Source organism: Triturus cristatus, chromosome 1_2 (assembly GCF_964204655.1).
Source record: "Triturus cristatus chromosome 1_2, aTriCri1.1, whole genome shotgun sequence".
NCBI lineage: Eukaryota > Metazoa > Chordata > Amphibia > Caudata > Salamandridae > Triturus > Triturus cristatus.
Genome location: NC_140580.1, coordinates 230,118,818 through 230,190,906, shown reverse-complemented (window position 1 = coordinate 230,190,906; position 72,089 = coordinate 230,118,818).

Here is a 72,089-nt window from a genome sequence, read left to right as displayed (position 1 = left end):
AATCATCAACTTTGCTACCCTTCACCCAACCATCCAATGCACTGCAAAAAAAAGTGACATATTCCACCCAGGTACTGCTCTCTATCTTCTTGAAACCTCTGAACCTCTGTCTATACAATTCAGGGGACAAACCATACCTGGTCATTAATGCATCTTTCATGTGGCTATAAGAATTATGGACATCAGTAGGCAAGTCTAACAGTTTATCCTGCCCCTCACTAAGGAACCGCCCCCACAACCCCACTGCCCATTCCTTGTCAGGCCTTGAACCACTGCCCAATGTCATCATTCTTATAAAACTCTCTAACCCCATCCTTAGGAATATACACCCTGGATTCAACAGGCAATGACGGTGTGCTGCCACCAGAGGGAGTGATCTCTAAGCTCTTGGCCTTCAATTCCAACTCCCTCGAAACCCTTTCATGTTCAAACTGCATTTTCTTCTCTTCTAGGGCTAATTTCCTAATTTGCAATTCAAAATCCAACTGCCCGTTCAACTTGATCTTGGTCAGCTCCATTTCATGCATCCTACACTCTTTCCTGTCCTCCAACTCCTCTGGAGACAGGCCTTTGGCAGAAACACTGCTACCTATTGGGGAAGTTACTCTCCTCCCCCCTGGACCCCTGGCCCACCCAGCTGCTCCTCTACATTCACAACCTCTTCCTCATCATCAGAGATATTTCTAGCTGCGACCCAGGTCCTCAGCGCCTTCTGGCACTCATCCCACTTGGAGAGACCGGTCATTGAAACTTTGAATTTCCTGCAAAAGTGCTTCAGCTGTTTGACAATGTAGCATTCCAGTTTCTCCTCTTCCCACTCAAGATCAACAGATGCTATGGATGCTGCTTTCTCCATGGTGGTTAAATTTGGCAGTTCTTCGCAACAATAGAAACTCCCAGAAAAAAACAATCTAGCAAAAGTATGCGGTCGCGTTCTGGTCTGCACTCACTAGTAGTGTTCACCAATCACTGTACATGAGTCACAAATGCAAGTTCAAATCCTCACTGCTGACCACCAATGTTAGATTTGGGGGTCTCTACTTGGCAGAGGTAGGTACCTTTGTCCAAATAGGGACCCTTGCATCTAGTCAGGGTAAGGGGGTACACTCCTAAAATAACCCCTGCTCACCCCCTTGGTAGCGTGGCACGAACAGACAGGCTTATCTCAGAGGCAGTGTGTAAAGCATTTGTGAACACATACAATAATCAAGTGACAACACTACAGATGGACACCACACAGGTTGTATTATAAAAATAAGTATCTTTTATATAGATTTAACACAAGACCACAAAAGTCCACAATACTGTACTTAAAATGGTAGAATTAGCTTAGTTCTCTTAAGATGGTAAATGCGACACTCAGATTTCAATGTACCTTAAGATGCGTAACGCAAGACAACAAAAGTGTTGCAAGGACGGTGATGCGTTGAAGATCTGGTGCAAAGAAACAAAGTTGGCGTCTTCTTGGTGCGACACGAAGAGAGCTGCGACAGGCCCTGGGATACGCTTCCTGGTGATGCGGCGGCGTCTGATGCGACGTCGATCCTCTTCTCCGGTGATGCGAGTTTCTTCGACAACGATGCGAGCTGCGACAGGCCCTGCGACACACTTCCCAGTGATGCGGTGGCGTCTGCTGCGACGTCGATCCTCTTCTCCAGCGATGCGAGGCGCTTCGGGGACCCTGCGATGACACAACAGTTCTTCTGGGCCATGACAGGCCCTGCGACACGCTTCCCGGTGATGCGGCTGCATCTCATGCGACATTGATCCTCTTCTCCGGCGATGCGAGGCACGTTCTCGTTGTGAAGTGGCAGTGCGGCGACACGCTTCTTGCTCGGGAGTCGAATTCCAGCTCCTTGCCACACGCAGTCCCTCAGAAAGCCTCGCAAAGCAGCAGGCACTTTCAAAGAACTCTTGGAGAGCTGGTGGGTGAAGTCTGTTGTCCCTGAGACTTCAGCAGGAGGCAAGCTCTTTTCCAAGCCCTTGGAGATCCTTCACAAGTTGAATAAAGTGCACACAAAGTCCTTTTTCCTTTCTTTGGCAGTCAGGCAACCACTGCAGGCCAATCCCCCAAGCAGCACTTCAGCTTAGGGGTAGTCTCTCCTCAGTTTCTTCTGGTTCCACTCCTCAGCAAAGGTTTCTTCTTGTTTCCCAAAGTGATCTAAAGTTCTTGGGTTTGGGTCCCAAAATGTATACCCAGTTTCTCTTTGTTCCCTGAAGGCAGAGAGGTCTTTGCCTAGTCCAAACTAGTTCTGGTCAGTCCTGGAGCACTTTGTTGACAAGACTCCTTCTTTCCATTCAGAGTGCAGGACAGAGACATCAGACGCACCACAGGAGGTGGAGCCAGCATTGTGGAGGAAAGGCACAACCCTATTCAGGTCCCAGGTGCAACTCTTCCCACCCATCTAGATGCAGATCTCTCTATTCAGCCCTCTGCTGACTCACCCTGTCTCCTGGAATCCCCCAGCCCCTGTCACTCAAACTCCAGACAAGGAATACACAGCCTAGCAGAGGCAGGTTTGGATGGTTAGACAAGAAAATACCTTCTTTTTAAAAGTGGTATTTTGAAACACAGAATGTTAAAACCAACTTCACTAAAAGATGTATTTTATCATTCTGAGTTCAGGCATACTAAACTCAAATTTCTACCATGTTACCTGAGTCAGTTAGGATTATAAGATGTAATAATCAAGCCTGCCCATTCTGGTCTAAGGGGAACAGGTAGCCTTGCAACAGTGAAAAACGAAAATGGCTGTAATTCACTTTTAGGACATGCCACACACATCAGGGCTACCTTATACTTACAATGCACCCTGCCCTTGGGCCTACCATAGGGGTGTCTGATATGAAGAAAATGGAAGGTTTAGGGACTGGCAAGTGGGTGCACTTGCCCAGTCAGCATGGCAGTACCAGACTGCACACAGGCTCTGCAATGGCAAGCCTTAGACACGCTTTTACAGGCTGCTTCTGTGGGTGGCACAACCAGTGCTGCAAGCCCACCAGCAGCATTTGGATTACCAGCCCTGGGCACTTCTGGTGCACTGTACTAGGGTCTGATAGTTAAACCAAATCAGCCAATCATGGAATCACTAATCCATACATCAATTTACAATAGGGAGCACTTGCACTGTGGCACTGGACAGCAGTGGCACAGTGCCCAAAGCATCTAATACCAGCAAAAACACACGAGGCAACAGCAAAAAATGGAAGGGAGACCCACGCCAAGGTGCCAGGTCTAACACACCTATGGGATGGTTTGGAAAGAGCGGTGGCTACACCCATTTCCTTTGTCCAGTTTCACACCAGAGCAGGGGCTGGAAGCCCCTGAACCGGTTTGAGCTGGACTATGCACAGGGACACGAAATGTGCCCCCAGTGCAGGACTTCAAAGCACTCTGAGAGTGCTCCCACCCAGCCCCAATACACATAAGCCTGTCTGGGAGGTGATTACACCTCCCTGTGACAGGAAACCTATTGTCCAGGCCTCCCCTGCCGGAGTTTCGGTCAGCAGCAGGAGGTCAGACCCGTGTCTGCTGCTGCAGCATCCATTTTGTGATGCCAGGGCTCTGTTAAGTTTCTACCGGGTATACCAGTACTGCCATGCCTCTCTCTCTAGAAGGGTGGGATCATATTCTTACATCAGGAATTGATGTGGGGGTATGATTCCAAGGTGTTTGACACCAAACACAACATGCTTCCGTGCAGCCAGTCCAAAGTTAGCATTAACCGTTTTAGATATAATGCACTTAAGAGTATATGGTCAGGCTGCACAACTGACAACCCCGGAGAAGAGATTCCGAAGGCTGCAGAGGGGCTCAGCTCATGCCTGGGCACCCTCTCACACATAACCAAGCACCCTGACTTCAGGATTGATAAGGCCTGCCATAGGGGTGACTGATAGGTTACTATGTGCAGTGATAGGTGAGGTACAGTGAACCTATACCTCAGTAAGGGGTGCATGCACCACCTTACCCAGGCTGCAGAAGCAGACCTGTGGTGTCATTTTGAAGGGCTTTCCAGGGGTGGCACAATACATGCTTCAGCCCCTGGTAGGTCTCTGGGGTACCTATGCCCAGGGTACAGAGTATACCATATACTAGTGACTTATAAGGACACCTCAGAATCCAATCTGTGATGTACCTAAGGTACATGGAATCAATTTAGAAGAGAAAGCAGATCGGCTGGGGACCTGAATAGCTGGTTCCCAGATAAACTAAGTCAAAAACCATCAAAACACCAGGAAAAAAGTGGGGGCAACCATGTAGTCAGATTCCCCCTTCCTACATAATTCGCCCCCGCAAACGAAAGGAGATAAGGCTAACCTTGGCCAGTTGAGCCTTCATTGACTAAGTGGCCATATAAGGAAGTACCCGCACAAGCATGGTTACCCCGTCTTATGGTCCACTAAGCTATCCCTCACCCTAAGGGTATGAGAGGGTCTCCACTATGGGGAATTACCACCTGTGGTGTGTTTTGGTAAAGACCAAGGCTGGTGAGGTGCCTGAGTAGGGAAGTGAGGCCCTAATAAAGTTGGTCTCAGCTTCCTCAGATCACTGGTCACCATGTATGCCTCTCGTTCCATGACTGAGTTGCACCTTGCTCTAAGGGTCAACCTTTGGCTGCCTACAGCTGGGGGTTGGGTCCCTTTGGGTGGAACACTGGAGGGACAGGGCAGGCTTGGAACCTTTTGGTCCCATGTTTGCCCTTGCCCAACAGAGTCCTTCTGTGGGAGGTCCCTACACAAAGGTATGGAAGATCCCTCAGTGTGTTGAGGAATTTTCACCTGGCTAGGGCTACTAGACTGGGTGCCCCTAATCTGCTGATGAGGGGGTTCCTCTGGACAGGGGGCCCCGTGGGGTCCACTGACCTCCCTGACCTCTGCTGCCCTGGGCTGACTGAGGCAGGGTAGAGAGGGGCAGGTTACTTGCTCCAGACTGGGTACCACCTTGGAAAGGTCCCCTGCTATCAGATGTGTTGCCAGGACAGGCCTGACTACCTCTGGGGCAGTTCCTTCACTAGGGATAGGATCAGTTGGCTGAGGAGGCTGACCCTTACCTAAAGTCTGGGGGGATACAGACTTTTCATCACCCCTTGTGCTCTCTTGTGGAGGAGAGTGGGCCATTCTTTCAGGCTCTATCACTCCAAAATTTCCCTGGGGTAGGGCTGTGGCCACCACAGCCCCATCAACGTTCTCAGGGAGGCCTAACATTCTTAAATGGGCCTGTATCTCAACTTCAGCCCAGGCTGAAATTTCCAGATCATTGCCCAACAAGCAATCGACAGGCAAGGTTGGGGACACTGCCACTCTCTTTGGACCAGTGACCCCTCCCCAGCTGAGATTGACTATGGCCATGGGATGATCTGTCCTGATGCCATCTGTTGGTCACCTGGTATTCAAACTCAGGTAAAAGCTGTTGAGGGGGGGACTAGTTTCCATGTCACCATCGTGACACTAGTCGCTGTGTCCCTGAATGCCAAAGCTTTTTGACCATTGATCAAGGGCACCTGTCTGTATTTGTCCAAAGGGTTGGGGCCCATGGTAAAAGTGGAAAATCCCACACCACCATCACAGACTAAGGAGGCTTGTGAGGGGGACCTGTCTAAACTAGGGGCCACCTCTGTTCACCATGAGAAGGCACCTAACTTTTTTTTTTTTTGTTTTTAAATTTTTTTTATTTAGCCAAAAGTGAAAGGGAAAAAAGACAGCAAGAAAGGAAATAGATTAGAGAACGTATCATGACATCAAGGCAAAAAGAAACATACATTTACAGTCTATAACACTTAACACTTAATCCCATTGCAGACAGAGCCACATACGGTCTATTCTGTTTTGAGCAGAGGGACCCCTAGCTTTGGCTAAAGCAATCTCCATCTCATATACCCCTCTTAGTAGCAGCCAAAACTCTGCAAGCGTTGGAGGTTTTGAGTCTATCCATGCTCTAGCAATGCATAACCGACAGCAAGCCATTATAATGGAAAATAAAGAAATAGAAATAAAACCTGAATCCTCCATAATCCCCAAAAGAATCTCTTTCTCAGAGATAATAATGTTACCACCCGACATATTACATAACTCCTTAGCAATCAATGACCAAAAGGTAGAGAGTGCTGGGCATGTAAGAAACATATGCCTAATATCTGCAGCGTACAATAAACATTTAGGGCAATAAGTTTTAGATGAAGCATTAGAGACCGCCCATTTAGAAATAATATCGGGCGTGTAATACAAAAGAAATATCATACGATGCTGCTGGAGTTTTAAATTAATAGAGGTAACAGAAGTGTTAATAGTTAATAACGACCTGTACAGATCTGTTGTAGTAATGCTAATACCAAAATGCCGATTTAGTTTTTCTACAGCCTGAACAGCATCATCGGTTACCCCTATAAGTAAATATTTATAGATTTTCCCTATGAAGCCCCTACCCTTAAATTGTAGAATTGCCATTGCAGACTCGCCCAGTGTATTGACGGACAGTAGGCCTTCCCCGTTAATAAAAAAATCCCTAATTTGCAGATATTTAAAAAAGGAATAGTGTGGGATCCCAAATTCATCTCTAAGGGAAGAAAAAGATCTGAATCCATCCTGATCATACAATTGCCCTAGCTGAAGTACACCGCAACGGTGCCAGATCTTCCAGGCAGAATCCCCAAAAAGAACCCCCAAACGGGGATTCTCCCTTAAATAGGTGTTTGAATGCAGATCAGGGATATTGTAAGACTTTGCAATGTCACGCCATATCCAGAAAGCGTGTCTCAGTACCTTAAAACGAACACGTTTAAAGTAGTTCGGGTCGAACATCCTAAATAATACAAATTTATACTCTGACCCACAAACTAATTCGTATGCAGGCCACATTTGAAATATTCCAAAACCTGCCGTCAGGCTCTGTAGCCGCGTAGCAAAAGCAGACCAGAAGTATAATTTAAAGTCAGGTAGACCGAAGCCCCCCTTTTCGTATGGTAATTTGAGAAATTTGATAGCCCGTCTGGCCCTTTTGTACCCCCAGATAAAACTGCCTATGATGCCATCCAATTTTTTTAAAAATGCATGTGGAACCCGTAAAGGAATACTCCTAAACAAATACAGGAATTTTGGAAGGACATTCATCTTAATAATATTACAGCGCCCCCAAATGGTTAAAGGAAGTTGATGCCACTTGCGTAGATCTGAGGCAACTTTCTTCATCAACGGTTCATAGTTAAGTTTTACTATTTCTGCCGTGTGACTGTTAAGGCAAACACCAAAATATATAGCTTTTTGGGTAACGCCCAGCCTAGATAAATGTGGAGTATATTCGATATTAGTTATGGTTTGGGTTTTATTAGTATTGAGTTTATACCCAGAGATTAATCCAAATTGCTGTGCTTCCAAAACTATCTCCCTCATCGCTTGAACCGGTTCTGTTGTAAAGACGGCTATATCGTCCGCATAGGCGGTTACCTTTATATGTACTTCATTGTAAGTAACCAGGATAATGTACTGGTTCCGTAACAGATGACGAATTAACGGTTCAATATATATTGCGAAAAGCAAAGGTGAAAGAGGACACCCCTGCCGGGTGCCCCTCTGAATAGAAATGAAATCCGATGTCAGTCCATTAAGCCTAATAACGGCCTGTGAATTTATATAGATTTTCTGGATAGCCGAGACAAACTTACGACCGATACCCACTTCCAGCATTATAGTCCAAAGTGCTCTCCAAGAAACTCGGTCGAAAGCCTTCTCGGCATCCAGCATTAACATTGCTACATTACCGCCCAAACATTGGGCAGCGTCAAACACTGCTATAGCTGTGTTGATATGCATTGTAGTGTCCCGCCCGGGGACGAAGCCGTGCTGTTGATCGGACACTATTAACTGTATAAGAGGGGCAAGTCGAGAAGACAGAATTTTGGAAAAAAAATTTGCGTCATGGTTAATGAGTGAGATTGGGCGATAAGAGCCTCTCTCGGCTGGGGGTTTCCCTTTTTTGAGGAAAACAACTATATTAGTCTGTTTCCAAGATAAGGGGGCGTCTTTGCCATTCAGTATGTCATTGACAACCTTCATAAAGATCGGGCCCAGGATTCCTAGGAAGGTTCTATAAAACTCCAAGGGCAGAGCGTCGCCCCCAACAGCCTTTCCTGAGGGTAAAGCCTTATTAGCTTCAAAAATTTCAGATCCATCCACGTCCCTGTCCATTGATAAGGTAGCTAAAGAGTTTACTACATTCAAGCCACTCTCCTGTAGATAAGCTGCCAACGTTTGTGAATCACATATCGTATCGTCTCTATAGAGATCTGCATAAAATTGCCTAAATTGCTCCAAGATCTCTACAGGTTGGTGATAAGTCCGGCCATCCCCCCCAGTAATACACTTAATTTGCGTATAAGCCCTGGAATCCGCCAGCTGATAGGCGAGTACCCGTCCGATCCTTTCCCCATATTCATACTGGCGTAGCCTGAATTTGTGATACTGGCTAGCAGCTTTCTCCTTTAACTCTCGAGTGATCTTAGCTCTTGCTATTATAAGCTGTTTATACGTATCAACTTCCCGAGGGTCTTTATTCATTATGTCTTGGATATGGCGCTGTTCAAGTTCCAAACATGCCCTACGCCCAGCATGTGCGAGCCGCAATCTAATCTGGTTTTGACGGACAGGATACTGTTGGGTAATGCCCCTGATATAAGCCTTAAGGCTATCCCACACCATAGACCATGCAGCGGAATCGGCATTAAACTCTAAAAAGTCCGTTAATTGTCCTTGCATAAACTGGATATAGTTATCATTTATAAGCAAACTCTTAGGAAAGGTGAAGCCCCTCGGCGTCCACTGTGTTATTGATCCTAAGTGTATTGAGAATAATAGAGGATTATGATCCGATGTGATTTTTTGACAGACCTCGATATTAGAATTTACCAAACGGGCTTGTTTGACAAATACCATATCTATCCTCGAATATTGGCGGTGGGGTTGTGAAAAGTATGTAAAGCCATTAACTAAAGAATAAGACTCCCTCCATAAATCGACCAACTGGTGTATACGCATCAGGTCTTTAATAGCCGCCCTGGTGGATACCATTCTCACCCGACCTGTAGTATTTGAGGAGTCTATCTTCTGATCTAAAACGCAGTTAAAGTCTCCCATGAATATAAGTTCGCCATCCCAACCCAGCAGCTCTGAATTTAAAAAAGAAATATCTGCTGGGCAGTCGTTGTTCGGACCATAAACCACACAGATTGTAATTTTATGATTATATGCCATTAATTGAGCGATCACCCAGCGTCCCTTACTATCGCCAAGTGTACGTAATGGTGTGAAATTTGTATTTCAAGCTTGTAAAAGAGCAACGCCACGAATTGAGACAGTCTGGGAGGTGCAAATTATCAGCTCGAATCCCATTTGCTTAAAAAGGTTACGATCCTTAAAAGCCAGGTGAGTCTCGGTAAGACCAATGATCTGTGGTTTGTATGCTTTTAATTCCTCCGAGACTAATCGACGCTTAGCGAGAGAATTCAAACCAGCTACATTCCAGCACATTATACGGACTCTAGACATAAATTCCCTATTATTAATCTTAACCACCGTCCCTCCAAACCCCTATCTTGTCCTACAAAAGGGTTCCTATGTAGACCTTTGACACTCTTTTGGCTATTTTCATTTTTTTTAACCCCCACCCACCCATCCCCCCCCCACCCCAAACCTACCTACTCGAATGACTCCCACCTTGACCAGTGCGATCAAACAGATCAAATCAAACAGTTCCCCACACCAAAATACCTGTGGCCACCCTGTCACACCCCTGTGCCTACGGAGCGGAATCACCCCCTTCCCTGCTGTCATCAGGACAGCACTACGTCGAGGTGCACCCCCAAGAACCCCCCCCCCTGCATCCGACTGAACATTGACATTGAAACACAAAAGTAAGTGTATATTACAAAAGCCCCCACCAAAATAAAGTACCGCATATATCAAGACTCATGAAGGCGAAGTCCAGTAGAAAAAACCCATGTGTATAGGCCATAGCAGTTCCCACCTTCATTTCTTCGGAAATTGTTGCCACTTAAGTAAGCTTATTTTAGCCTCCTGTTCGTTAAAGAAAATGTGCGAGTGACCATCTTTGATCACTTTAAGGCGGGCAGGATCCTGCAGAAACACTGATGCTCCAACAGCCTTAAATGGGTCCATGAGCTGCCTTAACTGCCACCTTCTGTCCATAGTTTGTCTACACAGATCGGAACGGACAAAAATCGACATGGATTCATATTGTATTGGAGTAGTTGGTCGAGCCTTAAAGAAGATAGCTTGCCTCAATAAAAAGTTCCCTATATAAACTAAAATTGGTCGAGGAAATTTTGAGGTCCGGGAAGCACTAACTGAGAGGGGGAGCCGGTGCGCTCTTTGTACTTGCGAATCCATGTCCCAATCAGCAAGATCTGTAAATACTTTAGAAAAGAGATTGACAATGAATACCCGGGCGTCGGTACCCTCTTTCCCTTCAGGTACCCCAAAAACCCTCAAGTTCTGGCGTCTCTGCCGGTTTTCCAAATCCTCGACTTTAGATTGCATGGACGACATCAGCTGCTCTTGAGCCTTAATTGAGGCGTATGTAGCAACATTGACCTCCTCCACTTCAGCGACCCGTTGTTAAAGATCTGTAACTTCGATGCCAAGATTAGAGACTTTCGTGGCAACCTCTTCCAGGGCATGTTTGATCTCCTGCCTGTCTGTACTAGCCTGTTGAAAGTAACGCTGTGTCTCCTCATGTTGAGCTGCCAGTACTAAGAGTACAGTAGAGAGAGTGGGCTCCGGTTGCGGAGCTGTCAAACAGTCCGAGGGTACACCACTAGAGTCCTTAGTAGGCCGGGAAGCCACCGCCGGACACACGGGTAACAGGCCCGAAGTAGTTAAAGTTGAAGTGGTTGAGGATGATTGCAGTGCTGCAGCTTCATTCAGCTGATCTTCTTTTTGTTGTGCAGGAGCTGCAAGAGCCCCATCGCCTTCCAAATCTACACCATAAATAGGGGACGTTAAGCCGTCAGTGTCGCCATTACTAAGTTGGTCGCCCGTCGGAGAACATAGTGCTACAGAGGTGTCCGGGGTAGCAGGGGCTGAACTCGGTTTCTCAGGCCGTGTTACTGATCCTGTAGATAAATAACCCTGCCCAGCGGGTAAGCCGATATTAGAGAGTCTGGCAACCAGAGATTTCACCTCGCCTTTGGTAGAAACCCATTTGCGTAGTGGACTTATTCCTGGATCTTTGTTCGGGGTGTTAGCAGATAATTTTCTAGAGCTCTTACCCCCGATAGCGAGTCCTGCTGCCTGGACCTTCCCCTGCCCGCGACCCCTTCCGCCCGTGCCTCCAACACCATGAGTTTTTACGCTTTTACTTTTATGTATTTTTGACGACTCCAAAGACTCCGTTGGCGGTGAGGCTGGATCTTTCGCTCCCCCAGCCGCTCCTGGTGATTCTAAATACTCGGCACCGGCACCAGCACTATCCAAATTTACGTCGCAGGGTGGGGACAAGCCAGCGTTTTCAACATCTACACTCCCGGGCAGTGGACACGCGGCAATATGACTATTATCAATGCTTTCAGGGTGGTAAGCAGTACAAGATTCGCCCCTGTCTATAGCCATCCCGCATTCAATAGCAGCGTTTAAAGTCTCGGCAATTGGAAAACCCGGAGTAGAGACTTCCAAGCCGACAGCTTGAAATAAAACTGAGGCTTGCCCGGATTTCAAAAAGTTCACTATAGGCTTGCCGAGGTTGCTAGTAGTGCTTATGTTTGAAGGAGGGCAACCGGCAGCACCACTATGACCCCCCTGTCTTCTCTGAGGGACCATACAGGGCTGCGTAGTGCAGCGGTGCTTACCGCCATTAGCTCTTCCTCCTCGTTAATCTCGTTAATCTCCGTGGCGGGCTCATGGGAAGGTTCATGACCGACCCGGGCTCGTCGAGTGCTTCGAGGGGGGGCCATCCCAGAATAGTAAGATGCACGCTGCGCTCCCCTTGGTTGAATCTTCGTGGGTCTGCAGCCGGGCCGCCACCTCGCGCTTCGAGCGCCGAAAACTGTAGCGCTGGCTTGTGTCTGGCGGCACATCAGAGGCAGCTGGAAAACAGCCTCGGTATCCTCGCGTTTCAGCTTTTTCCCCGAGTCGTGAATCACGGTCACATTCCTGCCGCTTCCTGCTGCTTAGTTCATCGGGTGGAGCAGATTTGCGTGACCATCAGTCAGGCGCAGCGAGAGGGAGCCCTAGGCGGCGCGTCTCAGCAGCGGAACCACGTCCGCCATCTTCCGCTCCGGCACCTAACTTTTTGGGTGCAATACTACCGCCTGGGGGATTACTACTAGTAGTACCAGGAGGAGTGGTAGTATTGGTTGGAGGAACATTTTCTTTATTGCCAATCCTGGGGCAACTGGGATCAGTTTTCCAGTGGCCAGGCTTCTTACAAACATGGCAATATGGTTTCTTTTCAGGGAGGACGGAGTTTGGGACCCACCCCCAGGGGAGGACTTTTGGGGCCCTGTAGAGGACTTGTCTTTAGATGTATCCCCACCTTTCTCTAGAGACTTGGTAGAATCTTTCTTCTGGTCACCACTCTGATTTTTAGGCCTTACCCTGGTTCTGACCCATTTGTCTGCCTTCTTTCCCAATTCATGGGGAGAGGTCAGATCAGAGTCCACCAGGTACTGGTGAAAAGGCTGGTTTTGACAATTATTAAGGATCTGCTCCCTCATACTCAAATTGTACAGTCCTATAAAGTCATGTACCTTGCTGCCATGTATCCAACCTTCCAGAGCCTTAGTAGCACAATCTACAAAGTCAACCCAGTCTTGAGTCTGAGCCTTTTGGGTGTCTCGGAACTTCAACCTATACTGTTCAATGGTTAAACCGAACCCATCAATCAGAGCACTCTTCAAAACCACGTAATTGTCAGCATCCGCTTCTCTGACAGTGAGGAGCTTATCACTGCCTTTGTCTGCACAAGAGAGCCATAAAGATTGCTGCCCACTGCCCCTGTGGGACCCTTTGAACTTTACAGGCCTTTTCCAGTGCAGCAATCCATGTGTGGATGTCATCCCCACTCTGGTAGGGAGGGACAATCTTATTTAGGTTTCTATGGTCATGAAACCTCTCCCTATCACTAAGGATGTTGCTGCCACCATGGGACCCTAGTCCCATCTTTTTTCTAGCTCTGTAGAGCTCTAGGGCTTCCTTTTCTAAGGCTACCTGCTGCTTTCTGATGTGAAGCTGAGCTTCCTCATACTTCAGCAGTTTCTTTGTCCTTTCCTAGGAGGTTTCCCTCCTATGAGCAGAGACTGAGGACCCTATAGATGAATCAGAATGGTTAGACTCCACTGAGGGAGATCTAGACCTTCTAGGCTCACCACCAACTCTTCCAGTAGGGACAAAGAGGGTCCATTGTGGCCCTCCCCCTCATCTTCCTGTGGAGCTGGATTTCCCAGGTCAAGATCATTGTCATCTTCCTGGTCAGTATCAGAGGTCAGGTCATGGGGAATTTCACCTCTAGGCCCTTCCTCATGTGCTGCACCACCCACTCTGCCTACCCCTTCAGACCCTATAGGTCTTCTGAGATCATCCAGCCTGAGTACCTCTATTAGATGCTGGGTGGTTGGGCTTTTGCCTGTTTTCAGTTTCCTAGCAGTACATAATGCTCTCAGTTCCATGAATGGGAGGTTATCATACTTGGAGACAAGAAGTCCATTGGCTTCTGGCAGGGACCCACTGGTTCCTGGCTTTGAAGACATTACTAGTGAGGTGTGGTGTATTGCACTACCTACTCTAGTGTGGCCTACTAAACTCTACTGAGTTGTAAAATGGGTGTGCTAAGCCTTTAACACAGAACTCTAAGTTCAGTAGAACTTACTGTATTATATGTACCTAGGGTACCTTTAGTGGTTTTCAGTTAGTAACTCAATTGAGATTATCCCGGTAAAACAATAGCAAGCTGGAATCCCACCTGCTGCACACCAATGTGAGAAGTTGGCCTGGTATATGCTGTCCACTAGTTCTAGTGGGCACCTTGCACCAGTCCAAACAACCCTTATTGATGAATAGGTTTAAGGCAACCTTTATTGAAAGCTATCCTAGTGGAAGCTATGGAGAGCAGCCTTCAGGCTAAGTCTTGAAGGAAAGTAAAGCAGCTTGTTTTACCAGTCTATAATCTCTTGAATGGCTGAATGAAAGACAATCACACCAGGTATATATATAACATATATGTATTTATTTCTAAACACACCCTCCTAGTCTCTTTATGAGGCTAGAGGTCAAAACACAAAAGTTACACTTCAAATATGACAGTAATAAGCACAAATCCACGTCAGGCCCTAGGGGCGAGCCAAACCATATACTAAAATAGTGGTATCAGAACCACGATTTACCTAGACACAAGGCCTAGAGCCTGTAGAATCGCTGGGACCCCAAGCAACCACCCAAGGTAGACAGAGGGGACCCACGGGGGCTGTGTGCAGTGTGAGAACACAACCGCAAGCTCCCGTTAGCTTCTATGGGGAAAGTCGCAGTTAGATTTTTAAAGATTAGGGACACTTAGAAACGAGTTAGGACCAAACCCTTTAGGACTTAGGAAGTTCTAGGTTCAACACCCACGGGAGCACCGGAATACTCGAGTTACCCTACCCAGGGACGCCGGGTGCATAGGTGTCAAATGGTGTCGGGTCGCATTGTCGTTTTCAATGGGAGCTGGCAAAGAAGTGCTGCTGCCGGGAAGATGCGAAGTGTCCGAAGAGATCCAAGCCTGGATCGAAGTCGAGAAGAACCTGAAAGCAGAAGGGACAGATTCTGGGTCACTTGCCAGTGACCAGGAGGACGATAGACGGATGCCCACCGATTTTCGGTGATTTCAGGTGAAGCTTGACTCTTCAGCCACGAGGACCAGGAGGTGTCGAGAACAACCAGGAGCTGGATTCGAGCTGTCCCATGAAGGATGTCGAGTGCTGCAGTGTCAGTGCCCGGATTGGACACAACAAGCCTTGGCAACAGCAACCCATTCAGAAAGGAGAAAGATGCTTTGGTGCAGACCAGCAAGGTCTGAGGGACTACCCACTTGGTAGGGAGTCAGGGCACGTCTGGGGCAACCAGGCAAGCCCAAGTAAAATCAAAGTTGCCTTCACAGGGACCCACCAGTCGACGGACCCGGGATCGCGAAGGAGCCTCGAGAGGAAACACAAAATGGCGGCCTACGTATCACTCGGGGTGACTAGTCCAACAATCTTCGGTGGATTCTCTGCTCGAGGTGGGGGCTACAAGTAACCCCAAGCACGACTTCAAGAGACGTTGAGAAGTCAATGTACTTGAAAAGTGCACGGTGACCAGGAGTTCCGGTTCCATGCTACTCACGAGGGCTGTGGGTATCAGCTTTGCTGGGGACTCGGGTCAGCCTCTGAGATGTCTGGAAATCCTCTTCCTGGGCTGCAAATACTATGGAGTCCGGCGGGAGCTTCAGAGATGCAGACCGGCAAAATGCTTCGTTGGTGCCTGCCAAGCAGGGGAGTCACTCCTTGACCCCAAGGGAGATTTCTTCAGTCCTCTAGTCTTTAGTAGAGCGTCGAAGTTCCAGGATTCAGCTTCAGAGTTTCGTCCAGGGATATCTAAAGTTCTGGTTACAGAGATTCCTTACTTATACCGAAGGAAGGGGTTGGACTAACTCTGGGGACCTACCTATGGGAGGGTTTGGAAAGAGGGGTGGCTACACCCATTTCCTTTGTCGAGTTTTTTGTGCCAGAGCAGGGGCTGGAAGCCCCTGAACCGGTTTGAGATGGACTATGCACAGGGACACCAAATGTGCCCCAAGTGCAGGACTTCAAAGCACTCAGAGTGCTCCCACCCAGCCCCAATACACATAAGCCTGTCTGGGAGGTGGTTACATCTCCCTGTGACAGGAAACCTATTGTCCAGGCCTCCCCTGCCAGAGTTTCGGTCAGCAGCAGGAGGTCAGACCTGTGTCTGTGGCTGCAGCATCCATTTTGTGATGCCAGGGCTCTGTTAAGTTTCTACCGGGTATACCAGTACTGCCATGTCTCTCCCTCTAGATGGGTGGGATCATATTCTCACATCAGGAATTGATGATGTGGGGGTATGATTCCAAGGTGTTTGACACCAAACACGACATGTTTCCGTGCAGCCAGTCCAAAATTAGCATTAACCGTTTTAGATATAATGCACTTAAGAGTATATGGTCAGGCTGCACCACTGACAACCCCGGAGAAGAGATTCCGAAGGCTGCAGAGGGGCTCAGCTCATTCCTGGGCACCCTCTCACATATATCCAAGCACCCTGCCTTCAGGATTGATAAAGACTGCCATAGGGGTGATGGATAGGTTACTATGTGCAGTGATAGGTGAGGTATCGTGAACCTATACCTCAGTAAGGGGTGCATGCACCACCTTACCCAGGCTGCAGTAGCAGACCTGTGGTGTCATTTTGAAGGGCTTTCCAGGGGTGGCACAATACATGTTTCAGCCCCTGGTAGGTCGCTGGGGTACCTATGCCCTGGGTACATAGTATACCATATACTAGGGACTTATAAGGGCACCCCAGAATCCAATCTGTGATGTACCTAAGGTACATGGAATCAATTTAGAAGAGAAAGCAGATAGGTTGGGGACCTGAATAGCAGGTTCCCAGCCAAACTAAGTCAAAAACCATCAAAACACCAGGAAAAACGTGGGGGCAACCATGTAGTCAGATTCCACCTTCCTTCAGCGATCTCACAGACCGTACAAGACACAGAGTCCGAGGTGGCATTCTCAGAGACTGTGCATGACACAGAGTTGAAGGTGGCATTCTCACGGACAGTACATGACACATAGTCAAATGCTGCACTCTCACAGACTGTACATGACACAGAATCGGAGGTGGCATTCTCACAGACTGTACATAACACAGAGTCAAATGCTGCACTCTCACAGACTGTACATGACACAGTGTCAGAGGTGGCGTTCAAACAGACTGTACATGACACAGAGTCAGAGGTGGCGCTCTCACAAACTGTACATGACACAGAGTCGGAGGTGCCGTTCTCACAGACTGTACATGACACAGAGTCAGAGGTGGCATTCTCACAGACTGCGCATGATACAGAGTTGAAAGTGGTGTTCTCACAGACTGTACATGACACAGAGTCAGAGTTGGGGTTCTCACAGACTACCTGACTGAGAGTCGGTGGCGGCGTTCTCACACACTACATGACACAGAGTCGGAGGTGGCGTTCTCACAGACTGTACATGACAGAGTCGGAGGAGGCGTTCTCACAGACTGTTATTGACACAGAGTTGGTGGTGGCATTCTCACAGATTGTACATGACACAGAGTCAGAGGTGGCGCTCTCACAGACTGTACATGACCCAGAGTCGGAGGTGCTGTTCTCACAAACTACATGACACAGAGTCGGAGGTGGCAATCTCACAGTCTGTACATAACATAGAGTCAAATGTTGCACTCTCACAGACTGTACATGACACAGAGTCGAAGGTGGTGTTCTCACAGACTGCGCATGACACAGGGTCAGAGGTGGTGCTCTCACAGACTGTACATGACACACAGTCAGAGGTGGCGTTCTCACAGACTGTACATGACACAGAGTCAAAGCTCTCACAGACTGTATATGACACAGAGTCGAAGCCGGCGCTCTCAGTCTGTACAAGACACAGAGTCAAATGCTGCACTCTCACAGACTATACATGACACAGAGTCAGAGGTAGCGTTCTCACAGACTGTACATGACATGCTGTCAGAGGCGATGCTCTCATACACAGTATATGACAAACACTCATAGGAGGCGCTGTAACAGACTGTGCAGGACACAAATTTAAAGCTGGTGCTCTCACACACTGCCTGTGACAGGCAGAGGTGGAGCTCTCAAAGAAAGTACATGATACACAGCCAGAGATGGCCCTCTTACTGACTGTACATAACAAACAGTTGGAGACAGAATTTTCTCAGACTCTACATGACAAATAAACGGAGACGGCACTCTCCCAGACTGTACATGACACGGCCAGAGGAGGCTTTCACGTAAATTGTACATGACGAACAGGGATGGCACTCTCGTTGACCGTATATGACAAATAGTCAGAAACTGTGTTCTCACAGACTGTACATGACACAGTGTCAGAGGCTGCACTCTCACAGACTGTGCATGACAAACAGGCAAAGGCAGCATTTGTACAGGTTGTACAGGACACAGATGTAGAAGTGGCACTCTCACAGACTGTACATGACACAGATACAGAAGCGGCTCTCTCCCAGACAGTACATGGCACAGTCAGAGGATGCTCTCTCACAGACTGTACATGACAATGAGTTAGAGATGGCACTCTCGTAGACTGTATATGAAAAAGAATCGGAGCCAGCGTTCTCACAGACGGTACATGGCACATTTTCAAATGCCGCACTCTCACAGACTGTACATAATACAGAGTCGGAGGCAGCATTCCCACGGACTGTACATGACATATAGTCGGAGGCGGCGCTGTCACAGACTGTACATGACACAAATTCAGAAGCAGCTGTCTCACAGACTGTACATGACACAGATTCAGAAGCAGCTCTCTCACAGACTGTACATAACAGAGTCCGAGGCGGTGTTCTCACAGACTGTACAAGACAGAGGCAGAGGCGGCACTCTCACAGACTGCGCATGACAGAGTTGGCGGTGATCTTCCCACAGACTGTACTTGACACAGAGTCAGAAGTGGCGCTCTCACAGACTTACATGACACAGATTCGGAGGTGCTGTTCTCCCAGACTACATGCCACAAAGTCGGAGGTGGCGATCTCACAGGCTGCACATGACATGAGTCGGAGGTGGCGATCTCACAGACTGCGCATGACACAGAGTTGAAGGTGATGTTCTCACAGACTACCTGACACAGAGTCGGTAGGGGCGTTCTCACAGACTACATCAGAGAGAGTCGGAGGTGGCGTTCTCACAGACTACATGACAGAGTTGGAGGTGGCACTCTCACAGACGTTACATGAAAGAGTCAGAGGTGGCGTTCTCACGGACTGTACATGACAGAGTCTGAGGTAGCGCTCTCACAGACTGCGCATGACACAGAGTTGGCGGTGGTCTTCCCACAGACTGTACTTGACACAGAGTCAGAAGTGGCGCTCTCACAGACTTACATGACACAGAGTCGGAGGTGCTGTTCTCCCAGACTACATGACACAGGGTCGGAGGTGGCGATCTCACAGGCTGCACATGACACAGAGTCGGAGGTGGCGATCTCACAGACTGCACATGACACAGAGTTGAAGGTGGCGTTCTCACAGACTACATGACAGAGAGTCAGAGGTGGCGCTCTCACAGACTTACATGACACAGAGTCGGAGGTGCTGTTCTCCCAGACTACATGACACAGAGTCGGAGGTGGCGATCTCACAGGCTGCACATGACACAGAGTCGGAGGTGGCGATCTCACAGACTGCACATGACACAGAGTTGAAGGTGGCGTTCTCACAGACTACATGACAGAGAGTCAGAGGTGGCGCTCTCACACATTGTACATGACAGAGTTGGAGGTGACGTTCTCACAGTCTGTACATGACATAGAGTCAAATGCTGCACTCTCACAGACTGTACATGATACAGAGTCGGAGGTGGCATTCTCACAGACTGTACATACCAGAGTCAAAGGTGGCATTCTCACAGAATGTACATGAAACAGAGTTGGAGGTGGTGTTCTCACAGTCTGTACATGACACAGAGTCAAATGCTGCACTCTCACAGACTGTACATGACACAGAGTCGGTGATGGCACTCTCACAGACTACCTGACACAGAGTCGGTGGCGGATTCCTCTCAAACTGTACATGACCCAGAGTTGAAGGTGGCGTTCTCACAGAATGTACATGACACAGTCAGAGGTGGTGTTCTCACAGTCTGTGCATGACACAGTCAAATGCTGCACTCTCACAGACTGTACATGACACAGAGTCAGAAGTGGCGTTCTCACAGACTACCTGACACAGAGTCTGTGGCGGCTTTCTCACAGACTGTACATGACCCAGAGTTTGAAGGTGGCGTTATAACAGACTATACATGATACAGAGTCAGAGATGGCACTTTCACAGACTGTACATGACACAGAGTCAAATGCTGCACCCTCACAGACTGTACATGACACAGAGTCGGAGGTGGTATTCTCATAGATTGTACATAACACAGAGTCGGAGGTGGTGTTTGTAGGAGAATAGGATCTGCTTCTTATAGATACCCCACTTTTTGCTGACGTTTCACTGTTTTTCGACTTTAGTCTGGCTGGGACCCTGCTATCCAGGGCCCCAGCCTAGCTGCTTCCTCTCTGAATTGATTGCATGCACTTTAGGTACACTCCAGATTGGATTCTGGGGTACCCTTATGAGTCCCTAGTATATGGTATACTATGTACCCAGGGCATAGGTACCCCAGGGCCTACCAGGGGCTGCAGCATGTATTGTTCCAACCCTGTGAAGCCATTTAAAATGACACAACAGGTCTGCTACACCAGCCTGTGTAAGGTGGTGTGTGCCCCCTTACTGAGATATAGGTTCCCTATATCTCTCCATATCACTGCACATATAAACCTATCAGTCACCCCTATGGCAGGCCCTATCAATCCAAGGTGCTGGGTTTTATGTGAGAGGGTGCCCATGCATGAGCAGAGCCCCTCTGCAGCCTTCGGAACATTTATTCCGGGGTTGTCTGTGATGCAGCCAAACCATATACTCTTAAGTGCATTATAACCTCGCAGTAAATGCTAACTTTGGAATGGCTGCATGGAAACATGTTGTGTTTGGTGTCAAACACCTTGGAATCATACCTCCACACCAGTAACTGGTGTAGGAGGTATGATTCCACCCTACTAGAGGGAGAAACATGGTACCACCGGTATACTCGGTACCAGCTTCACAAAGCCCTGGCATCACAAAATGGATGCTGTCAGCCACAGACACGGGTCTGCCCTCCTGCTGCTGGACGAAACTCCGGCAGGGGAGGCTAGACATTGGGTTTCCTGTCACAGGGAGGTGTGACCACCTCCCACACAGGCTTTAATGTATTGGGGCTGGGTGGGTGCACTCCAAGAGTGCTTTGAAGTCTGCACTGGGGGTACATTTGGTGTCCCTGTGCATAGTCCAGCTCAAATGGTTGCAGGGGCTGCCAGCCCCTGCTCTGGCGCGAAACTGGACAAAGGATATGGGTGTAGCCACCCCTCTGTCCTGACCTTCCCATAGGTGTGTCCCCAGAGTTTGTCCCACCCCTTCCTTGGGTATAAAGTAGGAACCCCTGACTACAGAACTTTAGATTTACCTGGACGAAACTCTGCTACAGAATCCCAGAACTTCAACTATCTACACGATGTTTGATAACCAAAGAATTTACCTTGGAGTAAAGGAGTTACTCCCCTGCTTGGCAGGCACCAAAGACGCATCTGTCCAGTTTGCATCTCCGAAGCTCCTGAGGACTCTGAAGAATATTGCAAGAAAGGAGGTGGGTTTCTGTGGTCTCGGAGGTCGATCTGTGCGCTCAGCAACTCTGAGGTCTGTATCCCTCGTGGAGACCGTGCAACCCAAACCCCTGGACACGGCAACCATTTGCAGAAGCATCAGCTTTGAGGCGACCTCTGAGGCTGAGCTTTGGGTTACTTATAGCTCTGACCCCGAGCAGCAATTCCACTGAAGATTGCCAGCCTACATTCCACGAGTGTTCCGTGAGCTGGCCCTTTGTGTTTTCTCTTGAGGTCTCTTTGCAAGCTCTTGTCCGTCGACTTGTGGGTCCCTGAGAAGGTTCTTTTAACTTTCAATGGGATTACCTGGTTGCTCCAGACGTGCCCTGACTCTCCATTGCTTGGGGAGTCTCCAGGACCTTGCTGGTCCACACCAAAGCATCTTTTCACTGACCGCATGGGTTGCAGTTGCCAAGGCTTGTTGGTGTTCCCTCCGAACACTGACCCCCCAGCACTCACCATCCTTTGTGGGACAGCTCGCATCCGGATCCTGGTCATCATCGACATCTCCTGGTCCCCGTGGCTGCAGAGTCAATCTTCACCTCTTCGCACCTGAAACACCCGACATCGGTGGGTATTCGTCTATCGTGCCCCTGGTCACTGGCAAGTGACCCAGACTCTGTCCCCTCTGCTTTCAGGTTCTTCACATCTTCTATTTAGGCTTGGATCACCCCGGACACTTCTCCTTTCCACGGCAGCAGCACTTTGCAGCACATCGCCATTGAAAACAACGACGAATCCTAACACCATTTGACACCTATGCACCCGGCTTCCGTGGGTGAGGTAACAGGAGTACTCTGGTGCTCCCGTGGGTGCTGGCCCTAGACCCCTCTAAGTCTAAAAGGGTTTGCTCAAAGTCCTCTCCTAAGTGTCCTTAAACTTTAAAATTCCAACCGAGACTTTCCCATAGAATTGTACGGAGCTTGCGGATGTGTTATCACACTGCAGACGTCCCCCGTGGGTCCCCTGTGTCACTACCTTGGGTGGTTCCTTGAGGTCCCAGCGATTCTACGTGCCCTAGGCACTGTGTCTAGTCAAGTCGTGGTTATTATACCACTTTCTTAATATATGGTTTGGTCTCTCCCTGGGGCCCATTGTATATTGTGCTATTTACTATCGTTTTAGAATTGTAATATTGTGTGCCTTGCTCTCTAATCTCATAAAGAGGTTAGTAGAGAGTGTTGAGTAATAAACACATATATTTTATATATATACACCTTGTGTGGTTCTCCTTTCATTTGGTCATTCAGGAGGTTATAATCTGGTAAACCAAGCTGTTTTACATTCCTTCGAGACTTAGCCTGAAGGTTGCTCTCCATCGCTACCACTAGGATAGCTTTCAATAAAGGTTGTCTTAAACCTATTCATCAATAAGGGTTGTTTGGACTGGTGCAAGGTGCCCACTAGAACTAGTGGACAGCATATACCAGGCCAACTTCTCACATTGGTGTGCAGCAGGTGGGATTCCAGCTTGCTATTGCTTTACCAGATAATCTCATTGAGTGACTAACTGAAAACAACTATAGGTACATAGGTACATATAAATCAACTCTAGAATAAAGTAAGTTCTACTGAACTTAGAGTTGTGTGTCAAGGACTTAGCACACCCTTTCTACAACTCAAGAGAGTTCAGTAGCTCCCACTCGAGTAGGTAAATGCACACACCACACCACACTAGTATGTCTTCAAGGGCAGAAGCCAGTGGGCCTCTCCCTAACAGATATGACCATCTCTCATTCCAAGAATTGAGAAACATGTGTAGATCTAGGAAGGTGAAGACAGGGAGACACCCAGACACCCAACGCCTCATAGAGGTCTTGCTTTTAGATGACCTCAGAAAGACCCCTGGGTCTGTTGAGGCAGGCAGAGTGGGTGGGACAACAGAAGAGGAAAGGCCAGGTAGTGAACACTACTATAACCCAGACTCTGATGCTGGCCAGGAGGATCAAAATGATTCTAACCTGGACAATGCAGCTTTTCCTGAAGGTGAGGAAGAAGGCATCCGTGGCCCTCTCTTTACCCCACCTGAAAGAGTTGGCAGTGTGCCAAGAAGCTCAAGATCTCCTTCACAGGAATCTAATCATTCTGCTACATCTGTAGGGACCTCTAGCTCCCATAAGAGCTATACTTCTCAGAAGAGGGAGTCCTCTTATGAGAGAGAATGCAGACTGCTTGAGTTTGAGAAAGCTAAGCTTAGGATCAAGAGAGAGCAGTTGGCATTAGATAGGGAATCCCTGGAGCTCCAGAGAGCTTCAAAAAGATTGGGGCTAGAGCCCCATGGTGGCAGCAACAGTGTCCCTAGAGGTAGAGAACATACTCATGACCATAGGAACCTGAACAAGATTGTCCCTCCCTACCAGAGTGGGGATGACATCCACAAATGGATAACTGCATTTGAGAGGGCCTGTAAGGTACAGAGGGTCCCTCAGGAGCAGTGAGCAGCAATCTTGTAGCTCTCCTTTGCAGACAAAGGTAGAGACAAGCTCCTCACTGTTATAGAAGAGGATGCTGATAATTACAAAGTTGTGAAGAGTGCACTGATTGATGGGTTTGGCTTAATCACTGAACAATACAGGATAAAGTTCAGAGATACCCAAAAGGCACAGACTCAAGACTGGGTTGACTTTTAGATTGTGCTACTAAGGCTCTGGAGGGCTGGGTACTTGGCAGTAAGGTGTGTGATTTTAAGGGATTGTACAACTTAATTATGAGGGAGCAGATCCTTAATAATTGTCAAAATCAGCTGTTGCATCAGTACCTGGTGGACTCTGATCTGACCTCTCCCCTAGAATTGGGTCAGAAGGCAGACAAATGGGTCAGAACCAGAGTGAGGCAGAAGAAGGTTCAGAACCAAGGTTGTGAATCCAAGAAGCAGGATTCTAAAAACTCTGATAAGGGTGGGGACAGGGGTAAAGACCAGAAGTCTTCTCAAGGGCCCCAAAAATCTGCATCTGGTGCGGAGTCCCAATCCAGCAAGGGAAAAGGCCAAAAGAAACTATGGTGTAACATCTGTAAACAGAAAACCCATTGGACCAGTGATTGTACCAAGTCCAAGGATTTAACTCCAGCCACCATTACCCCTAAGGCAACTGTTCCCCCATGTTCAGCTCCAAGTGGTGGTACTCAGAATAAGGGTGTAGTAGGGTTAACCCTGGGTTCTGAGGTGAACTCTGGCCTAGTCAGAGTTCCAACTCAGGCTGCACTGATCTGTGATGGAGGCATGGACATGTCCTCCTTTGTCAGTCCCAGTAATCTGGGCAAATACAGACAGCAGCCTTTGATAAATGGAAAAGGGGCCTTGGCATTCAGGGACACAGGAGCAAGTGTCACCATGGTGACAAACGATCTTGTGGCTCCTGAGCAAATCATACTTGGTGAGATCTACCAAGTGACCAATGCTAGCAATGTCAGGACAGACCATTCCTTGGTAGTTGTTAATTTCACCTGCGGAGGGGAAACTGGCCCTAAGAAGGTTGTGGTAAGTGCAGACCTCCCTGTTGAATGCTTGCTTGGCAATGATTTAGAACTTCATCTTGGGCTGAAGTGGAGCTCAGGACTCATGCAGAAATGTTGGGAATCCCTGCAGATGTGTTTGCTATGACCAGGTCACAGGCAACAATGTCAAACACTGAACAGGCCCTGGATCCTGGAATAATGGACCAGGCGCCTCCCAAGAAAAGGAGCAGTAGGGGTAAGGCAGTGTCTTCCCCCCTGACTCAGAATTCAGACCAGTCTCCTGAGGGAGCTGATCTTAGTCCTGAAGAAGGAACTGTTCCAGATGAGCTTGAACCTGATCAGGTTGAGTTCCTGGGGACAGGGGGCCCTTCCAGGGCAGATCTGAGCCAGGAGCAGCAGAGTTGCCCTTCTCTTGAACCCCTCAGACAGCAGGCTGCTGCTGAGGCTGCTGGGAATGCTAGTGGAACCCATAGGATCTATTGGGATGATGGACTCCTATATTCAGAGAGTAGAGACCCCAAGCCTGGAGCCACCAGGAGGTTGGTTATACCTCTGAAGTTTAGGGGCTTCCTATTAACACTAGCCCATGATTTTCCCTTCGCAGGTCACCTAGGCCAAAACAAGACTTGGGACAGCATTGTCCCTCACTTTCATTGGCCTCACATGTCTGAAGACACCAAGGAGTTTTGTCGCTCCTGTGTCACCTGTCAAGTCGGTGGTAAGGCAGGTGGTACCACAAAGCCCCCACTGATACCACTACCTGCGGTGGGGGTTCCCTTTGAGAGGGTTGGGATTGATATAGTTAGTCCCATGGATCCTCAGACAGCATCTGGGCACAGATTTATCCTGGTGGTGGTGGACCATGCCTCTAGGTACCCAGAAGCAATTCCACTTAGGACCACCACAGCACCTGTGGTAGCAAGGGCCCTCCTGGGAATATTTTCCAGAGTAGGTTTCCCTAAGGAGGTAGTATCAGACAGGGATGCAAACTTCATGTCTAGCTACTTAACTGCTATGTGGAAGGAGTGTGGAGTAAATTACAAATTTACCAGCCCTTATCGTCCACAATCCAATGGGTTAGTTGAAAGGTTCAATAAAACCATCAAGGGCATGATCAAAGCTCTCCCAGAAAAGTTTAGGCGCAGATGGGACATACTTTTGCCCTGCCTTCTCTTTGCCTACAGAGAGGTTCCACAGAAGGAGGTTGGTTACAGCCCATTTGAGCTTCTGTTTGGACATCCAGTTAGGGGTCCATTGTGTCTAGTGAAGGAGGGATGGGAATTACCTCTCAAACCCCCTGAACAGGATATTGTGGACTATGCACTTGGTCTCCGCTCCATGATGGCTGAATACATGAAGAAGGCAACTAAAAACCTTGAGGCTAGTCAGGAATTACAAAAGGCCTGGCATGACCAAAAGGCTGTGCTGACTGTTTACCAGCCAGGCCAGAAAGTAAGGGTGTTGGAGCCTGTGGCCCCAGGAGCCCTCCAAGACAAGTGGAGTGGCCCCCATACCATAAATGAGTAGAAGGGAGAGGTCACCTACCTGGTGGACCTTCGAACTCCCAGGAACCCCCATAGGGTGCTCCATGCCAACAGGCTCAAACCATATGTTGACAGGGCAGACATGGGCTTGCTCATGGCTACTGATGAGGGACAGGAGGAAGAGAGTGATCCACTCCCTGACCTGCTCTCACAGAACCCTGATGATGGATCAGTAGATAGTGTAGCCTTGGCAGGCAGCCTCACTGTCCGGCAGCAAGCTGATTGCAGACAAGTTCTCAATCAGTTTAGACATATGTGTTCACTGACTCCAAGTCAGACTACCTGGTGCACTCATGGAGTGGCCACTGGGGACAGTCTACCTGTTAAAAATAAGATTTACAGGCAACCTGACCATGTCAGGGACTGCATCAGGGCTGAAGTCCAGAAAATGTTGGAATTGGGAGTTATTGAACCCTCAGATAACCCTTGGGCTAGTCCAGTAGTCTTAGTGCCTAAACCTCACACCAAAGATGGCAAGAGAGAGGTGAGGTTTTGTGTAGACTACAGAGGTCTCAATGCAGTCACTAGGACTGATGCCCATCCAATCCCTAGAACAGATAAGCTTATAGGCACTTTGGCCTCAGCCAAGTTTCTGAGCACATTTGACCTAACAGCTGGCTACTGGCAGATCAGACTAGCTGATGGTACAAAGCCAAAGACAGCATTTTCTACCCCTAGTGAGCATTACCAATTTGGGGTGATGCCCTTTGGTTTGAAGAATGCACCTGCCACTTTTCAAAGGTTGGTGAACAAAGTCCTTACTGGTCTGGAAGCCTATAGTGCAGCATATCTAGATGATATTGCTGTCTTTAGCTCCACCTGGAAGGATCACCTGTCCCACCTGAGAAATGTTTTGGAGGCCCTGCAGAATGCAGGCCTAACTATGAAGGCCATCAAGTGCCAGATAGGGCAGAGTCAGGTTGTGTACCTGGGCCACCTTGTGGGTGGAGGCCAGGTTCAACCATTGCAGAGCAAAATCCAGACCATAATGGACTGGGTTGTTCCAACCACCCAGACTCAGGTCAGAGCTTTCTTTGGCCTGACCGGGTACTATAGAAGATTAGTCAAAGGGTATGGATCCATAGTGACCTCTTTGAATGACTTAACTTCTAAGAAAATGCCAAAGAAAGTCCAGTGTACAGTCAGCTGTCTAAAGGCATTTGATGACCTGAAGCAGGCCATGTGCACTGCTCCCATTCTGCAAAGTCCTGACTACTCCAAACAATTCATTGTCGAAACAGATGCATCTAAGTTGGGGGTAGGGGCTGTGTTATCACAATTGAATGATGAGGATCAGGAACAGCCAGTAGCTTTTATTAGCAGAAGGCTGACCCCCCAGAGAGAAACGTTGGTCAGCTTTTGAGAGGGAGGCCTTTGCTGTGGTTTGGGCTCTGAAGAAGCTGAGGCCATACTTGTTTGGCACTCACTACATTGTTCAGAGAGACCATAAGCCCCTCTTATGGCTAAAACAGATGAAGGGTGAAAACCCCAAACTTTTGAGGTGGTCCATTTCCCTACAGGGGATGGACTATTCAGTGGAACATAGACCTGGGAGTAACCATGCCAATGCTGATGGACTCTCCAGATATTTCCACTTAGAACATGAAGACTCAACTGGTCAAGGTTAGTTTAATGTCCCTGCATGGGGGGGGGGGGGTTGTGTAGGAGAGTAGGATCTGCTTCTTATAGGTACCCCCACTTTTTGCCGATGGTTCACTGTTCTTCGACTATAGTCTGGCTGGGACCCTACTATCCAGGGCCCCAGCCTAGCTGCTTCCTCTCTAAATTGATTGCATGTACTTTAGGTACACTCCAGATTGGATTCTGGGGTACCCTTATGAGTCCCTAGTATATGTAATACTATGTAACCAGGGCATAGATACCCCAGAGGCCTACCAGGGGCTGCAGCATGTATTGTGCCACCCCTGGGAAGCCATTTAAAATTACACAACAGGTCTGCTACACCAGCCTGTGTAAGGTAGTGCGTGCCCCCCTTACTGAGATATAGGTTCCCTATATTTCTCCATATCACTGCACATATAAACCTGTCAGTCACCCATATGGCAGGCCTTATCAATCCTGAAGGCAGAGTGCTGGGTTTTATGTGAGAGGGTGCCCATGCATGAGCAGAGCCCCTCTGCAGCCTTCGGAACCTTTATTCCGGGGTTGTCTGTGATGCAGCCAAACCATATACTCTTAAGTGCATTATAACCTCGCGGTAAATGCTAACTTTGGAATGGCTGCATGGAAACTTGTCGTGTTTGGTGTCAAACACCTTGGAATCATACCTCCACACCAGTACCTGGTGTAGGAGGTATGATTCCACCCTACTAGAGGGAGAAACATGGCACCACCGGTATACTCGGTACCAGCTTCACAGAGCCCTGGCATCACAAAATGGATGCTGTCAGCCACAGACACGGGTCTGCCCTCCTGCTGCTGGACAAAACTCCGGCAGGGAAGGCTAGACAATGGGTCTCCTGTCACAGGGAGGTGTGTCCACCTCCCACACATGCTTTAATGTATTGCGGCTGGGTGGGTGCACTCCAAGAGTGCTTTGAAGTCTGCACTGGGGGTACATTTGGTGTCCCTGTGCATAGTCCAGCTCAAACGGTTGCAGGGGCTGCCAGCCCCTGCTCTGGCACGAAACTGGAAAAAGGATATGGGTGTAGCCACCCCTCTGTCCTGACCCTCCCATAGGTGGGTCCCCAGAGTTTGTTTCACCCCTTCCTTGGGTATAAAGTAGGAACCCCTGACTACAGAACTTTAGATTTACCTGGACGAAACTCTGCTACAGAATCCCAGAACTTCAACTATCCACACGATGTTGGATAACCAAAGAATTTCCCTTGGAGTAAAGGAGTTACTCCCCTGCTTGGCAGGCACCAAAGACGCATCTGTCCGGTTTGCATCTCCAAAGCTCCTGAGGACTCCGAAGAATATTGAAACACAGGAGGTGGGTTCCCGTGGTCTCTCAGGTCGATCTGTGTGCTCAGCAACTCTGAGGCCTGTATCCCTCGTGGAGACCGTGCAACCCGAACCCCTGGACACCGCGACCATTTGCAGAAGCATCAGCTTTGAGGTTACCTCTGAGGCTGAGCTTTGGGTTACTTGTAGCCCTAACCCCAAGCAGCAATTCCACTGAAGATTGCCGGCCTAAACTCCACAAGTGTTCCGTGAGCTGGCCCTTTGTGTTTTCTCTCGAGGTCCCTTCACGGTCCCTTGTCCGTCGACTTGTGGGTCCCTGAGAAGGGTACTTTAACTTTCAACTGGCTTACCTGGTTGCTCCAGACGTGCCCTGACTCTCCATCGCTTGGGGAGTCTCCAGGACCTTGCTGGTCCACACCGAAGCATCTTTTCTCTGACCGCGTGGGTTGCAGTTGCCAAGGCTTGTTGGTGTTCCCTCCGAACACTGACGCCCCCCCCCCCCCCCCCCGCACTCGACATCCTTCGTGGGACAGCTCGCATCTGGATCCTGGTTGTTGTCGACGTCTCCTGGTCCCCGTGGCTGCAGAGTCAATCTTCACCTCTTCGCACCTGAAACACCTGACATCGGTGGGCATTTGTCTATCGTGCCCCTGGTCACTGGCAAGTGACCCAGACTCTGTCCCCTCTGCTTTCAGGTTCTTCACATCTTCGACCCAGTCTTGGATCACCCCGGACACTTCTTCTTTCCACTGCAGCAGCAATTTGCAGCACATCGCCATTGAAAACGACGACGATTCCCGACACCATTTGACACCTATGCACCCGGCTTCCCTGGGTGAGGTAACACGAGTACTCTGGTGCACTCGTGGGTGCTGGCCCAAGAACCCTCTAAGTCTAAAAGGGTTTGCTCAAACTCCTCACCTAAGTGTCCTTAAACTTTAAAATTCCAACCGCGACTTTCCTATAGAATTGTACAGGGCTCGCGGATGTGTTCTCACACTGCACACGTCCCCAGTGGGTCCCCTGTGTCACTACCTTGGGTAGTTCCTTGGGGTCCCAGCGATTCTACGTGCTCTAGGCACTGTGTCTAGTCAAGTCGTGGTTCATACCACTTTCTTAATATATGGTTTGGTCTCCCCCTGGGGTCCATTGTATATTGTGCTATTTACTATTGTTTTAGAACTGTAATATTGTGTGCCTTGCTCTCTAATCTCATAAAGAGGTTAGAGAGTATTCAGTAATAAATACAAATATTTTATATATATACCTTGTGTGGTTCTCCTTGCAGTTGGTCATTCAGGAGGTTATAATATGGTAAACCAAGCTGCTTTACATTCCTTCAAGACTTAGCCTGAAGGCTGCTCTCCATAGCTACCACTAGGCTAGCTTTCAATAAAGGTTGTCTTAAACCTATTCATCAATAAGGGTTGTTTGGACTGGTGCAAGGTGCACACTAGAACTAGTGGACAACATATACCAGGCCAACTTCTCACAGCATTCTCACAGACTGTACATGACACAGAGTCGGAGGTGGCATTCTCATAGACCATACATGACACAGAGTCAGAGGTGGCGTTCTCACAGACTGTACATGACAAGCTGTCAGAGCCGATGCTTTCAGACACTGTATATGAGAAACACTCATAGGAGGTGCTGTAACAGACGGTGCAGGACACAAATTTAAAGATGGTGCTCTCACACACTGCCTGTGACAGTCAGAGGTGGAGCTCTCAAACAAAGTACATGCGACACAGTCAGAAATGTCCCTCTTACTGACTGTACATAACAAACAGTTGGAGACAGAACTCTCTCAGACTCTACATGACAAACAGTCGGAGACGGCACTCTCACAGGTTGTACATGACACGGGCAAAAGAAGCTCTCTCATAAAGTGTACATGACAAACAGAGATAGCACTCTCGTAGACTGTATGTGACAGATAGTCAGAGACCGTGTTCTCACAGACTGTACATGACAGTGTCAGAGGCTGCACTCTCACAGACTGTGCATGACAAACAGGCAAAGGCAGCATTTATACAGTGTATACAGGACACAGATGCAGAAGCGGCACTCTCACAGACTGTACATGACACAGATGCAGAAGCGGCTCTCTCATAGACTGTACATGACACAGATGCAGAAGCGGCACTCTCACAGACTGTACACGACACAGATGCAGAAGCGGCTCTCTCACAGACTGTACATGACACAGATGCAGAAGCGGCTCTCTCACAGACTGTACATGATACAGAGTCGGAGTTGGCGTTCTCACAGACCATACATGACACAGAGTCAGCGGTGGCGTTCTCACAGACTGTACATGACATGCTGTCAGAGGCGATGCTCTCATACACTGTATATGACAAACCCTCATAGGAGGCGCTCTAACAGACTGTGCAGGACACAAATTTAAAGGTGGTGCTCTCACACACTGCCTGTGATAGTCAGAGGTGAAGCTCTCAAAGAAAGTACATGATACACAGTCAGAGATGGCTGTCTTACTGACTGTACATAACAAACAGTTGGAGACAGAACTCTCTCAGACTCTACATGACAGTCGGAGATGGCACTATCCCAGACTGTACACGGCAGGGCCAGGGGAGGCTCTCTCGTAAACTGTACATGATGAACAGAGATGGCACTCTCGTAGACTGTATATGACATATAGTCAGAGACTGCTGTTGTGAGGCGCGCTGCGGGGGCCTAACGCGGTAATTGCAGGAGCGCTAATAATGCGAGACCACACATGAAGCTGGTGTCGGCGTGACTGCCCTAGAAAGGCAGGCCCCTTTATTTTTATCCTTGCGCACGCCACCGTCGTGGCGTACGCACAACACACGTAAGTTACGCGCTCTAGCGCTAACCGCTAGAGCGCTGACTGCAACATCCCTCTCCAACTTGGATGGCGAAACACCGCCGTTGACATCAACAGTCACTCACTTACTTGGCACACGAAGTCTTTGAGGCAGCTACTCGGTGGGGGGTTTCCCCTCAGTCCATACCTGGTGGTCGCCCGGGTGTTGGGGTCTGCGGGGCGAGCATCATCAGCCTCGGGGACCTCGGGGCCTGGATGTTCTGGCCCGGGTGCTGACTCGGGCCTGACCTGGGGTAGCTGGGGTTCGGTTCCAGTTCCAGGGACCACCGCGTCTTCCTCGTCCTCTCTTTCATGGTCACAGCGGCGTTCAGTTGCTTCAGGAATGCGCTTGAACCACGAGATGTTGCGCGTGGCCGACTCTGTTCCACAACCGGGCCGTGACCATTGTCCCCCGCATTCGTTCCACTACCCAGCTCCCTGGCTCATACCGGGGTTTGAATTTCCCTCCGGGCCTTCAGTTTCTTATGAGAACATTGTCAACCGGCCTGATGGTGCGGTTCCGGCTGCCCCGTGACCGGCTCACTTGCTGATTGCGGTGTGCCCTCCGCTGGAGAGTCTGTTCCTCTTGGAAAGGTGGAGGGGTCCACCCTGGGGCCGTAGGGAGTCCGTCCTGGCGAGCCCCGTTGAGCATGAGGGCCCACGGTGCTTGCTTGGTGGCGCAGTGGGGTGTGCTCCGGTATTCTCCCAGGAACCGTTGGATCTCTCGCTCCGGATCTTGGTGTTCAACGCTGGCTATTCGCATGACTTTATTTAATGTTCGCATGAACCGTTCAACCTCGCCATTGGCTTGGGGCCACTGAGGGGTGATCCGCCGGTGCCGTATGCCCTGGCGTGTGAGGAAATCCCGAAACTCGTGGCCTTGGAACGGTGGTCCGTTGTCACTCTTTAGCTCGGAGGGATGCCCAAACATGCTGAACATCTTCTCTAGAGCTGGCTCTACGAACGTGAATGCCGTGGATGGCAACGCCTCCACCAGGGGGTATTTGGAGAAACTGTCCATGACTAGTAGTGTGACCCTCCCGTCTGGGAAACTCCCGAAGTCTACACTGACTTTGTCCCACGGGTGTCTCCCTGTCTCTTCGGTCACAATGGGGGCTGGAGGTTCAGGTCCACTCGTCATTTGACACGCTGGGCAGTTCCTCACGGTGTCCTCCACTAGGGTGTCCATTCCTGGGAACCATACTTTTTCTCTCATCCAGGCCTTCATTTTCTCGGTTCCCTGATGCCCCTTGTGGGCGAGGATTGTAGCTTGGCGGCGTAGCGCTGTTGGTATGACGATTCTGGCCCCTCTCAGAACAATTCCTTCTCTAGTCGCGCTGAGCTCGTTCCGCACTCGCCAGATTTGTTGCAGGTCTTTGCGTTCGTCCTCCGTCCACGTGTTGGCTGATTGTAAAAAGTTCGTCCACGACCCTTGTTGGAGAGCTTCCCGGGTCCGTGCTATCACTGTGTCTTGTTCCGCTGCCTGCCTGATTTCCTGGAGCGTCAGCACTTGGGGGCAGGTCAGAGCGGCTAAGAGATCAAGGTGTGCTTCGGCATCATCTTCCTCTTCCTTCCCTGTGGGGCCGTGCTCTTCTTTGTCCGGATGTCTGGACAGGAAGTCAGCTGGGTTCTTGGCACCCGGCCGATAGGTGATGTCCATCTCGTATTGCTGCAGTCCAATGGCCCATCGTTCGATTCGCGGAGGTGGGTGCGGTGCTGTCCCTTTGAAAAGGGGCACTAGTGGCTGGTGGTCCGTCACGACTGTGAACGGGTGTCCGCAGACGTACAGGTGAAAGTGTCGACAGCCCCACCTTATAGCCAGTGCTTCCCTCTCGATCTGGGAATGTCTTTGCTCCGTCGCTGTGAGCGCCTTGCTCGCGTACGCCAGCGTCGCCCATTGCCCCGGCTCTTGTTCCTGGGTGAGCACTGCTCCCAGTCCTACCGGGCTGGCATCGACGAGCAGCTCAGTCTTCCTGGCGGGGTTAAAGTAGACCAGTGTGGTCTGGTCGAGGAGCGCCGTCTTGATGGCTTGGAATGCTTGGTCTTCGCGCGGTCCCCACTGCCACGGGACATCGCTTTTGGTGAGGTGTCTGAGCGGTTCGGCAATCGTTGCCAGGTTCGGAATGAACCGTCCGCAGTATGTAGCCATACCCAAGAAACTGCGAACCTCTGAGGCGGACGCTGGTGCGGGGGCGTTCTTGATGGCCAGGGACTTCCTCGGATCGACTTGGATGCCGTTGCTCGTGAACGTGTAGCCGAAGAACTCGATGCGTTGTTGGAAGAGTTGGCATTTGTCCTTGTGGAGTGTGACTCCGTACTCTTTGAGTCGTGTTAGCGTGGCTCGGACTTGCCGGTAGTGCTCGTCTACTGTTGTGGAGTGGATCAATATGTCCTCACTCACATTCATGACTCCGGGCAGGCCCTGCAGGATGTCACGAATGGTGTTCTGGAAGATCTCTGCTGCCGATGAGATCCCGAAGTTGAGCCGTCGATACCTTCGCAACCCTAGATGTGTGCTGAACGTTGTGATGTATCTACTCTCTTTGGCTAGGGTCAACTGGTGGTAGCCAGCGTTTAAGTCCTACTTCGAAAACCAGCGGGCTCCGTTGAGGTCGGCTATGATATCGTCCATGGTAGGCGTGATGTGCCGTTCCCTCTTGATGGCCTTGTTGGGCAGCCTCATGTCGATGCACACCCTGATTTTGCCTGGTTGACGGGGCTTCTCGGCGATGACCATGGGGGACACCCAGGGTGTAGGCCCGGTGACAGTCTCTATAACTCCCTGCTCCTCCAACTTCCTGAGCTCTTCTTCCACCAGTGGGCGTAGGTGGAAAGGGATTCGTCTGTGTTTGAGCGCCGTGGGAGCAACGGCGCGGTCAATGTGGAGCTTGACTGGTGGGCACTTGATGCTCCCTAGACCGGTGAACAGCTCTGGGAATTGGTCCAGTAGGTTGGCTGTCTGGGTGTCTTGAACTTTCTGGAGGAACGCCAGTAGCCCTAGGTCCTCGGCTGCGTGACCGCTTAGGAGCGTGTCCACTTCCTGATTGATGATGTGTATGTCGATCGTTACTTCTGCGTCACCTGTGCTCACTGGTACCTTCATCTTCCCCACTAGAGGTAGGGGCACATCGCTCCCGTAGGCGTAAATTCGGGCCTTCGACGTCTTGAGTTCAGGTTTCGGCCTGAGGCGGTTGTACTGCTGCACTCCCATGACGGTGACTGACGCGCCAGTGTCGATCACGGCGTCTACTCTTGACCCTGCTACCATGATGTCACACCGAGGTTGTGGCCTCCTTGTGCTTTTGAGGGCTTTAGTAAACAAGACTAGGTATGTCTCCCCTTCATCGTCTGAGTCAGAGTCTTCTTCACGCAACGCCTGCGTTGGCCTGCGGCTTGCGTCCGCGTGGGAGGACAGGGACAGCTGGGATAGTTGCCTCACCATGTTCCTTGCCGGCCTCTTCCCTCGGTGGTCGGCTCTCGTGGAGCGCTTCCGGCACACAGAGGCAAAGTGGTTTGGGGTGCCACAGTGTGTGCACGTTTTCCCCTTCGCTGGGCAGGGTTTTCCTGAATGTTCTTCGTAACCACAGTACCCATACTGGGCTTGGGCCGACCTCCTAGGCGCCTGTCGGTGCGGCCTCTCATGTGTCTTTACTGCGTCAGTGCGTTCTACCTTGATGGGCACGCCTGGCCCCGAGTTCCGCGTGATTGCCTGCTCCATTTCTTCTGCACGGGCGTCGGACAGATCATGGGACCGTGCGAGCACAAGGATATCTGCCAATGGGATGTTCGGTTGGCGGAGGATGAGGCTCTGCAGTTTCTTACTTCGGATACCGCATATCAGTTGTGCTCTGATCTCCTCTTTTGCTCTGTCCCCTGCGAGGTGCGTGTCCGCAAGCACCCTCAGTCGGGCGTGGAAAGCATCCACTGACTCCCCTTCTTTCTGCCTTGCCTGTCGCAGTTTAAAATGTTCGAAATCAGGATTCATTTGGGGGTCAAAGTGCGCGTTGAGCGCTGCGACGGCTGCGTCGTAGTTGTCCGCATTCCCCGTGTTGGGGAGGTGCTTGAAGAGCGTGTACACCTCCTCACCAGCATAGTGAAGCAGGAGTGAGCGCTTCACAGTGCCATCAGTCTCTCTGGATCCCGTAAAGTAATTGTTGAGCCGGCCAATCCATGTCTGCCAGCGTGGGGCGGCTGTGGCGGGGTCAGCTGTCTCGCTGAATGGTGGCATGACACCAGTTGGCGGGTGAAAAGGGACGGCTGGCGCAGGGCGGGCGTCGTCACCCATGGCTGCAGGAATGCTGGGGGGCACCGAGACTTGGAAAGACGGTTATCCGGGTGCGACCCAGGTAGGGAGCAAGGAGGCACACCCAGCACACTCAGGGGAGGCAGATCCCAGAACAGGAGCATCAAATTCACAGGCCACACAGAAAGGCGTCGTTGGGAGGCATGGAAACGGGCAGACCAAGCGGGAATTTTCATCCGCTGCCGCTGGGTCTGTGATTGGTGCACACGTGCGCTCACCGTCAATCAGGGACGCACGTGGGGGTTCCACCAGCAGGCCGCGTCGAAGCGGATCAGAAGCAGGTTGACGGGTCATCAGGGCGCCGGTCGCGGGGCTGCCGCGAGCAGATCGGCGAACAGCAGTCAGGCAGGATGCACGGCGGTTCAGACCGCCCTCGTAGCCATTGTTGTGAGGCGCGCTGCGGGGGCCTAACACGCTAATTGCAGGAGCGCTAATAATGCGAGACCACACATGAAGCTGGTGTCGGCGTGACTGCCCTAGAAAGGCACGCCCCTTTATTTTTATCCTTGCGCACGCCACCGTCGTGGCGTACGCACAACGCACGTAAGTTACGCGCTCCAGCGCTAACCGCTAGAGCGCTGACTGCAACAACTGCGTTCTTACAGACTGAACATGACACAGATTCAGAAGCGGCTCTCTCACAGACTGTACATGACACAGTCAGAGGATGCTCTTTGACAGATTGTACATGACAAACGGTTAGAGATGGCACTCTCGTAGACTGTATATGACAAAGAATTGAAGACTGCATTCTCACAGACGGTACATGACACAGTGTCAAATGCTGCACTCTCACAGATTGTACATAACACAGAATCGGAGGCGGCGTTCTCACAGACCTTACATGACTGAGAGTCAGAGGCGGCGTTCTCACAGACTGTACATGACACAAAGTCAGAGGCGTTGCTGTCACAGACTGTACATGACAGAGTCGGAGGTAGCGCTCTCACAGACTATACATGACAGAGTCTGAGGTGGCGTTCTCACAGAGTGTATACCACACACAGTTGGAAGCGGAACTCTCACAGACTACACAAAACAGAGTCAGACGCAAGGCTCTCACAGACTCTACATGACAGACCGACAGAGGAGGCGCTCACAGAGACTGTGCAGTACGCTCCACCGTGATGTGCGCTTAAAGACTAGTGAACTGTTCTTGGCACCGAGCCATGAGAGATCTGCGCACGAGGCAGTACTCAGGAATGCAGTTGCTTTTGCAGATAACCTCGAGTGACTGTAGGCATTTGCACTACTCTAGCTTTCAAGCTTTAACTGCTAAGCATCTTAGCCTTCGATGCAAGTAAAAGCAGAAATGCTGCAAAATAACTGTGCTTAAGCCGCGCGGTGCTTATGACGGTTGCCTGCAGTCTTCAGCTTTTGCTGCGCACTTGCTGTCTTCTCAACTTTCTGGTCTGCCAAATCAAACAACTGCTGGATGTTTCCTTCTACGATGAATTGCTTTGGCCCGACAATGCACATCTGCTTCGCGGCTGGAGCACATATGGCAAATCCTCACCCCTATCTCGTGGCCCTGAAACAGGCCAGGAAAAGAAAAGCCAACTCGGTGTCTTCGGATGACTGCAGCCTAAGTCCCCTCCTAACATGCCTAGAATGAGCAAGAGCCGCGTCAGCATCGGCAGTAACCCAAGATCTGGACGGATGCTGCGAGTGGAGGTTCGAGACATCTGTGCAGAAATCCTGTGAGGAGGTGAGAGAGATTTTCCTCTCTTCGCCAAGAGCACCATCCCTTGGAGGGAGATAAAAGACGGCACTTGGAATCCAGCGACCCCGGACAGCTAAGGCCAGCAGAGCGTTAGCAGTGGGAGCGAACGAGTTGGACCATAGCGGGCAGACCAGAAGAGGAGGGCGGGAAGGAGCGGAGGGCCCTCCTATTATGTGCCCTCAATGCGCAAACCAACAGAGGCTAGTCGGACTGGCCAACGCAATGCCCAGACAATAACAGGCCAGTATGGGCATTGTTCTTGCAAAACAAAAGGTAAATGGCCTAACACCCTGGGAGTTTTACTTCAGGATGCGCGGGTCGGTTTTTAGTTTTTTCCTGTTCCAGACCATCGTGATTAAAACTAAATGCTAAAATAAGGAGCGCACTGAAGTCTCATCTAAAAACAGTGCTTCCATAAAAAAAAAAAAGAAAGCCTCTCACTCTATCTCCAGGAACATGAAACACAGCATATTCAGCTAAGGCTGACTCATCATGGGATATTTGATGCATACATTGTTTACATAGGTTACTTCGTGTTCCGTTTACTCACCCCGTTAGTAGTTAAAACTGTGGCTGAGAGACTCTGAAGTGTATAATTAAAGATCTCTGCATTGCCTGCGGGACTGCCTCGTTTGTTTCGACCAGCCAACACAGATTTTAGTTTGGTCATGGTGTACATTTCTATGTAATTATCAAATATAACATAAATGATTGACAAAACATTTCTATATTCTATCCAGATATAATGTAAATGATTACAACATTTTTTATATTTTCAAAATGTAATAAGAGGGCTTTTTTCTCTTTTAACTCGTGGAGCAAAACAGATCCCTGATTTCACGCTTGTATGTTCTTTGGAAAGCCCCACTCACTTTAATCCTCTAGGGTTGAAGGTAGGGTGACCAACTGGCATGGGTGCAAATTCAGGACAGTGAGTGTAAAAATTCAGGACAAAGGGTCAAAATTCAGGACAAAAATTCAGGACAGGAGATCAAAATTCAGGACAAAAGGTAAGTTTTACAGACACATCAGAGGAGGTTGCGCAATAGTATATAAGTAAGTAAATAGACAACCACTTGAATACAAGTGAGAATAAGTTTATATTAGGTTGAGACAATTGTGCACTTCATGGCTTTTTAGTATGCGTGCAGCTTTAAGCAAATGTGCAGGTCTTTTTGTTGTAACAAAACCGCTGCCCCCACCCCACCTTTCCAGCTCCCAGAGAAAACGCCCGATGCACTGTCTGGCCAGACTGGCCTTGCTACCACCCTCCAATGACGCCCCTCATCTTCACATAGACCCTCTCTCATGTGTATTTAATTTCTTTACTCATACCAAGTATGTAGGGCAGAGTGTCGGAGTGAGTTACACCACACATATATTATATAGAGACAATCACTCTTATAAATGTGAAAGTCAATGTATAGGAAATATTGCTTAAGATAATGGGGCTTACAATGTGTAATCATACCTTCATCCATCATTCAGTCTTTCACCATTCATTCTGTCCTTCCATCTGTGTGCCCATCCATGTCCATATTCAACCATTTACAAACCTATCCATCACGTATCCTTCCATCTATCATTTCACTCATCCATCCCTCCATCCACCCTTTTACTCCTCCATCCATTATCCACCCTTTCACCCTATCCATTCGTACACTCATCCATCCAGCCATTTACCCATCCAGCCATCATTTCACTCATTCATCTACCCAGTCACTCATCCTTCCACCCGTTCAGTCATCCATTCACCCATCCTCCCTTTCTCTCTCCATTCCCCTTTCACTTAGCCATCCATCCTTCCATCCACCCACCCATCCATCTACTCATGAATCCATCCATTGAACCGATCACTCATCCATCCTTTCACTCATCCATCCATCCTTTTTCTCATCCATCCACCCTTTCACTCCTTCACTCATCTATCCATCCTTTTGTCCAGCTACCCGCCCTTTCACTCACTCATCCAGCCTTACATCCACCCTTTCACTCATCCGTCCAACCATTCACCCTTTCACTTATCAATTCATCAATCCACCCTTTCACTTATCAATTCATCAATCATTTCACTCATCCATCCATTCGACTCACCCATCATCCACCCTTTCACTCATCCGTCCAGCCATCCATCCACCCATCCCTTCACTTACTTACTTACTCACTCACCTTTTCACAAGAATTGTGAGCTGAGCCTTTGCAGAGTTGCAGACAGAAGAGACCCATCAAGAACTCCCTCCTCGCTGTAGTTCCTAAAGTAAGGGGTGGGGTGGGGCAGGGTTCACTATGCCCCTGCACATAAGCAATCTGAAAAAGTGGAAGGCATGAGTCATGCATGATGCACATTGTATTGACGTGGGGTGACTGTGACATGGTGTTGTTTCCAGAGCTTTAAGTGGGATGAAAAAACTAGGGAGGTCTCTCCAAAAGGGTGTTTGATGTAATTAAGGGCGTGGATTAAAACACCTAAGCTAAAAATCTATGCTTAGTATAATGTGCCACCCGACTGGTATTTTTGTTGCTTCTGTCATTGCATCCAGATATATAATACAAGAAGTAAAGTTACACCTAGAACAAGAAACGTTACATCTACAACGCACCAGAATTATTGGCTTTGTCAATGGTTGTTAGTTGCATAAAATAACAAGCATTGGCATAGCCAATAGGTCTCACCTTTGGGACCTTATAAGTGTTTAGCCATGCAACACTTGATATTGTTGCACCAAGGATATTGTGCTGTATAACTGACCACTTATAAGGCCCCAAAGGTGAGACCTATTGGCTATGCCAATGCTTGTTTTTAGCTAGTTTTAGTTCTTCATATGTAGTGCAGCATGGCGCTCCCTCCACCTAAGGCAAGCATTACACATACTGAGGGCGGTGAATGTGTAAGAACAGTAGTGGTGAGTGGGCCGGTTGGGGAGAGTCTCTGGACTAGCACTGTGTAATTGTTAAGTCACATCCCCTAAAGTAACAAGCAGTCTGACATTTAAGATTTCTTAGTGGTGATCGCACTGAGCCTATTTAACCTTAACTACGTTATTGAAAAAGTGATAACATGTTTTTGGAGGCTGAGTGGATAAACTGAAAAACTGGTCACTTGGATTGAAAATGGGAGTCAGATATTCTAAATAATGTACAAGCTTTGCAATACTCTCCAACTGTATCCATTCCTCATTTTTTCGAAGTACATTTTTCATTTCATTGTATTTACTAACCCAGTCCATTCAAATCTTCCTAATTTAAATTTAATGCATTTGCATAAGTTGGCCGCATAATGTAAAAATACATTCTTAGGGCCCGATTCACAGACTAACTTAAGACAAAATCCTAAACTTACTACCATTTTGGTATTCACAGAAGACACTTATTCATTTCGGTATTCACAGAAGTTAGGAGTCCTAACGTTAGGACTCCTAAATGCCTTCTGTGAATACCGAAAGTCTTAAAGTTAGGATTTTTCTCAGTTTAGGAGTAGTAAAGTTAGGACTACTAACTTTACTACTCCTAAACTGAGAAAAATCCTAACTTTAAGAATTTCGGTATTCACAGAAGGCATTTAGGAGTCCTAAAGGTAGGACTCCTAACTTCTGTGAATATCGAAATGAGGAAGTGCCTTCTGTGAATACCAAAATGAATAAGTGCCTTCTGTGAATACCAAAATGGTAGTAAGTTTAGGATTTTGTCTTAAGTTAGTTCTGTGAATCGGGCCCTTAGTGCTTATGTAAGTATTGTTCACTGGCTGCAACAGTCACACTCTTGTGGTGCCTTTAGACAAATAATTAGGCCCTTTTGACATTCCTACACGTGCCTCACAAGTTATGCACCGATGTCTACAGCAGCAGGCGCATTTACCCAGTAAGCTTTCTAGATTTTTGGCTTTGTATTTTCTCTAAAACAGATCATAAATGGAAGCATGTACTGGATATGAATTAGAGAAAGACTGGCAAACGTTGAGAAAGCAGGGATGCGCCACAGTGAGATGAAGGGGAAGGGTGTCTGCTAGTGGATTAAAGAGGCCTAAAGTTAATTCAGGACAATACTGCCTTTGCGCGTCTCGTGGACATTTAATAGCGCCTGCCCGGCTTCTGAGAAGCGCTTTGGGCGCCGGCAGACACTTTCTTTTACAAATTAGACTCTACAGTTGCATCAGGATGCACCACTGGGCCAATCTTCTCCTGATGGGAAGAGTTTCCCAGTTCGCCACAGTAACTTTTAATTGTCCACGTGCCGGGCACGTCTCGGGTCTGCTAATAGTCAGGATTTCACAGTACTAACCTCGGCTTGTTAGCCACTGAACTAAATGCAGACCCACCGCCAGAAAACAAATTAAACGACAAGAAAGAAGTCGGCGCTAGAAAGGTTGCTTCTCATCTCTGCAGACCCCAGAGTTGGCATCACAGCTCTGTGCCGCCAGTTAAGATACCACAGGTATGAAAGTGCTTTTAATTAGGGAATGGAAGGCTTTCTGCTGGGGAGATAAGCAGATGTGGCACTGTGCTACGCGGCCTGCCCACAGAAGTCTGTCACAGCACTTGGCCGAGGTACAGTCAGGCCTGCTGCCGCTTTACGACGACTCCTTCAGCTAATGCATCCAAAGGGACGCGCGCCAGCCAAATTCTGTCGCAGAGGATATTGATCGCTAATGGACCCGGGCTCTGGCACTGCCATCGCCAGCAGTTTTTTTGTTGTTGTAATTGTGAGGAAGTGTCGAAGAATGTTGTACTTGGAGCTGGGGTGCATTCTCCAACAAGCAAAAGTGACATGAAACTGATCGTGATCGCGATCATGAACAAAGGGGGGCGGGAAGAAGGGGAAAAGGAAAAGTAATTGTGAGGAAGTGTCGACGAATGTTGTACTAGGAGCTGAGGTGCATTCTCCAACAAGCAAAAGTGACGTGAAACTTATCGCGATCATGAACAAAGGCGGGAAGAAGGGGAAAAGGAAAATGAAACTGACGAGTGGGAGAAGGGTAGGTAAGGGAGGGGATTCACGTGCTGGAAGGCTGTAAGGCTTAATGAGCCTTGCAGTGCATGTGCGTGAGTGGTGCGCACGCAGCAGTAATCACGACATATGGCGCTTTTACTCAAGCGCGCGCCCGCGCACATGCACTGCAAGCTGTGGCCGGCGGTAGCATTTTTTGAAGCCCTTACTTAAAGTCTCGCCAGACAAGCGCAAGCGCTGGGTCAGGCGAGACCTAAAAAAGCAGCAACCATGGCTTCCTTGAATATAGTATTGAAAATGCGTCAGTTCTAAAATGATGAGAGACTCTGAGAGAACTATAATCCTTTCGTTTGAACTTCTTTCACTGCCTTCCTTCGATTAACTGGATTCTCACATAGCAGCAGCATGGGCGTTTTTGCACTTCCAGGTGACAGAAAGCCCTGCCCTAGACAGAGGCTGGAGGAGGCCACTACATGCTGTGCCAGCCCAGACTGACCCATTGTCATTCTGTATGTGGCAATCAGCTCCACACATAATGACAACGGGCAGGTGGGGCTGCTCTTGTGCTCAGAGGAACAGCGCGAGGTGCACCATCATGGAGCGGAGGTCTGTCTCAGGGGAACACCTCTGTTCCCTGAAAGGCCCAAAATTATGGACAAAAGGCGTCCGTAAAAAGGATCCTCACGGACAACGGACGTGAGGTCCAATTTACAGACGGTCAGTGAAATTTACGGACGGTTGGTCACCCTAGTTGAAGGCTGCCCATGCCATACATCCACTTTTTGGGTTTCCATTGTATTCAATATATGCAAATATTCAATTAAATGAATCAATTCTCTTCAGTTAGCCAGCGCAGGCCTCCAAGGCAGAGTAGGGCCAGTGTACCCCCTTGCGATGGAACATCTTGCTGTATTATTGCAACACCATTACCGCTCCTAAGGCTCACTCTTTGTGTCACAGATCAAGAATATGTTTATGATGAGATTTGAAAATACTCGGGTCCAGTGAACAAGGTATGATGAAAGCACACATGAGAGATTGGGGGTGCTGTCGGGAGGAGCAGGCCAGGCAGTAGGGCGGCAACCCAGCCCAGGAATGGCTGCTTTGGGCATTGTTCGAGGGGGTGGGGGCAGGACTAGCTCATGAAACAGGGTCACTACTGGACGTGACGCACAAAGGGGCGCGGGTCCCAAGAAGCGGGAGGTGGTCAAGGCGGGATTCTCTTAGCCACATTTTTCAAACAAGAGCAGAGGTTCGTTGGCCTCTTGGTGCTGCGGACCCCGCGGCCTCTCCTCCCTTCCTTTCTGACAGTGAATTGCCGTTTTAGGTCTTGCCTGGCATTAGCAGCGCGCATGCGCTGCACCCAAGCCATGTGAGGGCCTTTTGGAATCAATACGATTCCAAAGCATGCACGCGGACGGACAGACGATGTGCACGCAAGGACTGGATGCTTCACTGGCGGCATGACACACTGGGGACTTTGTTTTGGCTAAGCATGCGGCGACGGTATTTTGAGGACGAACGTGACATTCTCGTTTTTTGTATGTTTTAAATTGTGTTTTAAAATGAATGACAAATAAAGAATATACAACATAATTGTGTGTAGCGCTTTGTAACACACTTAATCCAAAATAAGCGCTCTAAATTACAGGACTGATGTTACTTTTACTAATGCGTTGCATGCATTTACCAGCCTCGGAAGGGTTAATCATTGAAGCCTGAATTATTCTTGCCAAACTTCAAACTTTTAATCTCCAAATCTACCATGCATCAAAGGTGAGCCTTTAACTCTCCACGTTTTCCTACCAGCATTAGCCTAAATTCTTGATGAATGGTCAGTATGTGCATCGCAAATGTTACATATCCTCTCCTTTCTCTAGCCCTCTCAATTTATTTCGGCAGTATGTGCACACCACAACCTCCGCTGTGGCTAGTGTTTCGAATAATGAAAGGGTTTTCAGCGATTTTCAGATGTCTTAAATAATACTGCTTAAAGAAGTAAAGCCATGCTGCCTCGGTGTTGTATAAATAAAAGTGGTATGCCTTGCTCCTGACCTGCATGGCCCTCGTTTTCGAACACGTTGTAGCAGGTTAGGCTGGGTTCCCTGCACCCAGCCAGCCACGGCGCCATCAGCAGCCCAGTTAGCGATGTGTGGTGTTTATTCACTGTGACAGTAGTGCACCACTAGGAACCCAGGGCTGAAATTGCACATCCCAGACACTGTCTTCTATTTGGTCGATCCTTCGTTATCTTTATAAAGATGCATGCACAGGCGTCACGTAAGGGTGGCGTGAGGAAAGGAAACCCCCAATAAAAGATACGTGGGGCAGGTGAAATGCCACTGACCGCGGCCCCCGCAGGGGGCCAATCGGCGGTCGGCGCCTTAGTGCCCCCGGGGCACCGGTCACCCCTCCACACCCCCTCCCACCGCGGGGGCGGGGACGCAGACCGGAGCCCCCCTCCTCGGGCTGGCCGGAAGTGACGCGTAATGCGTGTCACTTCCTGGCCCTGGTGTGAGGGGGAGACTATTTAGCCTTCCCCCACCCTCCTGGCGACCTCTTTGTCGCCCACCTCGCCATTTGATCGGTCGTCGCGCCACATGATCGGTCGTCGTCGTCTCCAGATGCGGTGAGTCTTGCTGCACCCACTCCGCCCCGGCCCTGTCCCTGGGCAGTACCAGGTCGACAGGGCCCTGTGGCACGGATGGCCTCGGGCGGAGGGGACGCAAGATTAGGGCGAGGGTGGCGACCTTAGAGGGCGGTGACGCGGTCCGCCGCGGGCACTGATCAGCGTAGCAGGGGACATAGCCCCGATTTGTAGAGCACCTGATCAGCGCGCGAAAAGTAGCGGGATCGATGTCCGCACCCCCCATTTATTCTCCCCGCGTCGCGTGATTGTCTGTAGGGGGACACGTTAACGCTTTCAATCTAGCCCAGTGGGCTAACGCGCAAAGTGTCTCTCCTTTCTAAGCTAGGGCCGCCTGCAGCCTTGGGCAGGAATCGGTGCAACAGGGGGTATGCCTCCCGGGTGTGCATGAGGGTTGGTTAGTGTCCCTCGTTGTGCAGACACGCCCTCGAGTTGCTTGTGGGAATCGGGGGGACACTGGCCAAGTTTAGTAATGGAGGTGAGTCTCACTCGGACCCCCCCCCCCCCCGTGAACCCTCCCCCCGGTCCCCACTATGCAGGACATGGTCCGGGAGGGACCCTGCCCCGTTGTGCTTTCCCTGGTCTGCCCGCAGGAAGCCCATCTGGCAGGCATTTGAGAGTAGGGTCGTGTCGGGGGACGGGGTCAGGGAAGGGGGGTCTGGCGAACGGCTGCTTGCAGCGCTGGCTTGCCAGGAGTGCGTCTGGTTCCTCCCGGTGTCTGCCAGGCGCGCCCCTAGTTTCCCATCGGCGTGGGCAGCCTGCAGATCGGCGGGCACGACCGCGTGGGGAGACGCGGAACATGGGGTCGACCACAAGCAGTAGGTGGGCCCTCCCCTGCATAGGTTTTAGCACGGCGGGACAGCTGGGGGCCTGGAGGTGAGGCTCACCCCCCGCCCGGGAACCGTGCAGATAGGGTACACGGGCATGTGAGGATGCGAGTACATCCATTTGTTTCAAGTGGTTTTCAGGCATTAGGTGAGCTAACGCCGCGGCCGCAGCGTTAATAGAAAGCGCGGGTTATGGAACGGGCGTGCGCCCTGAAGCCTACCAGGGGTGCCAGTTGGCGGGCCGCGGCTCGGATGCTTAAAGCCCGGACCTCTTTCGAGCGTCCCGGGTGGCAGACTGCGCTCCTCGCAGGGCTGGGAGCCCGATTGGGATGCAGATTGTTTTAAGGCTAATTTTCATTTGAATAGCAACGTGCACATGTTCCATATTGCCACGAACTGTTAATTTATTTATGCTAAGTGCTGTTTGTCTGGGCCAGCCCCTCCCTCCCGGGTGGTGGTTGCTCCCACATTGTACACTGCCCGAGGCGCCACTATGGCAAAGAAATAGAGGGCTCCCTCTCATCTACCGATTGAGGGTGTGTGTGTGAGGGAGGCATGCGGACGCTGGGCGGTTGGGAAGCAATAAGGTTAGTTCAGCCGACTGTTGCCCCGTTTGCACTCAGTGTGAGAGGGGCCCTGCATATTTGGCGCTGGCTCAGCCACCCACGGGTGTCACCTCGGGTCCACGAATCCCATGGGCATGGATGGTTGGCGGTGAGTCTGACCTCTACGTGGTTTTTCCTTTGTCGTTATGCTGGGGCAGCATCACGATTGTATAGGCGGCCGCGGCCATCTCGGGGGCTCTGTTGCTTACTGCGCCCGCAAGGGTAGTGGGGCATCCACTATGTTCGATCCGTCTTCTCGGTTCCCCTGACTGCTGGCAACTGACTAAGTGAAGCACTCTGCACGTCATGGGTTCAAACACCGCCAGAATAATGTCAGCTATGTTTTAGAGGTATAGAACGGGGAGCCCCGCCTGCAGTGCCGCGGGGTCGGCGGATCACCAGGCACAATGTCATTTTGTCACATCAGGAGGCGCGCGGGTCCCACAGGCCGATCGGAGTTCACCCGACCGTGCTTCGTGCCTGCCCTCCAGTGGAAGCTGGTGCATCGGGCCACTGCTCGGGATCTGGGTGTGCCTTGCCAGACACGCGCAGGTTGCGCCTGGGACCCCTGGTCGGGCAAGTCGGCTTGCGCAGTCTCTGGGAGAGTGGGGCTCTAACAACCCCCTACCCCATGCTCCCCTCCCTAGCTGGTTTGTGGCTCCGACCTCCTGGCTTGGAAGCCTGGTATCCGTGGAGCTGAGCGGAAGCTTGTCTTGTGCCCCAGTTGTAAGGGATGCGGTGGGTTGGCAGGCGGGGCTGTGCGAGTCATGAACGAAGCCAATAGTGATGACTTGTTGTGGGTATGATGTTACGCGTATCATACATCTAGAAGCAATGACAGAACAGCAAAATTACAAGTCGGCCCGCTCAGCATGCTGAGCACATAGTTCTGCTTTGGGCCAATGGGGGAATTGAGGCACTACGTGACCCGCCGGCCCCCGCCGCCTACAACCCCTTAATGACCGTGTCATGCCCCATGGCGGGAAGGGCCGCCCCTGGCCATCACGTAATCTCTTTGATGGTGGTGTGGTCCGTGGGCTGCGCTGCCGCCTTTGGTGTGGGAAAAGTTCTGCAGACAGCTCAGTTGGTAGAGCGGGAAACACTTAATTTCAATGTCGTGGGTTCGATCCCCACAGTAGGCGCGAGGTCTTCATTTGCAGGTTGCGAGCCTCGTGATCGCGTCCACTCCTGTGATTCTGGGCAAATCACTTATCGTCCCGTGCCTGAATCGGAAATGTACAGACGGTGCTATTTAAGGCGCTCCAATTCCCTCGGACGAATTTGCGCTACATAAATATGCAATAAACAACAATTAAGTAGCTTTGGTGCAGGTCCAGACCTCGGCAGCCGGGTCTGGACCGGCACGGGCCTGAATAGGTAAATCTTCCCAGGCCTGAATAGGTAAACACGTCTTCATGTAAAGCGCTCCAATACCTTCGGGTCGAGTCGCGCTATATATTTATGCAACATGTATTGCTGGCTTCCTATAAGGCGGATACATGATACAAGTGCATGCATTGTTCACATTACGCGATTGCGGGCATTACTAAACCCCCCTGCACCTCAATGGATAATCTGGTGCGGTGCTTGCGTGATCCGGTACGGGGAGTGTGTAATATGGTACGATTCTCTTAAGCACCCCCTGCTTGGAGGTGTAATGTAATTACGATGCTCATGTAAAGTCCTCCAATACCTTCCGGTCGAGTTCGCGCTATATAAATATGCAACATGTAATTGCTAGCCTCCTATAAGGCAGATACATGACACAAGTACATGCATTGTTCACATTACGCGATTGAAGGCATTACTAAACCCCCCGTACCTCAATGGTTAATCTGGTGCGGTGTTCGTGTTATATGGTACGAATCGCTTACGCTCCCTGTGCCTGCATGGTATAATGTAAATACGGTGCTCATGTAAAGTGCTCCAAGACCTTTGGCGTCGAGTTCGCGCTATACAAATATGCAACATGTATTGGCTGGCTTCCTATAATGCAGATACATGATACAAGTGCATGTATTATTCACAAGAATTTGCTCGTGCCCACATTCGCGCGCATTGTGTGATTCTGGGCATTTCGGCACCCCTTGCACCTGAATGGGTTATTTGGTCGGTGCTCGTGTCCGGCGCTCTAATACTTTCGCGCGCATTACGGTTTAAAGGAATTTCGGCATTCCACGCGCACGAATGTGTGACACGTTGCTCGTGTCCGGCGCTCCAATGCATGCGCGCTAATTACGTGATCCCGGGCATGACTACATCTCCCGCACCTGAACTGATTAATGTGGTTCGGTGCTCGTGTCCGGTGCTCAGTTACTTTGGCGCACAGTTGCGCTATGGACAGATGCTTCTTCCCCCCCTCAACCGGTGTCTCGAGAAGGCATCGCCGGTGTGCGCACACGGGTTCCCGAGGGGAAACAGTTCCTCTCTATGGGCCTAGGTAGAGAGTTACAATGACCCTCGCCCTCGCCAGCACACCCTGCACATCTACGACGCCAAAACCCTCCACGCACTCAATGCCGGCCGAAACACCTCCTGCTACCGAGCCACCCCGAGACACACCCATGGACCCTTCACCTGCCTTACCTGCCGCTTCACCAGCCTCCGACCCAACACCGCACCTGCTAAACCGAGCCCCAGCAACAAACACCTGATGTGCATCTTGCTCAACACCCGCTCCGTTCACAGGCATGCCGTCGAACTCTGGAACCTCCTCGACTCGACAGCACCAGACATCGCCTTCCTGACGGAAACCTGGATGAACGCCTCCTCAGCGCCCGACGTCGCCATCGCCGTCCCGGAAGGCTACAAAATCACCAGGAAGGACCGCGTCAACCAGACAGGAGGAGGCATCGCCATCATCCACAAGAACACCATCCGCATCACGACCAACTCCGATGACACCTTCACCTCCGCCGAACACCTCCACTTCCAGATACACACCGACCCCAAGACCACGCTCAGAGGCACCCTCGTCTACAGACCACCGGGACCACGCACACAGTTCAGCGAAGACATCACAGACTTCATCAGCCCATACGCCATCAATTCCACCGACTACATCCTCCTGGGTGACCTCAACTTCCACCTGGAGGACAACAAGGACCGCAACACCACTGCTCTGCTGGACAACCTGGCCAACCTCGGACTCAAGCAACTGGTAACCACCCCCACCCACTACGCCGGCCACACGCTTGACCCAGTCTTCTCATCCAGCAAATACGTCACCTTCAGCCACTCCACCAATCTCCAGTGGACTGACCACAGCTGCGTCCACTTCAGCTTCAGTAAAACGACGACCCACCACCACCCTCAACAAGCCCCCCGCAGGAGCTGGAACAAGATCACCGGCGACCAGCTCACCACCTTCCTCAGCCAGAACCCCCCTACCAGCTCAACGGACCCCAACAAAGCCGCCAACAACCTCACACAGTGGATCACCAACTGCGCAGACGCCCTCGCACCACTGAAGAAGAACCCCCCCAGCAGACGCGGCAGCAAGAAAGCCTCCTGGTTCACCGACGAGCTCATCACCTCCAAGAAGAACTGCCGCTCCCTGGAGAACACCTGGCGCACCAACCAGACCACAGACAACATGACGGCCCTCAAACACGCCACCCGCAAACACCACCAACTGATCCGCGCCACAAAGAAGACAGCCTTCAAGGAACGACTGGACAACAACACCCACATCAGCAAGGAACTCTTCAGCATCGTCAAAGAGCTCTCCAACCCCGACGCCGGAAACAATGACATCACTCCCTCGCAAGACCTCTGCGACTCCCTCGCAGCCTTCTTCCACAACAAGATCGTCAACATTCACAACAGCTTCGGCCCACCAACCACGAACCCCACCACCGAACCGATGCCCCCCACCGCCACCCTCCGTACCTGGACCACAGTCAGCACCGAAGACACAACACGCACAATGAACACCATCCACTCCGGATCCCCTACGGACCCCTGCCCACACCATATCTTCAACACGGCCAACCACATCATCGCACCCCACCTCCGCGACATCATCAACGCCTCCTTCAACACCGCCACCTTCCCGGAGTGCTGGAAACACGCCGAGATCAGTGCCCTGCTGAAGAAACCAACTGCAGACCCCTCCGACCTCAAGAACTACCGCCCCATCTCGCTCCTCCCGTTTCCTGCCAAAGTCATCGAGAAGACCGTCAACAGACAGCTAGCCGCCTTCCTCGAGACCAACGGATCCCTCGACCACTCGCAATCCGGCTTCCGAGCCAACCACAGCACGGAGACCGCCCTCATCGCAGCCACAGACGACATCAGATCCCTAATGGACAACGGGGAAACTGCGGCCCTCATCCTCCTGGACCTCTCAGCAGCGTTCGACACTGTCTGCCACCGCACCCTGGTACAGCGCCTGAACAACACCAGCATCCAGGAGAAGGCCCTGGAGTGGATCACCTCATTCCTCGCCGGAAGAACCCAGAGAGTCCGCCTCCCCCCGTTCCGGTCAGCGGCCACCGAAGTCATCTGCGGCGTTCCACAAGGGTCATCGCTTAGCCCCACCCTCTTCAACGTCTACATGAGCCCCCTCGCAACCATCGCACGTCAACACAACCTCAAGATCATCACCTACGCCGACGACACCCAGCTGATCCTCTCCCTCACTAGCGACCCGGACGCCGCCAGAGCCAGCCTACATGAAGGGATGAAAGACGTCGCAGAATGGATGAAGAACAGCCGCCTGAAACTGAACTCAGACAAGACAGAGGTCCTCATCCTGGGATCATCACCCTCCGCCTGGGACGACTCCTGGTGGCCCCCCGCCCTGGGAGCCACCCCCAAGCCAACGGACCACGCACGCAACCTAGGCTTCATCCTGGACTCCTCCCTCTCGATGACCAGACAAGTCAACGCCGTCTCGTCTTCATGCTTCAACACCCTGCGCATGCTTCGAAAGATCTTCCGGTGGATCCCCACCGAGACCAGGAAGACGGTCACCCAGGCCCTCGTCACCAGTCGGCTGGACTATGGGAACACCCTCTACGCCGGCACCGCCGCCAAACTCCAGAAGAAACTCCAACGGATCCAGAACGCCTCAGCACGACTCATCCTGGACATCCCCCGACACAGCCACATCTCTGGACACCTGAGAGACCTGCACTGGCTCCCCGTCAACAAAAGAATCACGTTCCGACTCCTCACCCACGCACACAAGGCCCTCCACGACCTGGGCCCCAAGTTCCTCAACAGCCGCCTGAACTTCCACAAGCCCACCCGCCAGCTCCGCTCCACCAGCCTCGCACTTGCCACCGTCCCCCGCATCCGCAGAGCCACCGCCGGAGGAAGATCCTTCTCCTACCTGGCAGCCAAGACATGGAACTCCCTCCCCATCCACCTCCGGACAACGCAAGACCATCTCGCCTTCAGGAAGCAACTCAAGACCTGGCTGTTCGAGCAGTAGCGTTCCCCCACCCCAGCGCCTTGAGACCCTCCGGGTGAGCAGTGCGCTATACAAATGCCTATGATTGATTGATTGATGCTTCATCATTGGGCGCTCCTCGTCGGACCGGCGCTGCAATGTCCGACGGGCCTGGTGGCATCTTTATCGGAGATCTTTTGATCTGGGAACGCCGTATGGTGAGTGAGGTGTGTGGGGCTATAGGAGAAACATTGTTTGGTGAAGGTGTAGATTGTGATTATTAAAAAAGGCCCCTAACCTTTTTGGTTCACTTTATTAAATGTTCAAGGATGGGACTTTGTTAAAAACAGTGAGGCTACGTGTGATAATTAAAGGTATTCAAGTAGCCATTGGTGGACTAAGTCAGGTCAACATGTTTCGTGTCAGGTGCTCCAAAGTAAAGCGACACTTCTTCAGGACCAGAATGATATGACCGCTTAGTTAACAGTCACGGGAGGTGAGCTCCCTTTCTGAGAGATAGAATCCTCAATTTGGGGTTCTCATTAAGGCATTCTTCCTGTATAGATAAGGCCAAAGAAGAAAAGAAAGGGATATGGATACCATCAGAACTCATGAGTGTGACCTATTCAGCTGAGACAAAAGACAGTATATCATCCAGACAAAAGACAGTATATCATCCAGACTGGGCCAAACAAGGCCGGTATCTATTAATAACAAAGGGATAATAAAAGAACTAACGCTAAGAGAACATTAAAAAACATGGTATGAAAGGGTTCACAGCATGATATGGCTAAAGTGACGCAAATGCAGTGGTGCCCGTGCAACCTTCGCTACATAGGCATGACCACACGTCCAGTAAAAACAAGGATCATGGAGCATCGGAGTAATATACGATGCGGGAGAACCATCACAAAAATGAGTACCCACTTCATTGCCAACCAACATGGAACGAACGAATTGCACTGGACAGTACTTGAAAATAACCCTGCTTGGTCCAGTCACAAACTCTTCGAAACTGAACAAAGGTGGATTTTCCACCTTTCTACACACAAACAAGGTCTTAACGACGATATCCCTTGGACAGAAGTTAATACCACAGCAAAACGGTGAATTCCTACTCCACGACGATGTGCATTTGAACATTTGCTCTGATTATAATTTTTAATCCACACAACCATTGGGAGGAGACCTTTGGTGTCTACAAACTATTTATCATGGTTATATTAGGACCCTCTGGACCCCTGTGCACAAAAGAATATGTTGCTCTAACTGCCCTTTAGCAGTAGTTTCCGCTTGTTACCAAACTCTGTGATCAAAACCTTACATATCATTCAGGGTCAGGCATCTCGTCTTGTGACAAAATGGCGGCCTAGTCTCACGAGATTTAGATCGCCGAGTGAAACTTCATAACCTGGACCCTACCGCCTACGGTAACACCAAGGTGAGATGGAGACGAGTAGGTTCTAAGACGAGCCCACGTCTTTTTCAGGGTAAGTCTGACTCCCCCACGCACTTTCACTCCCCGAGACACTAGTTGCATGCAGCCTTAGCCGCAGCATGTCGGCCCGCTACTTCTCTTTAAGTTCACGGCCTCATATCCTGAGACCTTACATCTGCCGGTGCATTCTCCTTGCTAATATCACGTGAGCCCGTCAAGATCCACTGTTCCCACATTAATTTACGGGCTTCGGATATTGCGAGCACAATTAGACCTTTACTATTTCCCCGGCACGGCACACCAGTGCCTTCACTTTTAGTCCGTCCCCGGCGAGTCTGCTATTACTCCCCCCGGTATCACGCCCACCCCCCTCTCGCATTTCGAATACGCTGACCGTCTATATCAACAGGACGGTTAGAAATCTCACCCCGCCGGCACAACACGCATAGTCGATCCCCAGCGGGACCCGCATTACACTCACGGCACATTACCCCTCCCTCACTGGACCTTGAGATACCTCTGCTTCGGTTTTCCCACTCACGCTCCCGCAAGCACGAACGTGGCACTATGGGTATTTGGGATTCCGTGACTTGTCCTGTGGTGAACAAGTATTGCAATCACGCACGTCATCTCAAAAGTAACCCTCTAGAATCGACACATCAATATGTCCTGATGGGAGCACTTGTTGATAAAGTTTTTGTTCAAATAATTTTTGTTCAATGTTTAATGTTGATACATACTAGAAACGAACTATTTAACAGTTTACCCTCCTGTATCAGTATATACATATATGTTTTATTCGGCAATTTCTCCGCTGACAGTGTCATGTTGTAGGCTTGATGTCTCCTTTACTCCCTGTCATGTAGTACACCCGCTCAATTGGTCGGGTCGTCTTCCCTCATCTCTGAGGCTCTACATCCTACCTTGTGGAGGTAAGATTAATTCCTTCTCCTTGACAACGTTACCTCCCCTAATTGTTTGGTGGTCCCACTGCATTTGCGTCACTTTAGCCATATCATGCTGTGAACCCTTTCATACCATGTTTTTTAATGTTCTCTTAGCGTTAGTTCTTTTATTATCCCTTTGTTATTAATAGATACCGGCCTTGTTTGGCCCAGTCTGGATGATATACTGTCTTTTGTCTGGATGATATACTGTCTTTTGTCTCAGCTGAATAGGTCACACTCATGAGTTCTGATGGTATCCATATCCCTTTCTTTTCTTCTTTGGCCTTATCTATACAGGAAGAATGCCTTAATGAGAACCCCAAATTGAGGATTCTATCTCTCAGAAAGGGAGCTCACCTCCCGTGACTGTTAACTAAGCGGTCATATCATTCTGGTCCTGAAGAAGTGTCGCTTTACTTTGGAGCACCTGACACGAAACATGTTGACCTGACTTAGTCCACCAATGGCTACTTGAATACCTTTAATTATCACACGTAGCCTCACTGTTTTTAACAAAGTCCCATCCTTGAACATTTAATAAAGTGAACCAAAAAGGTTAGGGGCCTTTTTTAATAATCACAATCTACACCTTCACCAAACAATGTTTCTCCTATAGCCCCACACACCTCACTCACCATACGGCGTTCCCAGATCAAAAGATCTCCGATAAAGATGCCACCAGGCCCGTCGGACATTGCAGCGCCGGTCCGACGAGGAGCGCCCAATGATGAAGCATGACACCCTAACAGGTGTGTGAGGGCATTACGATCTGGATTTGCAGATCCCCCCAGATACCATCTTTAATAGTGTAGTAAGTCATTGTAACTCTCTACCTAGGCCCATAGAGAGGAACTGTTTCCCCTTTTTGATATTAATATACTTGCCTTGGAGCATGGAAACAGGACCTCGTTAAATAACCAGCTCTGATGTCCCCCCTTTGATTATACGTGTAAATATGGTGCTCATGCACAGCGCTGCTATACTTTCGGGTCGAGTTCGCGCGATATAGAAGGGTTATTTACAGCAATGGTCGCGCAGTCCGATACTGACCACACGTAACGCTTTGTAACCTTATTGAACATGCAGCATTCGCAACATTCAGAATAGGGCCGGTAGTTGCACCAAAGTTTACGGTTGGTTCCCACAGACTTGTCTGCCCCCAAGGTTATCCTCTAAGGGTTAGAACTCGAGACTAAGGGGGCATCTCCTGCTTCGGCGTCACAAATAAGCGGCAGCTACGCTGGGGTGAAGTTACCATGCAGGTCCTGTCACCACTGGGTCCCCCCCAGGCGATGGGATCAATCCAGGTGGGACCACGAAGTCAACGGGTCTTGGGAAGCTTCCAGGAGTAGGGCATTTAGCAACAGATAAAGTATCACGGAGGCCTAACCATAAGGGGGCCGAGTAGCAACAGCAAGTAAATATGTATCATAGGGGGCCGCGGGCCTACAGCTGTGTGAAATCACCATCATTTAGAGTTAGGCCCAGGTAAGAATAGGGCATTTCTTAATGTCCGGAGGACCATTGCAGCTGCGGGTACCCCCCAGTGGAATTCACTGGTCGCGTACTGCTTTTACCTCGCTTAGGGGACGCGGCCAGCCGACATATGGTGCTGCCGTCCCAATAACTGGGGTGTCAGCGGGGCAAACACAAGGGGACATTATGTCACTAGAACATTTGTCACGCCCAGGGTGTCACTAAATCTCTACTTCAACGGAGCAGGAACCTGGCACCGCTGGGGATGCTCTGGGTTTGCGGAGGGGGCACCCCCCTGCCATCCTCCTACTGGGGAGCATGATGGGAGGGGAGAAGTAGGACTTAGTCAATCCTCAATGCATGAACTTTACTGACAGCGCGCAATGCTTAAGCCAGTCAGATTCCCGCAGCTGGTATGCCTAGGGGGTTCCATCACTGAGGGATCTGTAGGGGCATAATTCCCATAAGGAATAAGGGATGGTGGGCAGGGGCAAGAGTTGCCCCTTGCCCATGGTCACGCGCTGGCAGCCAGGAGCTCTCCTGTGCTCCAGGTTTAGCATTCAGAGGGGACTGTCCAAAGGTTAAGCAAAACCCTTCTCGCCATAATAGCCTAAGCGGGCAGGCCCAGAATTGTGAAGGGGGTAACCTTCCCGCATGGGGGGCGAATAGTTCTTGGCACATCTTATCAGGCCCTTTGGGTCCTTTATTTCAGCAGACCCTAGGATAGCGTCTCGGGCCTTGGGGACATAGATGGGGCCATCCACACCACCAGGAGCCATAGCTCACTGGTAAGTCTTGTACCTGTGGATATAAGGGATCTCACAGGGTTTGAGTCCCGCCAGCGCTGTCACACGGTCATGAGGTGGCAGAATTTCAAACTCTTCCTTTGCAAGGGTGGTTCCCTTCCAGCTAGTTGCAGGAAGCCCTAGATAGGACAGGTTGCAGGTAAGACTATAGCGGGTTGGTGGGGGGCCCTGGCTGCGACTGTGAGCCGCCTCCAGGGCTGTGGCGGAGTTACAGGGCGATCTGGAAGCAGGCCGGTACAAAGGGTACCTCTGCGCGGCACCATAGGGGGTGCCTGAGCCAAAACCGAGGAGCCTCAAGGGAGGTCCCGGAAGCCGTGTCGGCGCCCCGCTAGTCCTGCGGGCGGTTGTGGGCCTCAACAACCGGGGGCTTGCTATACGACGCTTCGCCCCGAGAGGGGGGGCGTGAGTAGAATTACCAACGGCACGTGATCGTAGAAAGAATCACCTGGAGGGCAGCAACGGCAGGCATCGCTCCCGCGCTGCCTGACTCATCAGGCGGGCAGGCGACACAGTTGGTTGCCTGCCCTTGGATCGCCTGTAAAATAACCCACCCATTACATAATCTGGAATTATGTAATAAACCTGCAGCATTGTTACCCAACACCAACTGTCTTGTGTGTGTCATTTGGGTAACCTATTATGGGGGAGGGGGGACAGCGGGGTTCCCCTGGGGGTACTATGCCACTGACCGCGGCCCCCGCAGGGGGCCAATCGGCGGTCGGCGCCTTAGTGCCCCCGGGGCACCGGTCACCCCTCCACACCCCCTCCCACCGGGGGGGGGGGGGGCGGGGACGCAGACCGGAGCCCCCCTCCTCGGGCTGGCCGGAAGTGACGCGCAATGCGTGTCACTTCCTGGCCCTGGTGTGAGGGGGAGGCTATTTAGCCTTCCCCCACCCTCCTGGCGACCTCTTTGTCACCCACCTCGCCATTTCCCTCCCTACCGCTTACCCGGCGTAGGCGTTGGGTGGGGGGGGGGGGTTTCTGAGCGTTGTAATGTTTTTTTTTTCGTTGCAGGCGGAGTTACAGGGCCATCTGGAAGCAGGCCGGTACAAAGGGTACCTCTGTGCGGCACCATAGGGGGTGCCTGAGCCAAAACCGAGGAGCCTCAAGGGAGGTCCCGGAAGCCGTGTCGGCGCCCTGCTAGTCCTGCGGGCGGTTGTGGGCCTGAACAACCGGGGGCTTGCTATGCGACGCTCCGCCCCGAGAGGGGGGGCGTGAGTAGAATTACCAACGGCACGTGATCGTAGAAAGAATCACCTGGAGGGCAGCAACGGCGGGCATCGCTCCTGCGCTGCCCGGCTCATCAGGCGGGCAGGCGACCCAGTTGGTTGCCTGCCCTTGGATCGCCCGTAAAATAACCCACCCATTACATATTCTGGAATTATGTAATAAACCTGCAGCATTGTTACCCAACACCAACTGTCTTGTGTGTGTCATTTGGGTAACCTATTATGGGGTAGGGGGGACAGCGGGGTGCCCCTGGGGGTACTAATCAAATGGACAGCAGGGGATGTGGGAAGCAAACAGATGGGGCTTTGAGGGGGGAGGGGGGTGGACGACAGCAGGGCACAAGTCTGAAAACAAGACATCTCAAAAGATATTCGAATACTAACATCCTTACTCCATCCCCACCGATTGCTCTTCTCACCCTCAAAGAAGGGACTCCTGGAGTTGGAGGCTCGCTGCTCCCACTGGGCGGCTGCAGCGCTTAGGGCGGCCTGGGAGAGTCAGCGGCCGCCATGCACTCAGAAAGAAGCCTGTTGTCGAATGCTCCTGCTCGAGACTCAGACATCGCAGGTAGAGACCGCTAAATTAAAGCATCCGCTAAAATAAAGGCATTTTTGGCTAAAGCAGTGTTTACCGAAGTCTGTCCGGGGGAGTCTCGATCCATGCCAGATTTTTAAGATAACCACATTTATCTAAATGAGGATATGGTAAAAATCTGGCATGGATCCAGCCTCCAGGACCGACTTTGGAGAACCCTGTCTTAAAGTATTGGGACTCTCCAGCCTGAATTTGGGTATTGGCACAGATGGTATAAATCATGGTGTATGAACTAAATATAATCAACAATGCAGTTCAGATACTCGTATTTGCAGGTATGCATTCCGTCTTCGCCAGGTACCCTGCTTTTATTTCATACAATAGCTCTTTCCCCGACACAGAATAAATTCCTCCTTATTTTAGCAAAACATAATTTTAGGAAGTTAAAATGTGAATCCATTTTGTGGAACATAAAATAACAGTTTCTAACCCATGAACAAATCCAATCTTTTATTTCATATGAAAAAAAAACAATGCAACACTGTCCCTGGTTTGGCTCGAACCACCAACCTTTTGGTTAAGATCCGAATGTGCTAACCAATTTCACCACAAAATCAGCTATGTCACGTTTTTCTTGGAACGTATACAACAATGTGGAGAGGCTTATTGTGGTCACCATTTATTGAAGGGGTATTGTGAACACAATTCATGTTAGAAATATGAAGCATGCATGTGGCATGCTTGACCTCCCACTCAAAGGGTACATCGACCGTTCCTACTGTGGAAGATATTGCTGTTACCGTGCTTGAAGAAACGTAGCACAACTGCACCAGTAAGTTGGTTAGTTGTGCTCATTGACCGTTTGGGTTCTTGATGCTGTCACGGTCTAGGGGTGAGGAGGGCCACAGGAGAGGAATGAAAGGATGGGTATACCTTGTGGACAGCAGACCTGTTAACTAAATTGACATGAACTAGAGTTCGTAAAAACAATCCCACAATAAGCTCAGCCCAGGACAAGAAACCCAAAACAAGCCGATCCCCAAAACGACGCTATTATGGCATTAAACACAATCTTTCATGAAAACAAAACATGGTTACTTTTCAAGTTAGCGGCCTGAGAGGATGTGGCATAACATACAGAGCTGCTGAATTGGGGAATGGGTAACCAGGTTCCAGTAGAGTCGTGCCTACAAAAATAAATGCTAAATGTAACAATAAAATTAAATAATGGACTTGAAATACAGACGGAAGCCGGCAATGGTAAACTCCCTTTAAATACTAAGCAAAGTGAATGCGATCGTAATAATACAATTAAACAATAGCAGACTCTAAATGGGGACGGAAGCTGGCAATGGTTTAACTCCCTTACACAATTTTAAAAGCACCACAATTTTTTTTTTTAATAATTGTGAGTGGAGTTTATAATGCAAATGGATAAATCATCGGACTGTGATAAATTACCAATGTTACATTCAAACTCTTAACTAATGCTTCAAATCTGTTTGTGGTGCATTCTGGTCAATTGAGGACCCTGGGACTTCGATCAGCGTGAGCCCATCACTAACAGCTGCAGCGCTTCTCAATGATTAAGACATTTTGTCAAAACGCGCCAGAGAATGAACAAATAGTTGCTGCCCTGTGACAAATACAGCACGTTGAAATTCTAGCTGTACTTCAGCAGTTTTCCCTTTGTGATTGCAAGTTGGCAGGATGCTCCGTTCCTGCTGTAGCTGGAGCTGCCCTGCAGGGTCGGTGGCTCCCTACACGGAGGTGTTTTGTGTGGATTAATTTTTGGGAGCATGACCCGCTCTCCCTGAAGGATCTTACCTGGAAACTAATTGAACAAGCATTGGCATAGCCAATAAGTCTTGCCTTTGGGACCTTATAAGTGTTTAGCCATGCAACAGTTAATGTTGTTGCGCCAAGGATATTGTACTGCATAACTAAATACTTATAAGGTTCCAAAGGCGAGACCTATTTGCTATGCCAATGCTTGTTGGTAAATGCTCTGATTACCTTTCTTTGGTCCCTCAGCAGCCGCTGACTATTGTTTGCCCCCCACAGTTCGCATAGCAATGCAGTACATGGAGCACCAACAACAGAATTAATCTGGGAAAGGCCAGTCCTTACCTTAGAACAGAGCCACTGGATTCATGCAGCAGGGTGGACCGAATTATGAGGCAGGGTTCATTAAACGATGTGGCAAGAAAAAGCAAATTATGCAACGTAATGTAGCATATTTTGTGATGGCATTACTTCATCATTTTGTTCAAGTTAACACTGCCTGGCCAAAGGTTACACCTTATTAGAACCAGTTTGACATCCAAAAACAGTAATAAGCAACTGAAAGATGAGCAGTCATCCAAATGCATATGGCCTTCCACTGTGTCAACATGTTTTCGCCACAATTTTATTAACCTTTGATCTGCTTGAGCTAGAAACGTCACTTTTTGCTTCAATCTGCAGACTTTGCTGCAGATGATGGATTTTGTGCCCATGCACCTAATCCATAATTATGCAGAAAAAGCTGCAGCTGAACAATCGCATATTTCAGTGCCCTGCTGAAAGATTTCCTCACCTTGCACAATAGAGTATGTAATCCCACCCTTCATCCCTACCATCTACCAAATGGCAGTATTCAGGAAGACTAATCAGCAGATCTTTACTAAACAAAGGCTTAATTGACTATCTAATGGAGCTGTTTCAATTACCCTTATTTTAGTGTTTCGGTCTCCCCCATCCGAGTTCGAGAATGTGAGCAATGAACTTCTATTGACTGGGAACACAACCTAACTTCCACCTTATGCAAACTCCAGTTCACAGGCAACACCTGGACCTATTATGTGAGGGACAGGCTTAGGTCTATGCAAACATGCTAATTGGCCGCACTCTGCTCGTCCTACCAGCGTGTTACCCCAAAGCGTTGTGATCCATGTAGTCAGCGTCGGCGGCTACGCCTCTGCCCAAGTCTTGAGTGAAAGTATGTGTTGCATTAGCCATCCCTGGACACGTGTTTCGAGGTAGTTGCCTCTCGTCAGCAGGGAGTAGGTGAGTGTATAGGGTTGCTGCGTAGGCTGCCAAAATAAGTTTTCTCAGGTGAAGTACCCCTCGTGGCGCGCAGGTGCGTATCCATGGCTACGCACCTGCGCGCCTTGAGTGGTACTTTACCTGAGAATATTTTTTGGCAGCCTACGCAGCAGCCCTACACACACACCTACTCTCTGCTGACGAGAGGCAACTACCTCGAAACACGTGTCCAGGGATGGCTAACGTTACACTCATTTTCATTTTAAACTTTTGGCATAGGCGTCCCCGCCGACGCTACTTCATGAACCACAATGCTTTGGGGTAACACGCTGGTAGGACTAGCAGAGTGCGGCCAATCGGATTTTTGTTTATATTCAGGCTCCCTTGAGCCGATGGGGCTGACGAGCCCATGGCTACGCACCTGCGTGCCTTGAGTGGTACTTTACCTGAGAATATTTTTTGGCAGCCTACGCAGCAGCCCTACACACACACCTACTCCCTGCTGACGAGAGGCAACTACCTCGATTCACGTGTCCAGGGATGGCTAACGCGACACTCATTTTCATTTTAAACTTTTGGCATAGGCGTACCCACCGACGCTACTTCATGAACCACAATGCTTTGGGGTAACACGCTGGTAGGACTAGCAGAGTGCGGCCAATCGGATTTTTATTTATATTCAGGCTCCCTTGAGCCGGTGGGGCTGACGAGCCCATGGCTACGCACCTGCGCGCCATGAGTGGTACTTTACCTGAGAATATTTTTTGGCAGCCTACGAAGCAGCCCTACACACACACCTACTCCCTGCTGACGAGAGGCAACTACCTCGAACCAGGTGTCCAGGGATGGCTAACGCGACACTCATTTTCATTTTAAACTTTTGGCATAGGCGTACCCGCCGACGCTACTTCATGAACCACAATGCTTTGGGGTAACACGCTGGTAGGACTAGCAGAGTGTGCGGCCAATCGGATTTTTGTTTATATTCAGGCTCCCTTGAGCCGGTGGGGCTGACGAGCCCATGGCTACGCACCTGCGCGCCTTGAGTGGTACTTTACCTGAGAATATTTTTTGGCAGCCTACGCAGCAGCCCTACACACACACCTACTCCCTGCTGACGAGAGGCAACTACCTCGAAACACGTGTCCAGGGATGGCTAACTCAACACTCATTTTCATTTTAAACTTTTGGCATAGGCGTACCCGCCGACGCTACTTCATGAACCACAACGCTTTGGGGTAACACGCTGGTAGGACTAGCAGAGTGCGGCCAATCGGATTTTTGTTTATATTCAGGCTCCCTTGAGCCGGTGGGGCTGACGAGCCCATGGCTACGCACCTGCGCGCCTTGAGTGGTACTTTACCTGAGAATATTTTTTGGCAGTCTACGCAGCAGCCCTACACACACACCTACTCCCTGCTGACGAGAGGCAACTACCTCGAAACACGTGTCCAGGGATGGCTAACGCGACACTCATTTTCATTTTAAACTTTTGGCATAGGCGTACCCGCCGACGCTACTTCATGAACCACAATGCTTTGGCGTAACACGCTGGTAGGACTAGCAGAGTGCGGCCAATCGGATTTTTGTTTATATTCAGGCTCCCTTGAGCCGGTGGGGCTGACGAGCCCATGGCTACGCACCTGCGCGCCTTGAGTGGTACTTTACCTGAGAATATTTTTTGGCAGCCTACGCAGCAGCCCTACACACACACCTACTCCCTGCTGACGAGAGGCAACTACCTCGAAACATGTGTCCAGGGATGGCTAACGCGACACTCATTTTCATGTTAAACTTTTGGCATAGGCGTACCCGCCGACGCTACTTCATGAACCACAATGCTTTGGGGTAACACGCTGGTAGGACTAGCAGAGTGGGGCCAATCGGATTTTTGTTTATATTCAGGCTCCCTTGAGCCAGTGGGGCTGACGAACCCATGGCTACGCACCTGCGCGCCTTGAGTGGTACTTTACCTGAGAATATTTTTTGGCAGCCTACGCAGCAGCCCTACACACACACCTACTCCCTGCTGACGAGAGGCAACTACCTCGAAATACGTGTCCAGGGATGGCTTACGCGACACTCATTTTCATTTTAAACTTTTGGCATAGGCGTACCCACCGACGCTACTTCATGAACCACAATGCTTTGGGGTAACACGCTGGTAGGATTAGCAGAGTGCGGCCAATCGGATTTTTGTTTATATACAGGTTCCCTCGAGCCGGTGGGGCTGACGAGCCCATGGCGACGCACCTGCGCGCCTTGAGTGGTACTTTACCTGAGAATATTTTTTGGCAGCCTACGCAGCAGCCCTACACACACACCTACTCCCTGCTGACGAGAGGCAACTACCTCGAAACACGTGTCCAGGGATGGCTAACGCGACACTCATTTTCATTTTAAACTTTTGGCATAGGCGTACCCGCCGACGCTACTTCATGAACCACAATGCTTTGGGGTAACACGCTGGTAGGACTAGCAGAGTGCGGCCAATCGGATTTTTGTTTATATTCAGGCTCCCTTGAGCCGGTGGGGCTGACGAGCCCATGGCTACGCACCTGCGCACCTTGAGTGGTACTTTGCTGGTGTTGGGATGACCAAAGCAATGGGGGTGGGGTAGTGGGCAGTGTCAATACCTGGGGGAATGATTGAAAGGGTGTAGTGTGGGAGACTATCACAGAAGGGCATAGGTGCCCCTAAAGTCAATGTTTCATCCATACCCAAAAGATCTAGAAAAAACAACCTGGCAATGGAGGCCCAACCAAGATAATCAATCAATCAGTCAGTCATTGAATCTTGTAAAGCGTGACTTGTCAACCCAGGTGGGTTCTGTGAACCTCAGTTGGATGGCCATGCCGGTCAAGGAGCCAAATCTCGAGCTTCTTCCTGAAGGCCTCTAATGATGGGGAGGTACGTAGGTGGCTGGGGACGTCGTTTCAGGACTTGGCGGCGACGTGGTAGGAGAAGGAACGTCCTCCGCAGCAGCTTTGATGGATGTGGGGTATGTGGGTGGAGGAGAGGAGTTCCCTGGTCAGTTGGTGGAATGCCAGGCAGTTGTTGATGTAGGCGGGCCCTGATTTGTGGAGGGCTTTGTAGGTGAGTGTGAAGAGTTTGAAGAGGCATCTTTTCCAGATGTCGAGCCAGTAGAGAGCCCTAAAGTGAGGGGAGATGCCGGTTCTTCTGTGGAGGATGAATCTTGCTGCTGAATTCTGAATGTTCTGGAGGCGGTTCAGGAGCGGTTTGGTAGTTCCGGCATGGAGTGAATTGCCGTAGTCGAGTAGGCTGGAGATGAGGGCCTGGAGACTGTCTTCCTGGTTGTGACGGGGATCCATTGGAAGAATGTGGGGAGCATGCGGAGGTTGTGAAAGCAGGCAGAGGAGACGGCGTTGATCTGCGGCTTCATGGTCAGTTGGCTGTCCAGAATGATTCCAAGTTTGCGTACATGGTTGATGGGGGTGTGAAGGAAGTGACCCGACTAAGGCCAACTGGGTCACACGTGACTACCTCTCAGCCTTCAACACGAATGAAGAGTCGGTCAGACAGTAGAGGATACAAACCAAGTATATTTATTCAGGTACACTCAAGTGGAGTTCAGTCTGACCAGCCTCCTGGGATTGCTGCAGAGGGACTGACTTCAGCAAGCATGGTGATTCATTATGTACAATTCAGAACCAATAAAGACACGCCCTGACTGGAAATTTTCAGTTGGAGGCAACTAGACAAAGAAGGTACAGAAGGATGAGTTTCGATTTCTGAGACCGGGGCACACGCTATTGAAAACAAGTCACAGGAACCATAAGTTAAATAACTTCTTTATTGATCTAGCAGGACACGGGGACAGCCAATATATCAGCCCTCTCTCCTCGTCTCTTCCCAACTGTCACCTCCCTCGCTTCTCGAACACACACACACCGGAACTCCACATGGAAGTTCCACGCAGCACGCTACGGCTAGAACCTAACACATCTTTCCCCTATACAACTGAAAACAAATTACATTCATCAATGTTACCACAATCAAAAATTAATAACTTAAATCCTAGGATATTAAATTGTTCATTAATACATTTCATAATCACGAAACTTGCTAGGCAATCTTGTTGACCTAGACGAACGCTCACGAATGTGGGGATCGAGGCATGTACTGGTTTGGCTAGGGAAAGAAGTAGGTCAATCAACACAAGAAGAATTGTGGTGGTTGAAAACAGAAATCTTGCCCCTATTCCACCACCTTCCATCTTCCAATTGAACAGCACTTTTATTGACCCTCACTACAAGTTGAGGATGAGAAAACTTTGATGATCCTTTAGGTACAATTCTGGAACACTTTACACGCACCCAATCTCCCACTTTCACATTGAGCTGTTTTGTACTGGATTGAACGTACTTTTTTTGAGCTTCAATCCTTTTCTTGTCAACCTCTTGTAATTTTGTTACTGGCACGCTAAAACCCCCCATCCATCCTCTCAACGTTTTAGAAGAAGGAATCCGACCTCTGAGTAAAACAAAAGGAGAAACCTTTGTGTCAGAATTGGGAGTGGTGCGTACAGCCCATAACAAATTTTTAAGTTCTTTTTTACAATCTAGATTGCTAGCCTTAGAGAGCTGTATGTTGTCCTTAATCACCCTATTGAACCTTTCCACAAGGCCGTTACTCCTAGGGTGATAAAGAGAAGTTTTGGTATGCTTTAGGTCTGTGAATTTTAAAAACTCACCAAATTCCGAAGAAGTGAATTGACAACCATTATCAGAAACAATTTCATCAGGAACCCCGTCCCTTGCAAAAAGAAATTCTAAGAATTCTATGATGCAAGACGTTGAGGGAACCTTCACAAACTTTAATTCTGGCCAACGGCTGTAATAATCCATAACAACGATACCATACTCCAACACACCATGATCCGACAACTTTAAGGGACCTATGAGATCAATAGCCAACTTGGACCATGGTTTTGAAGGAACCTCTACAGCTTGAACAGGACTGGGAACAGTAACCTGAGTTTTGTCGCTGACAACACATTGCATACAATCCCTGACAAAATGTTCAACATGTTTGTCAAGGCCCGGCCACCAGAATTGCTCCCTAACCCTTCTCTTCATAGCACGGATCCCTATATGTCCTTCATGGCCCAGGGTAAGAACCTTATTCCTCATAGCTTTAGGAACTACAAGAGAAGTAGAACGAAATAAAAATCCCTTAATTACTGATAACTCATCAAAGATATGTTTGAATTTACCAATAGAGTCATCAAGAGGGGATTCATTATTCCATCCTGTATGGATTGTGTCCATTACCTTCTTGATGTCCACATCACTAGAGTAAGCCTCTCTCCATTCATTTTCTGAAATGGCACTACAAGGATTAAAAATGGCAAAACAAAATAGGTATCCTTCCTCCACTTCATCTACTTCTTTTATGTCCTCAATGCTTGGCAACCTAGACAGGCAATCCGCCACTATGTTCTTTTTCCCTGGAACGTACTCCACCTCAAAGTTATGTTCTAACAATGTATATTGCCATTTCGCAATACGGGGTGTTGCCCTCTCCGCTCCTTTTGTAGTGAAGAGTTGTACCAAAGGTTTGTGATCAACCCTCACAGTAAATTTAGAGCCCCAAAGGTAGTGCTTAAAATGAACAATTCCCCACCAACAAGCTAAAGCTTCTCGCTCTATTACTGAGTATGTTCCTTCTGCACCCTTTAGACCTCTTGAAGCAAAAGCTACAACATCCTCCCTTCCATTCTTGCGCTGCATTAAAACCGCGCCAAGACCTTTTTGACTAGCATCTGTCATTATTATGGTCCTGTCATTGATATCAAAAGGTTTCAGAGGAATAGCATGAGCAACCTCATATTTAATCTTTTGAAATTCCTTATTGCATTCCTCACACCATTTGAAAATGACACTCTTCTTAAGGAGGTTCCTCATGTGAAAAGTTTTAGATGAGCAGTTGGGAATGAACCTAGCATAAAATTCAACAAGTCCCATAAAGGATCTCAATTGATCTTTGTCCATTGGGGTACTGAAATTTTCTATGGCTCTAACTAGGCTATCTTTTGGTTCAATCCCTTTTTCAGACAATTTATACCCCAAATAATCCACTGAGGAAACATCCATTTTGCATTTATTTACACTTAAGGTAACACCTTTTTCTTTTAGAACATTGAGTACTTTAGACAACGTTTCATCATGTTGACTTTGATCCGAACCATAAACCAAAACGTCATCCTGGAACGCCATCACCCTAGGTTTGTTCTTAAACATGCATTCGACAATTCTTTGGAAATCTGCAGAGGCAGATGCAAGACCAAATGGCATGCGTTTAAATTGAAACAATCCTTCTGGGGTGATAAAAGCAGTGTAATGCCGCGAATCAGGATGCAACTCAACTTGGTGATAGGCCGAGGTCATGTCTAACAAACTGAACTTTTTTCCCATTCTTGAGGGTGCTAGTCATCTCGGTAATGTTTGGTAAAGGATGCTGATCTATCCAAATATTCCGATTTAATTCTCAAAGGTCAACACACATGCGAAGAGAACCATTGGCTTTACGCGCTAAAACTATGGGGGAAACCCAATCAGAAGATTCTATGGGCTCTATGACTTCACTTGCACTGAGTTTATCTAGTTCTTTCTTAAGTGCCTCATGCAGGGCCAATGGTACTCTCCGAACTTTATGTACCACCGGATTGCTTCCCTCAATTAGCCTAATTTTGTGTTTAAAGCCTTTAATTAACCCTAGCTTATCATTAAAAATCTCAGGGTGAGTATTTACCCAAGTTTCATTCGTAAGTGCATGTACTAAAACCAAATCTTTCTTTAATATCACTTGTTCAGGGTCACTAGGATCTAAGATAATTCCTAGATTACCTTGGTCCTTCCAACTCAAAAGACATGTGTCATCCTTAGCAACATAAACAATTGTGTTAGCACTATTACCCTTAAAACATAAATTAGCATCAAATTCACCTATAAAATGTATATTCTTTCCACCATACGCTATAGGTTTTACTAAAGAATGTTTCAACACATGGCCTTTAGCTACAAAAAGTTCTTCCCATATTTTGTCTGATATTAAAGTAAATGGAGACCCAGAATCCGCCAGGATTTTTATGTTAATAACATTTACAGTTAGTATACATATGGGTCGTTTAGTCTCTGACTCAATTATAGCAATCACATCCGCATTTTGAGCGTCGGACAACATACAAATTTGTTCTTCTTCACTAGAGGAGGATGTGTCCGAGGATTGCTCAATGTTCATAACCTTTCTTGTGGATGACGTGTTTGGTTTGCTCAAAGGCGCCTTGCTATTGGATCTGCAAGCACTTGCAAAATGTCCCTTCTTTTGACATTTACTGCAAATTTTATTGAGGGCAGGACAAAACTTGGCATTGCCCAGGTGGGAATTACTCCCGCAACGGTAACACTCCCAACGTTTATTAGCTCTGGGGTTTTTGTCAGTGTCAAGTTGTCCATCTTTTTTCTCTTTGCACTTATCTTTTGAGAAGGAATTTGGCTTGGATTTCAGAGAAGAGACGGCTTGAGCTTGATTATCTGGATTGGAGATAGACATTTGTTCCAAATGAGAGGAAGTACTTTCAATCCTTGTAGCTATTTCGAGCGCTTTCTGTAGGGACAAATTAGGCTTGTTTAAAAGAGCTTCTTGCTTCTTGCTTTTGCTATTAGTTTTTTCTACCAACTGATCCCTTATCATTTCTTCTTCAACGTTTTTATAATCGCACGATTCAGCTAAAATTCGCAATGCGCCAACATAGGTAGTAGCAGATTCACCAGAGAGCTGTGCTCTTTTCCTAAATTTGTGTCTTTCCAGTGTTATATTCTTGCACGCTTTGAATCTATTATCTAGAGACTTGATAGCTGTAGAATACAGATACTCCGCACCATCACCTTCATCTCCGCTCAAAAAAACTACAACTTTTGGGGTATGTTTAAGGATGGTGCGACCTTCGGATCCAAGACAATGTCTTAAAATTGAAAATTTCCTTTTTTGTGTGAAGGAATCACCATCAAGTGCGTCGAGATATGCCTCAAAGGTTTCTTTCCATTTCTCCCAGTCCAACTCTGGAGAGGAAGAGCTTGGAGAAAATGCTGAAGGTGCAGATATGGATTGTTGCATGTTGTCAGCAGTAGTTCACAGCGTACAAAATAAAATAATTGTTCGTGTTGAATGCCAAAAATAAAAATATTTTGTCATAAGATGGGTAAACTGTTGATGTAATTATAGCACAACACGATTGGTATGGGTGAACATCAAAATTGAAAAAAATATATATATTTTTTTTTTGGCAATTTTAATTAAAATCTGCTGAATTGAGGTTGAAGTATGAAGACAGTCTGTATAATTATGTTAGCGTGCGCATCGCTGAGTCAGAAATGCGCTATTGCTTGTCTCGGGCAAATTGTATTCATGCGCGCGTTGCTTAGCAACGAGTAGACACGCTACGAATACCGGGTGAGATCAGCTGAAAACGTGAAGCGCGTATACGTCATACGCAGGAATGCGAGGAGGAGCGCGTGAGTGCTGGGCGCGAGACAACGCTTACTCTCCTTGAACAAAGTCACACACCTCAAAACTGTAGAAATCCACACGAGATGGTAGCCCCACTGCTGTCCAGGTACTTCAGGATGACATCGGCACACGGAAGCTGCCTGTCGCAAAACAATCTCCAGGCCTTCATCGTCTGCAGGTTGCACGCGTGGATGTCCTGCTGGCCGATCGTCGCCAGTGAAAAGAAGTCACAGGAACCGTAAGTTAAATAACTTCTTTATTGATCCAGCAGGACACGGGGACAGCCAATATATCAGCCCTCTCTCCTCGTTTCTTCCCAACTGTTACCTCCCTCCCTTCTCGAACACACACACACACCGGAACTCCACATGGAAGTTCCACGCAGCACGCTACGGCTAGAACCTAACAGCTATCTCAACGCCAATGTCGTTCTGCCTGTGCCCGCCGCTTTAAAGGTGGGAGCAGGCCTATCTAGTGAGAAAGGTATGCACTAATAAGAACAGTGTATTCATTACTACAGCAGGGCTCAACCTTGGAGAAACGAAAACTATCGCAGCTGCCTTCAGCAGAGAGAGGAATTAGTTTCGATCATGGCTCAAAATGGCAGTTAAACATAAAATGGTGCCGCGAATGCTAACTTAAGACGTACAATGCATAAACAGCACAGCTAAAACATTTTTATTCCAACAGACCCTCCTTTTAGCATTCGCTAAACTTTTATGTTACTATCTAGAAACAGAAAACATATTGCAGAAATAAGAGCTATCACTATAAGCTGATGCGTACTTAGTTAGTATTCAAAGATACCTTTGTCAGTCTGCATGATGTCATCAATATGTTTCTGCAACATGATCGCAGCATTAGTGTCATGAACTGATATCTTTGGTTTAGGTGTCAGAGCACTTACACAATAAGTGCAACACGCCGGGAGACAGTGTATACAGAGACAACATGTAAAAATGATACCAGAAACTACAACCAGAAAGATAAGTTTTCCAACCCCATGTTGCTAGCATATTCCATATTTATAGTACCTGTCTCTAGGTGTATGTCTGACAAAATTCTATGCAATTTTTGTATGGCTGTATACACACTGGGGGCGTGGTTAGGTATGTAAACACAACAGCTGCTGCCAATAATGCGACAGGCCCCTCCCCGATCAGCAAGGATGACGTCTAACACCATCCAGTTTTTTGTAAGATAACTAGCCTCGTCGTCTGGAGCTCGGCGGTGATGTTTGTCAGTATCCAGCTGTTGTTGAACCCCTTCCACAACCCTTGTTAGCCGACGAAGCTGAAGACTATTAGCCATGGGCCCCAGAAAGGTAAGAGACCCCGTGCGGCATCGTCAAACTG